The sequence below is a fragment of the Saccoglossus kowalevskii genome, chromosome 10, assembly GCF_978046115.1.
Source record: "Saccoglossus kowalevskii chromosome 10, keSacKowa6.1, whole genome shotgun sequence".
Taxonomy (NCBI): domain Eukaryota; kingdom Metazoa; phylum Hemichordata; class Enteropneusta; family Harrimaniidae; genus Saccoglossus; species Saccoglossus kowalevskii.
In genome coordinates, this window is record NC_140650.1 from 26,957,709 (window position 1) to 27,029,797 (window position 72,089).

Genomic DNA, 72,089 nt, shown 5'->3' on the forward strand with positions numbered 1-72,089 from the left:
AACTTAAAGGGAAAAATAGCTAGCCCCTTCAAACATCACACACATGTTGCCAGTGATATAGTGACTATAAGGTCAATGTCACAGGGTTACTAAACACGATTCCAGACATAGCCATAGCCACGCAGCCATAACCTAAAAACATGGCTCGGCAGGTTGATATGAAAAATTATTGTAAAGAAATCAGGGACAGGTTCTCATCTTCATTAAATGCTTTCTAGTTTCGCCTTGTTTGCTTCATTTGACAGAATATCATCTGTTTTACTGCAAGTTAGTTGAAATATGCTAGAATTTAGAAATTACGTGTTTAGAGTTGTAATACTATTAGGCGATATTCACAACCAATAATTGCTTTCATGCGTCCCTTGCGATACTATAAGTACAAGTTGAGAGAATTGGTAATTTACACACGGAAACCTGATATGAAAAACTACCTTTTGGTGAATTTTACATGTTATGATGAGATTATATGTTTTACGCTCAATTATCTCCCACAAAATGAGCTATTTTTCCCAAGAGGTTTTACTTCAGCTACTAGTAAATTTCCTTGCTTGCCTTTTGCATGTTTATTGCGCCGTAGAACTACAGTTGTTCAAAACGTAATTGCATATGTTGAATGCTCGAAAATAGAATAACATATGTCACCAAATTAAACGCATGCGCATGTGTGTCACTCGATTCGTGTTTTATATATTGATTCATCTTCGCCGATATATGCATGTAGCAAACTACATTTAAATTATTATGACAATTTTCGGAGAGATTGCCCTTTGACACAATAGATGTATTTAATTGTTGGTTAAGATATGGGACCGGTGATCATGTACAGCAATTTCAGGAATGATTTTTCATGTATAAATTTTTTTGGATATATTGTTATGTCATGTTACCTGATCTTCTTAGTACCAACGCTTTATTGATACATCGTACTGTTCCTAAGCTACGGTGTCACAGTTCACAAACCTCACCGGGATTGATTCAGCTCCACGTTCTCGAATGTTAATGGGTAGACGGATTTTGTGCAATCTGATTAAAATAAGATCGTATTTTGGGCTTTATTTTTTATTCATTTATATTTATCATATACTTTCTTTTACTTTATTTTATTTAAATTATTATTTATTTGCTGTCACTTTCGGTAATCGTGAAAGGATGTGGCCCGATGTCCATAGAAATCTTTTTAAATCTTGTTTAAGCTACAACCGATCACATCTGGCATTCTATGTTTGCCAACCGCGTTCTAACTGGAGGAAATAATTATACGATTACAATGTACAAGACAAAAAAATCGTGTGCGTGGCGTGGATTTCATTTTGAATACAATCACATCAATTAAAAGTTGGCTAGGGGAAATACCAGAAAAATGTGGTTAGGTATTCATTTGTCAATTTCCGTTGATGGCTAAAATTCATGTTCTATCGGCAATGTTTGAGCTATAGACTATCTCGAGAATTACAGTATGAGCTGCAGCTACTGTTCCGTTATTTACAACTTCAACCGCCAGTTTATTTTTTATTCGTCTGACATGTTCTTGATCATATTTAGTTGCACAAAATACAATGAGACATGGCCTTTACTCTGGCAATCTTACAGCGAGTGCAATGTATAACCTAACTCCCGTACCTGATAGGTATTTACCGAGGGACTTTGTAACATCCCCAGACTATTTCCTGAACACTTCATTGACCATTGTAGACGAAAAACAGTTACATACCCGCCCACATGACAGTTAATCAAAACAACAATCATTGTTGTGTAACACTTGGAAGAAATATATAAACAGGAAATGATAAATGTAATTTCCTTTATTTGTTGAGATGATATCAATATGTTTATATTATTAATTTGGCGCGTTCTACAGTTCTTGCATAATGGCATGCCGCATTGTCAGTTTGCAAGAACACTCATCGCCCAGTCAATCTTTCCCTGGAATCTTCTACTTGGTTTCATCCCCATCCAGTCACCATATACCAGTTTCAAATATCCTTCAGATTTGAGACGAAATTCCATAAACTCAACAATTGTTTGTGTAACATTCAGTCGACGATGGCCATTACTCCTATCGGAACGTGTCCGACCGAAAGAAATGCCCCTTAAAACATTGCTCTCGCTTGTCCAGATTTCTCGGCGTTCGCAAGAGAAATCTCCAGACCACGTGAATGTCTTCGTCTACACGCTTTGACATAATAGCAATAATTGTATCGTCAACGATGAGTTCAACATCAGAAGCTGCATTCAAAAAGGTATTTTCATTATATGTTATGGGTGTTTTTGTATCAATGAGGTTTATTATTTTCGCGAAATGTTCAAAATAGAATTTATTAAATGAACGAGCATATGTATGCATGTAATAATAAAGTGTCCGATATCAACAATGAATACAATCTGATTAAAATCTGATGTAGTGTACGGGCTTTAATTATATTGGCTATAAACTTATTTTAATTTTATTTTTTATTATATTTGTTATTAATGCCTTTTTATTTTATCATTTTAATTTGATTTTGATTTTGTGATTTTGTTTTAATTCCACCCTACCTACATCTGATCCGACGCCTATGTAAGTCCCGTTCAAATCTCGCCTAAGTAACAACCAACCACAGCCCCCCTTTTATACAGGCTGTCGGTTGATTACTTTTCAGTGTGTACGGGCAATCTTTCTGTACATTATATTTTGCCCACTTGAATAAACTATTAATCGAAAATTGCTAGTATATTTTTATTTACAAAAGAAATTCCACAGCATTTTACAATTTATGTCATTACATTGAATATTTGTTTCACTTCCAACAAATGTGTCCACTTCCAGATACATCTTCGCCAGCCAAAGTTCGTTCATTCAGTCATCACTTCAATTTTACATCAAACACTGAGCATAATTATCTAGAATGGAAGCAAAAGTAAGTGTGTTTGCCACCTAACTCTGCCCGGTGACGTCATCATGTGCGCTATAGAAAGAGGTCTGTGATTCGTTGACTAAAATCGTCGAAAGTGGGTCTCGTTGAAATATCGTTACATAGGCATCGGGTCAGATGTATGTAGGGCGGAATTAAAAAAAACACGAAATCAAAATCAAAGTAAAATAATAATAAAATAAAAAGGCAATAATAACAAAAGAAATAAAAAATAAAATTAAAATAAGTTTATAGCCAAAAAAATTAAAGCCCGTACACTACATCAGATTTTAATCAGATTGCAATGAATAAAACATGATTATTTGATGAATGTTTGACTGGACATTTACAAGTTTTAATAGTTGAACCCATATGAAATATTGGACCATTGTTTTGATTAACTGTCACGTAGTGTAAGTAACTTTATTGCGTCTACAACGGTCACTGGAGTAATTAGGAAAATGTCCGGGTTGCTGCAAAGTCCGTCGGCAATTGCGGGAGTTAGGTGCATGTAAATATCTTGCACCCGCTGTAGTATGCCGTTGATTGCCAAAACCTTGTCCAGCACAACGAAAAATGAAAAACAAAACAAAAAAACATTGATACGCCTGACCGCCTGACTGATGTTGAGTCTTCACCAAACACTGGGCATAATTAACTAGAAACAAAAAAATAGGTAAATCATACAGTTTAGAAAACTGTAAACAGCTATACTATTATATATTTCCACCAGAAATACAACATCCAAATCCCTAACTGATCACGATCGCCGGCAATATTGCCTAATCAATCGCGTTGTCACAATGTTTTATTCCAATAAAAAATAGCTAAATTACTATAATAAAGAGTTATTGTACATGATGTTGATACATTTTGATGAAAATTGGTATTTACAGTGAAAGCCGTAGACGATTTTGGCCCGATCATCAACAAAACATCACCCAAGGCAAGCGACCGCAAAAACGTTGTTCGATTGATTGATTCGTCATATTTAATGATGATAAACTTACCGTGTTTTTTCTGATCGTTATCGTCGCTATCATCCGCCATTTTACTTGACTGCGTTTAGAACCAGTTTCTAACCGATGACGTTACCAAGCGCGCTATAGTATATATAGGGTATATGATTGGTTGGCTAAACCAGTCAGAGGGGATTTTGTAATTCATCCAGATAATACACGCCCATATTGTTCAACTGTAATAACTTTGTTATTTCACTCACTTCATGTCTACTTTGATTCATTTGATATGCCCATACATTAAGTATGAATTATTTGACCATTCTAGCGTGTTTTTTGATTTTTAAATGAGCACACGTGAATACATTACCAGCATTGTAATGTTTGTTTTTTCAGAACTAATTGAAGAACCTCAACTCAAATACATTCTGAGTCGCTCTTGTCAATTCATACACTATTCAATAACTAACACAACTGAGAAAGAATTCAGAGTATAATGGCGTCGATATTAAACATGTGACAATTCAAGATAATAACACTAATGTAACGTTAATATCCGACCAATACGCTCATGCATTTGGGTAATTGCTTGTTGAGGTAATAACAGCAGCATTACTCACTGCTGACGCATTGTTTGACATTTATAGTTATATATACATTATTAGTTGTTCTCCACCGTCTACCCACTCACTCATATATTGTACATTTATATGTCATAAAAAGATTACATGTCTAATGGTCGAAATTCCTTCATTACTTTATTACCATATGCATTCAAATTAGCATGTGAATACACTGTTTTCAACATGGCACTATTCGCTATTCACTACCGGCTGTATTTCCAATTAATTTTTGCTTGAATTAAGTGAATGTATCCACTCAGTGACACATACTACCTGCATTCAGTGCGCAGATAACACATATAACCGCAATCCAAATGTTAATATTTGGAGACTGTATCTAAGAACGTTGGCTACAACTGAATATATATTATTCAGTATGTTGTATGACAGTTCTACGAGAGATATTTTACGTTTGAAATTCGCTTATGCTCGCTACTTCAACTTATAATAATGTATGAAAAGCGAGTATTTATATAGAGTATAACATGTATGTCCAGAATATCTATGAGAAATACCATTGAACGATGATATGACTGCGATGAGATAAACAATCAATGTGTTATTATCATTGATATCAACCTCTGAACGATTATATTGCAAAGATCTTAGGCGTAGTATTCAGCAAGGATAACTCTTGGAACCACAGAACGACGTCAATAAATTTGGATTAGTGCCATTATTCATGGTGGGCAAAAATGTTAATCTTCTATGCAGGAAAATGACATTTAGATGTATTGCAAAGTGTACAATACGAAATAAAAGAGTAAATCACTGATTCTGTGTTGTTATTATCCTGATGTATTCTATAGTCTGTGTATCACTGTGGTGTGATCAAATACTTTTACTATGTATACATACTCTTCACTGGAAAGGTTCCATCTGAATTTATTAGATTTTTCAAGGACAACAGTGATCCAACCAAAACATCAATTCCGGTTCCCGACAAATTCGTCGGTTGTATATTACCAAACATACACTGACATTATTTAACGTCATTCAGTGATATGGTTATTCTCATTGTACAGGTAGCACATCCTATTGTTCCTTCACTAATTAGCTAACAACACACGTGATTACTATTTATTGTCACTGTTGCATTATAATACTGGGTTAATGACGCAATGCCTTTTGATAAAAGACGCGATTTGATATAATACAAGTAGTAAAGGCTGTTATTAATTTCCTTTGCTGTAATAAGATAATTTCAGAACAACGCAAGGATCCGAAGACAATATTTTAAATGCCCGTCGCTGCAGTTGTAACAAAATAATCTCTCTCACTAATAAAAGAAATACATTTGACCACGTTTTGATGTAGGATAGAATAACCGGTTACCTACGGGTTTCTATTATTTTTAACTGTGGTAATATTTTGCGGCAGTCGTTCCACACCAATTAAGAGGTATCTTTTTATCCCGTATCGTACTGCTTTTGCCTGGGGGTGAAAATATAACAACGGCATACGGAGCACAACTCCGAATCCAGGGACAACGTCTAAATATCTAAATTTCTTTAGAACTGTTCATGCCAACACTATCCGTCGATGATATTTATGGAGATTCTGGTAATTAACGTTTTTAAAATCCCAAATTCACAAATGATTCAGTCGACTCGGCTATTCAATGTCTGCTTTAGGGATTGCAGTTTTAACATAAAACGCAATGTTATATTTCGAATATTTATTTATTTATTGAGTTTACTATAAGTGTGTAATTGAATCAAATGCTCACACTATCACAATTCAGTTGAAATAATTGAACATTCTTCTAAAGTGGGTGATCTCAGCTTCACAAATATTAAATAACTTTCATGACATGCTCTTTGGCATTGGTGATTAACATTTGACGTGTAACGAAGTCTGAATATTTAAAGCCCAATTTGTTTTTTGTAACAACAAACTGGCAAATTCACTATATATCTTCAGAAAAATGTTTTGGATGCAATCAGTTGTCACCGTTGACCCAGAACAAATTTATTGTGTATGCCAGGAGCTTGTTTCGCTCCTTGTTAAATATATTTATTAGGGATGTGAGCATAACGTGTTTATATGTTGTACTTAGCTGATAATAGAGTGTGAACTAATAAATACAATTACATATTGGGTAATGACAATATTGAATACAGTCCAACATGTACAATAATTGCTTGTTCCCCTTTGGCAGTTTTGAACGATATTTATGTGTGTTTTGGGGGGTGATAAGTGATGTTAATATACAAGTATTTCCAGGGTTAATCCCACCTCGTTTGTGAACTGCAGTGACCTGCTGCGTAATGATTGTATTTCTGAAAGGCAAGCAAGCGCAGATTGCAAGGATGTTGCTCTAATTATCATCAAGCTTGCAACAAAAGTAGCTCGAATAAACATGAAGAACAGTGGAGTCAGATTTCATTAAATATTGAATTTCTCATATTCCGCAGCTGCTACGTAGAGGTATGATAAGACAACGTCTTACCTCAACATTCAAGCGTTTCCATGGCATATATCATGAACAGGTGACAAAATACAACTAATCACCTAGTCATTATTATGTTGCTTAATTTTTATAGTAACATTCATGATGTCACTTTTCAATTTTCAATATTGTACCATAATTAAAAAAACACACACTAAAATGCTAATCCACAGGCGCTGTCCGATGACAGAATAAAGTATTTCAGACATTGACAGTAGGTCAAATTCTTAACTTATCAGCTGATAACATATGTATATCATGATTACAATGTTTACTTATATCAATTACCCAGTCCTAACATTTATTTGTATCTCATTACCCGGAGACTGGAATCTCCACGTACATCTGTAAAATGTGAACACCAACAAATTCTCAGAGGCAATTGTATATAAAATGCAATAGTCATTATTTGCGCCATAGTACAACCATTCGTTTATGGCAGGTTTGTACACAAAATAACAAAGGAAGCGTGTTCAGGTTAAATGATTTTCACATTATGCGGGATTAACCCCGCGAGATGAAATATCTACCGAGTGAGGCATAATTTCCATCAAATCGGTTCAAACATGGTGCTTGAAACCGGCTTCAAAATACAATAAAAAAATAAAATGCTCGTCGTGAGTGAAAGCGACATTGCTTGGTTTGCCGATCTGTCTGCTGGTTAGTCAAAGTGAGCCAGTATTACGTTTGCTCTGGAGTTAACACCAGAAATTTCCCTTCCTAACATACAGACCGACACATACAAAATTAGTCGAGAAACGATATTGGATAGTTAATTTGATACATGCCGAACTCGTATTGACGCAAGTCGTCTTTCAATTCCAACACATGTCGTACGGTACTATACGATATAATGCAGCAAACTGAACCTTTTTTCTTCAAATACAATTTTTCATTTGAAAGTGCAATTGAGGTCTGTTGCTATGTCCTCTTCACTTTTCATTATTTCCCAATGTTTCAATGATTCGAATATGGTGAATGATATTGCATTTTTTTATTTCACCTCTGCCCCAACCAATCTCCAAAGAACATGGTGTAAAATGATGAAATAATTCGTATTAATTTTTTTTAGAAATTATAAAAATGTTCGCTTGTATTGTATATTAATATTCATATGTATCAGCATATATTGCAAATGCTGACTAGTTGCTCTAACTCTATATTGGAGGACGAATTGATTAGAGAAATAGATAATAACAAATAATAAAAGTAAAATTGTAATTTCCATCAAGTGCGCTGTGTGTCATTGATGTATGTGTTCATTACAGCACTGCAGTCTATTGAGACATGGTCTGATCGTAAACAATGGTCGCCAAACCGATTGGCAGGTGCAAGCACAATTAGCTTATATTGTTTGAGTGTTTATTTTGGTGTACGCTTCGGTGTCCTTATGCTAACTGATCAACGTCAAATGCAACCCATATGCTAAGAACGTTCGTTTGAATTATTCTGTTTCTGTATTATGATATCCTGCTGAGAAATAATTATTAGTGACGCCTCGATACATACAACTATGAGTACAGCACATCAACCGACCTGCTATTGCTTATTTGTTTATGTATGTCTTTTAAAGATGTAAAAGAATAGTTCCAATCTCCAACGCATCAATGTTTGCCGTAAGTGAAATTTCTTAGGACATTGTGCGAACAAACGTACTTTATCATGGCGTTGTTATTCCGGGTAAAATAAAAGGGAAACGCCAATATTAGTTATTTTGAATGTTATTCATTTCAACAGAAAAAAAAATGTTACAATATCTAGGGAAATAAACGACAAGCAACCGAATATTTAAGTTGTGATACAAAATAAGATCATTCTCACGTGTCGAAATAATTCACACGGTATCATACACAATTAACCCTTAAGTACATATTATATGATGTAAGCCACCCGCAATGTACATTAGATTACACTCCTCTGGCTATTGTTGGCACGTTTTAGATTAAATTCTATTAATAGTATTATTCGAGCGCGCATTCTTTTATCAACGTCTCAATTGAATAGATGATTGTGTGCAGTCGGCGAGTGAAAGAGAATGAAAGTAAGCGGCAAGTGCACAGCGCAACATCTTGTCTCACTCAATTTAAAAGTCTTTGGCGGTACACTCCATAAAGTCATTCTATGCACAAGACTTCACTTACATGTTTCTATTCTACTGTAAAATGTGCAATTGTCCGCGGATATATGTTACCTTTAACGCCTTTTTTCCGTGTTGCCACCAACAACAAACATTAATTATGTACGGCATCGATCCTAATCTGGGTTATTTGCAAATTTAACGGAATATGTAACTATGTATACAGCGAACACTGTGTGGGGAAAATGTTCAATAAATGTTTTTTTTTGTATAGAAAATTAGACGCTTGAAATCCATACGTCTGAACCGGTAAATCTACCATTTTACATCTTAATTTGCATATAGTAAGTATTCCGTTTAAACTTGTATTAATCTTGCGCTGAACAAATGGACGGAGTCTGTAGTTGAATCTGCGATATCCAGTTTTTCCATATTTGTAATATCATCTAGACAACAAACCCAACAATACATCTTTTATGTTAGCATTGGTAAGTATTTCGTTCAAACTTGTATTAAATGGAATCCTTCTATCTTTCGCCGAACAATCAGACGAAGTTTGTAGTTGAATCTGCGAAATCCACTTTTTCCATATTTTTAATATCATCTATACAACAACTCCAACAACACATTTTTTATGTTAGCAAATCATGGTAATTCTCACTTGGAAAATCACTGAGCATATTTTCCCATGTCGATTGCTACTGCACATTCTACGCATACATAAAATACAACGTGCTATTCGATATCTCGGCATTTTTTAGTATTATGATTGAAATAAAAGTCTCCACACTACCTAGTTGGGTGACAACAACAGGGCTCGCATGTGGATGTTCGAGTGCACTTCGCCCATATTTTCCTTGCCATGTTATCACGCGATAATAAGTTCTAAACTGTAAAATTGGACTGTCCAATGAATTACAAAATAATGGGTACACGTTCAAGGCATTCTGATTAAAACAGGTGTGAATTTAAAATGTAATTTATTATTATGTACTTCTCATTATTGTATTACTTCATCTATCGTCACATACATCTGAACCGATGCATATTTAAGGAGATTTCAACGATCCCTCATTTAATAACCCAATCATTTTTAGTTTGTTTAATTACAGTGTTCCGGTCATAATAAGACTGGGAACTTGGCAGCTGCCTTTATAGTACATCACCCTTTCGAAATGAATATTATATTTGTATTATAAGCGTTACTTGAAACCCATGTAGCTTTTATCAACCAATCAGAGTGCTCCAGGACAGGAATTTCTATACCCCAAATGTTTAATCTGATACGTTTTCAATAGTCAAATCTATTTGTCCTCACAATTTGTCCTTGACTTTTATAGAGATCACGTTACATCAGAGATTAAACACTGGTCATAGTCATACTGTGTTAATAATGGCTGAAACATTTCTACAGAAACAATAACTGTTTTTGACTGCCTTTCTGCGACGACGCGTTCGTTACTTAGTAAATTATTGGTAATATGCTGAGTCGCTACGTTATTCCGCAATAGATCCGATAGAACGTTTTACAATTGTGAATCCGAGCCGTACACACAAATCTGTATATTACCAGATTGCTACAACAATCAAGCTCTGATGCAATAAGAATATTTTGTCCGACAAATATTCAATAATGGTATTTATAACTATTCAAATTAATGTGAACAAATTGAAAAACAATATGTACACTATTGGAGGAAATAGTTGATGATGTCAGACGTGCTACAAATAATTCTAAATACAGAATCTTACGGCAGGAAGTCGCTGGTCCAAGGAAAGTCATGTTGGGCTTGAACAGCGATAATTCCGAAATTGATAACCCTTCTAAATTATTTGATTTTCCGCGGTATTGAAGATAGACAGAAATGAAAGTCTGGAACCAATTCCAGGAAAAGGTGAATGTTGAGAGAATCAAATCAAATCGCCCTATAGTAGCGCAGAATAAAAGAGTTTAGGACTGAAATAAACAAATATATCAATTGATGAACACCCAAGCAGACATGATTTGTCGGAAAACGGCAAGAACTGAATTAAAAGGATATTACATTAAGTATAATATCCATGGTTCGTCAGTGAAAAGATACAATTTTCAATACACACCTGGTCTGAAAGGTATGAAAAATTTTTCCCGATTGAAATTTGGTAGAATAACTAATTATGCCAATCATGTTATATGGGTAAGCGATTCGGGGATTCAGGCAGTATATGCAATAGCATAGAACACAATTGATCCCCTGTCCCATTACGAAATTCCAGCAGATTCCTAAATGCTATCAAAAGCAAGGACCTCCATATATATATATATATATATATATATATAGTTTGAGCGGTGGGATTAAAGTTAAATAAAACCGTCTAGATATAAATTCCTTTCCACACTAAAATGTCTCAAACTATTATTTTGGATCAAGATAGACTTGACATTTGACCAAGCCATACATTTTATTGTAATGTTGAAATAGCGGATTGACACATCCCCATATGTCTTATTTTGTACAATTTAGAAGTTGTGATAATTGAATTAGAAAATCGACAAATTAAGCCATCCATTTTCATTTCAGTGTTGTATACAAGACTCAATCATTGCCTGCTGTGTAAAATCATCATGTTATCGTCCGCGCATAGAAAACGGATTGTATTTTAAGTGATACTTACCATGTATTCGATTTTTCGATTCGTAATTACTTGTATAGCCGGCAGTAGTGTGCAAGTTTCACGTAATCCTATCAATAATCGCCTCTATTGCACTATAGTATGAACACTGCAAAAACATAGTGAGTTAATTTTTAATAAATATTGATTAGCTAGAGCTTTCATCCTTAATATATTCATTCGTATTATCTGAGCTCGGATTATGTGTCTGTTGATACCTGGTAAGTGTTTTAAGTAGTCTGACCCACTACATCTAGGGCTTTGGTTAATGTGTTTCCATACATCGGGACTACGTTGGGGCAAATCTATTAAAGGTAGAGAGAAGGGTTTGATGACGTTTTATAATAAAGCATTTTCTGTCTGTTGTCTAATTCAGAACCGTAATTTAGCCTATATGATTCAAAAGTCTAAGTATAGAAGGACAAGTTCGCATAAACTGGGTAGACATTGTTTACATAATTACCACGTGACAACAAAAATGGCGACCCTTGTAAAATCCGCGATTGCGAGAGCACACTGCGGAATTTCTGCTTGAAATTTGCGCCATACATTGAATTGTGTCCACAATAGTCAAAGACTTATTTTTCCGATTTCAAAACATGTTTGTTTTTTTTGTCCCCTACTTATTTCATACTAGGCACTTTTAACAGACTATTATTCTGTGACAAAGCATTTTCTTAAAAAAGCCAGACAAATTTCGCACCTTGTGAACGATAAGTGCAAGTTGGTTTTGTCCTAGCCCGAATGCACTCAATTTGACGGCGGTTCTAATGAGCCGTACTAAATCAAAACTTAAACACGAGCAAAACACTTCTAGATAATAAAACACTGCAGATTTGCTGCATTATCATAATCACACACTAACACGTAGCAAACCTAATAACCACTGATATCATAGAACCCTTTAAGCGTGTCTGATAACGAATAATTTCAAGCGCGAGTGTGAAGAAAACAACTGGCATTTTGAGACATAGCTTCTATTGTTATGCAAACGCCCAACGAGGGATAATCCTCTGCCGAACATTACTATCCCACTGAGCACAACTGTTTACAATCAAGCTAAATCTTCATGTGTCTCTGATAAAAAAATTATAAAACTGTTATTACGGTGAAATGGTCGATGTTCGAAGAAACAATTTGCTGTAACAATAAGACCATACATAGACGCCGTAGAAATCACAGGAAAACAGTCCCTTCCTTAGTCACTGATTGTGAATTATTGGTGGAAAAAATACAAGATGCCGGGTAAGTATCACCCGGTTACGGCACAACGATTATCAAGTTCCTTACGCAAAATGTGTATGAAGATTACAGTTTTTCAAAATGTTTACTGTTTTTGATTATTCTATATCGATGTTACGTTCTTTCTTCGTCATTATCAAGTATAATTTGTTACGATTACGTTCATTACTTTGAACTCCAAACAAAGCGTGTAACGGGTCAAACGCATGTGTCTAGGCAATCAACTTCATTGTATTATTACTATTTTGTAAGAGAAAAAACCTAAAGTTGTGTGAATTAATTAAAACTACTGCTAAGGATAGAAAACTAACACGGTAGTGTCAACATATAATTAGATGGGCGAACGTCCCTGTGTATACGGAAACTGTGGCTTTGTTTTGTTTGGCGGATATCATAAGCAACATTATTTCCTGTACTAGCTTTCTCGTCAGATGTATCGGTGTCGTCATCTCTTAATCAGTTGAAAATGTTTTGCGTGGATGCGGATAGTTCAAGCTCCCTGTCGAACTACTCGCGAGGTTGGTCATGACCGTTCGTCACTGAGTCGCAGATTTTTCTTTGGTTCGTTTATCATTAACGTCCTTGCTTTTTTTTCTTCGTTTATCTTTTTTTTCTTCGTTTTTTCTTCGTTTATCATTAGCTTCTTTGCTTTTTTTTCTTCGTTAGTAAAATGTTGTTAGTATAATAGGATATTGACTTAAAAAGATTAAAGCGGGAGTGTCGTCACCTATGTAAGCGTGGCCATAGCGTTTTATTGTTTACAAACAAGCGTTTTCCCATGAGTATTTGCGTTCTTAGCGTGTATTGCTATCGTCGATTGGGACTATAGTTCAAATTATAGATTATAGTTCAAATAACTATCCACATTCTTGGAGCACTGGCCTGTTGGTACCAATCCACAACTCTGGGTCGAAAAATAACCCGGCCAACTACAGGGGAATTGCCATCTCTAGCTGTCTTGGCAAGTTATTCAATAGTATTCTAAATATTAGGGTGACATCATTTTTACACTCTAATAACATTCTTTCCGGTCAACAGTTCGGATTCAGGCATGATTGTCAAACTACAGACAATTTTTTCATACTAAATAAATAAATAAATATCTCTACAGTGGTAAGTCAGAGAGTCAGAAAATTATATGCCTGTTTTATTGACCTTAGAAAGGCCTTTGACAGTTTCTGGCATGATGGTCTATTCAAAAAAATAATGTGTAACAAAGGTCTAATTGAGGATGAAATAAATGCATTTTCTGCTGGAATGCAACAAATATAATGAGTTGCGTACCAAACTGTTCAATAAAGCTAAAGATATGATCCCAGCATTTGAAAATAAACCTGCAGAAAAAAATTCATGGAATTGTTACAGAATGAAAACGTTATTATACCAGTAGCACAGTTCATAAGTAAAAGCTTCAAAGTCAGGAAGCAGGGTCTTACTTTACTTGACATCTCAATGCCTGCTGTCAATTTAGTATTTTTATATTAGTTAGTAATTTCGAGATTTTGTATTATTTAGTAATTTAGTGATTGTATTTGTTATTTAGTATATTGTTTTTTTTTTTTTTTTTTTATATATATATTTCTCCTTGTACTTTGTAACCATTTTCTTTCCCTCCGGGGATTGTGTAAGAGTCAATAAGTAAATAGATTGGGACGACCCTCCCGCTTTAATAGAAAGTTTCCAAAAAGTCTTGACTGACAATAATGCTGACAATGTACGTTAGATAAACACGCATTGTTTGCAACAGGAAGCTTGTAATTAGTTATACCAGAATCGTCAACAACGGAGTATACAGATAAGATGTTCATTTATCAGAGATCATTTAAACTGTGCCAAAGATAAACAGTATGGAAATATCCACGAAACGGCAGTTATTTGTGTTAGCTTATAAAACACTAATTTGAGCAGCGTCTTATCGAAATTTTGATCTTTTGAAAAGCTCGATGATATATCAAAAGTAACTGTTTTATTATTTTTTTCAAAAAAAAAAATAAAATAAAAAATAACACTTCTCGCTACCTTAAATCACCTGAATGCTAATGTATATATATTTAGGCACATTATTTGTATAGCTCAACTCTTGCCTGTACAATAATGCTAACGTATCATTTCGTTTGGCATTATCCTATCATAATTACAGGGGCAATAGTAGTTTTTTTAATTGTATTTGTACGTGTTGCATACGTCATCGAGTTATAGAAAAAAGAAATAAATTCCTACTGCTGTAAATTAAATCGTCCCTGTGAATATTGATGTTCACTGCAAGTGTTTCATAACAGGATCGATACATAAATCATGCCAACATGCTATGTGTGCGATCGTTGAAAATTGACAAAACCACTACTATTCAATTTTTCTAATGGGGTTGTGGTTTCCTCTATGTACGCGGTATTCTTAAAGAGGAATACCTTGGTTTGATTTGTGTAACTTTCAGCAGCGTTGAAATTACAATGTTATATAATTATATGTTATTATGTTATATAATTTTGTTAACATAGAATCAACGCATAGGTTTATTTTCTAAATATAACTGTATATGCCCTATATTGTAATTAAATATCTAATTAAATTAGACCAAATATTGTCGCAACAATCAGAATAAGGCGGGACCAAAGCGTTATTCTATTAAGAGTTCCCAGTTTAAAACTGATGACAGGCGTAATATAACACGACTATGCTGTGAAATCTTACTAATGAGTTTCATAGTACGTTGTTTCCATCGATTCACATTCACATTCTTTAGATATTCGAAAACAACATCGATTTTCTGTTATCTGTATCTAAGCCTTGACGACTTTCCCGCTTTGTTATCACATAGCCGCCGGTATAAATCCCCAATTTTAGGTACATGTCTAAGGTACAATTTCAGGATGAATATATCGAATATATGAACAATTTTATAATGTTCTACGACACCATTTAAAATTTTCGTATTGCGACAGAAAGTGTCACAAATTTGCCACACTCATCCGTTCCAAAGTTTAATTAATAAATCAGTAGTGGTAGCTGAGCATGGATTGTGGTCTGTATTGTCAGCGGTTGTGGTGATGAACTGACCCTTTTAGTGAGAACAGACTGTGCCAATCTGTTGATAATACTCGAAGACATTATTTCTTAATAATGTGATTATATCCATGATTCGATCATATGAGGCTGACACACCAAAGGCCACAATGCAATCGTCCAACTGCGGTTAATGCACGATCCTCGAAGATGAGTTGTGGCATCTCCCGATCTTTATCTTGATTGACATTGTTGTACTTTCACAGAGTCTTAGCGCCTCGTGATACAGTTGAACATTAACAGCTGAACGATGGTGAGCACTGCTTCACTGAGGTTCTTGTTGCATGTCTGATCCTTAATATTTGACAATTGTATGCAGTCTGGCAAGTGACAGAAGTGAAACATTTTACGTTTTGTGTAAAATTATCCTTTCAGACCCAGTCTGAAATTTGAGTCATCATGACACTATCTTGATCAGTATGGTAGTCATGATTAGGAGGATGACTACATCATCCTCATAAACCATCAACATAATTCTCCCTTGCATGAGAATTCAGTCTTTAACGTGCGTACTGTTTATTCGTTTGGTAACACCAGCACCATGCTTATCTAGTCTCAAAGAGTAAAAATTAGGTTTGATCACCTTTAAGTTTTCATTTTGTCTCATCTTCTCTATGTGGCATATTAGCTCTGCTAATGCAATAACTTTGCATATTTGGTCACTTGAGATAAAATGTGCGGGCCCTTTCTACGAGCTCTGTTGTATAAATTGGTAGGGCATCTTTCCTGGTATTTTGGCGATAACCTCTTAAACACTTAATTTTGTCAGAAGAGCCTATTTTTTGGATTTCATATGTACAATTCTGTACTCGTTAATCTAATTGAAATGTGCAGACTTCAAGAACAGAAAGAAACACACAGACGTTTTACTTCCACATAGGTGTTGATACCTAATCCTCCATTATTGTTGCATGTGAAAATCCGTTTTGAGGTTGTTCTACTTTAGATTTGTCTTCGCTCTTTGACACATTCCAAAATATATTTGACAAACTTCAAATAACCGGAGCTATGCCATTTCCCATTCTTATGGGACTTGTCAATTCCTCTTTCTTCGTTATGCATTCTTTGTCTAAAATGACAGTGGTAAGTTGTTTGTATAATTTGTATCTCCCACCACCAATTAACTACACTTCTTTTGCTTAAATATTAATACAATGCATGGATTATTATTCAATATAATTTAGCAGGAGCATGCATTACCTACTTATTTTTACTGTTGTCTAAAAAATTGCTAACAGGTTAGAAAAGCACAGATGTAAATGCATTTCCTAGCAAAGGTTACAAAGCCATGTGTAATTTGCTTTTGTTCAGGATGAAGATATTATGAATAGAACATATATATATTGAAATACATTAAAATGTTTAATAAACTCGGTCTTCAAATATCAAATAAACTTAGTTGCTATTGTGAAAATAAGTTGGTTGATATCGAAAGTATGTCACTTGGCAACCGTTGCTATGCTATTTACAATTTGCATTGGCTCTGTTTCGTAAAATGTTTACAATGATGTGACGTAAATGTATGCAAATTTTTCTGATTGTATTATCATCTGAGCAATTTTCGCATACATCGCTTGTTAGGCTGGATCGAAATAGCGTGTAGTGAAAGGACTTTTACAATGAATATCAACATACGAGATAGAAAATCATGGTGGTTTCTTTGATTTCAAGTTCAAAGAATCATATCTATTGATGAATGGATTGTTGATGAATATAGAAAATGGCGAGATTGAATGATTACGCCTCCCTGTATTTTATATTTTTTCTGAAGAAATCCTGTCTCATCTAATGAAATAAATCGGCTAAGATAATCGCATGAGTTTTTGTTTTACATGTTTCGGGCGATACAACATACGAGACATTACTATTCCAAATATGTATGGCGATGACGTAGCTCAATAGTATGAGATACAAACCCAGGAATATAACTATACGCAATATCAATATGTATACATTATATAATTTATTATTATTTTCTAAAATACTCTCTACGACATGCAGCCTTTTAGTTTTCAGCACGATTTAACACCATCCAGGTGTCCATGCTTCACCAAAGTTATCTGGATTACCTCTCTCATCAAACCCAGGAGGGAACCAGAATTGGGGCAAACTTGCTCTATACTCATCAAGGCGCTGCTTCATTTCATTGATAATATCTTGCTTGTCAGGGTCGTTAAATAGGTTGGTGGTTTCCAACGGGTCATCTGAAATATAGCGAATGATTAAATCAAATACAAATAGTTGAATTATATTTATAGCAACTAGATCTGTGACAGTATAGCACGAACGACAGTTAAGAACACTGAAAAGAAATTGTGAATCCCCCTTTCCTAAATGTCAATGAAATGACAATGTTTGTACTTTATGTGTGATAAAAGATTCTGGTCAGTATCGTTTATTAGTTGTAGCCCATTGACAAGTCTCAGTCAACTCTCATCACCCACAACTCCTCCCTGGATGAGCATGTCAGGCGCAATATGAAGGTTAAACACTGACCGAGATTAGCTGACTAAAGGTTGCGACTTCGCAAAGAAACACTGCAAAGAATGCCTGGACTACATCCTGTTTTAAAAGGTAAATATTCTGTAAAACAGTTTTCTGCTAATTCTAAACATACACAGAAACCGAAAATGCCTGTACTTTTTTATTATATGATTTATTTCACCAATAATAATAACAATTCTAGTAATCTTATAATAATAATAATTTCTTGGTGTGGACCACAGAGGTAGTTCATCCGAACTAATCTAGTCTGTGGCCCAATCCTAACCAATATACATTTCTATGCAGGCTATATATATATATATACGTGCACACACATACATATATACACATACAAACAAAAAACAAAATCTCCAGAAATAAATAAGTAAAATAATAATAATAAAAAAAATGAGAGAAAAAAAAATGGAGCTGTTAATGTGCTACTCTGCACATCATATTATTAGTGGAACAATCGTGGGCAAGTACAAATAAAGTTTAGCTGCAAATAATATTTGTATCATACATATGATAAAGCTAGTATTTAAATATTAAAGTACGGTGTTCAGTATATGTTGTTTTAGGGAACTTTTGAAAGTTATTCTATTAGTAATTTTTTTGATTGGCTCAGGTAGAGAATTCCAATGTTTTACGGCTGTATATTTTAAAGTATGTTGGGAAAGTGAAAGATTCATCCTGGGGACATAGTAGTTATTACCTGACGCAAGTCGTGTTGGATATAAATGAGGTAGAGGGGAGAGATAGTCATTGATAGTATGGGCATAGCGGTTGCTTTTCAGATCATAAATGAACAGACATATCTTAAATTTACACAACTTGTGAATATCAAGTATGCCCAGTTTTTTAAATAGAGGGACAGTATGTGCATTGTAAACAGCAAATGAGATAAGCCGTACAACTTTCTTTTGCAAAAGAAGGATAGGCTCTAATAGTGTATGATAGGCGTTTCCCCATACTTCTAAACAATAACTAATATGCGGGAGAATCAGGGAATTGTATAACAAAAGTAAAACTGATTTGGGCACATAATGTCTGATCTGGGAAATAATACCAACTTTGGGGGCAATTATTTTTTTTACTTTTTCAATGTGAGGTTTCCAGTTGAGGTGCTGGTCAATGGACACGCCAAGATAATTGATTGAACAAACGCCCTCTATCTCAAACCCATTTATATCCAAGCTGCCCTCAATGCCCAGGTGTTTATGATGCGTTTTAATAGCCATGCATTTGGTTTTTTCTACATTGACTGTAAGTTTGTTGGCACTGCACCATTCACAGACTCTTTGAAAATCGTTGTTAGTATGTGCAAGTTTGATTGTGTTACTTTTAGTATACTGAAAGAGGTTAGTATCGTCTGCAAATAGGCGAAAGTCAAAAGCATTAGTTGAGTTATTGATATCATTTATGTAAATTAGGAATAAAAGTGGGCCAAGAATCGATCCTTGTGGAACACCACACTTTATTGGTTTATATGTAGATGTAATATTGTTAATTTTCACTGATTGATAACGGACAGAAAGGTAGTTTTTAAACCAGAGTAGCGGGAGCCCTCTGATCCCATAATATTGTAATTTGTGGAACAGAATATTGTGATCTATAGTATCAAAGGCTTTTTTCAGGTCGATAACAATTCCAAAAGTAATATAACCTTTGTCCAGTTCGGCTAGGGCAAGTGTTGCGCTGTGTTTTTTACGAAAACCAAATTGTGTTTTGATAAGTATACTTTTTATTTTCTCTATGAAATTAATCAGCTGTTTATTAACAATTGATTCAACAATTTTACTAAATGTAGGCAGGATAGATATGGGTCTGTAATTGTTGGTATCTGTAGTAGGTCCTTTTTTATAAATTGGGGTAATTTTAGCAGTTTTGAGAGAGTCTGGAAAAATGCCTTGGCTCAGTGAACAATTGATAATATGTGCGAGAGGATGAGAGATTAGGTGCGCGGCGTCTCTTGCTAGTTTTGGGTGAATGCTGTCATGTCCAACAGATTTTTTCGGGTCAAGGGAAATAATTTCTTTGAAAACGTCAATGTCGCTTACAGGATGAAAGAAGAAAGAGTTTAGAAAATTGCCAGTGAGGTAATCAATGAAATCACCAGAGCTAGTAATTTGAGCGGCAAGATTTGGACCGATATTAACAAAGTGGTCATTGAACTCATCTGCAATATCTGAACTAGTGGTCAGTATTTTGCCAGAATTGCCTGAAATTAATTTCTGTGGAACGGTTGAACGATTAGACTTATTAAGGACTTCGTTGACCACTTGCCATGTTTTGTTGCTATTGCCACGGGATGCTGAAAATTTGTTTGAATAATACCGTTTCTTGGCCAATTTTAGTAATTTAGTTAACAAGTTTCTGTAGGTTTTATATTTTTTTAACAATTTAATATCAGTTGGTTTGTTTTTCAATTTGCCAAATAATTTATGTTTGGTTTTGACCGATTTAAGGAACCCTTGGGATAGCCAGGTTTTTCGAAGAGATTTAGATTTAACGTGAATGGTTTTAATTGGAAGATGTTTAGATGAAATACCGTAGTAAATATTATAAAATAAAGTGTACGCGACATTAGGATCGGTACAATTATAAACTGACTGCCAAGATGCATCACTTAAGTCAGTCAAAAACCGGTTTTTATTATAGTAGGAAAAGTCGTATTTCTGAACATGATTATCTGTCTGAAACACGTGATTAAGACGTTCAATGACACCAAATATGGGGTAGTGGTCAGTAATATCGGAACTAAGGAACTAAGTTTGAATATTCAGTAGTTAAATGCATGAACACAAAATAGGGCACCAGATGTCTGCCTTTAATAGTAGAATGATTAGTTTCTTGTAATGAGTGGTGCATTTGAATATTAAATTTCAGGCGTTTTTTCTTAGGCTTCCTGTGGGAACCATCTGGCGCCAAAGAGAAGCTATACTGCTAGATATGTCTGCTTTTTATGTAATAGCAAGAATATTTGAGCATCGTGTATATTACTACTACTAAAAATATAAATAACAAGCTAAATGTAATAAACCATTGCCACCTAACCTTTCAGATTGAACAGGAATCTGTTGTTTACATTTTCGGATATCAGAGGTGCATCTGGTATCTCAGCATCCGGACTGTCTGCTGGTCGGTACCATTGGTCTATTATATAGTTGGGTTACACAATAAGTAAAACAATAATAGTTGTATATTGAACAACTTTGCAGAGCTTGCAGAGCTACTTTGGTTTGAAGGCTGCATTAATACCCAATTTATAATACATGCAAAATAGCAATTTGATCTATAAAGCACTCTTGAGATACCAACAGCCCAAACTTGAGCATTTTTTGCGGAAAATCTAAAATGGCGACTAAACCATCAAAAACAATCAATGTGTTCAATGTTTCTGACGAACAAGAATTTGTAAGTGATGATCGCCATTTTTCGCAGAAAGTCACTTAACGACTCACATTCGTTAGTCAGGATATCCTCAGAACGGGTTCACATTGGCTTCCCATTTCAAGATGGATGCCAATCCAGTCGACCAATCAAAATATGTAGGCACATTAGTTCTCATAGTCCCCTATGTGCTTGAAACGTTTCAAAAGAAAAACTAAAAAAGGGGTCCAAACAAACTTTGACCCTAAATATCAACTATGGTATGTCGTGTTTGAAGACAACAAAATTATGATCAACATACAGTTTTATTCATTGATTCCATCATTCAGTCGGTAATTCACTAACTCTCTCGACCACCCACCGACCCACTCACTCATCTACCAATACTTGCCACCTATCCACTCACCCCTACACACAATCACCCATTCATTTATTCATTCGTTATTTGTCAGTTAATTAAATATTTTTTCCGCAAATGGTGTACTCTTTACATTTTAACTTTTCCACAATTCTACAGAAAAATGCACCAAAGTAATCTTACCAAAATGGAGTTCATCATTTTGATTCAGTTTTTGAACTACGAGATTTGTGATTCCTTCAATATATTTGTAGTCACCTGACCTGCAGGGAAACAACGTACCGTGCGTTAGTCTCGTACAAGTCCCTGTGTAAATTACTACACTGTTGAAATATTCTACTCAACTATAAACACTCTTGTTATGCTACAATATGATAGATAATCAGTGTTATACCTCAACGCAGCACCATTGGTCACTGGGTGGGTATCAAGGTGCAACAACATTTCTGAGCGTTCTGAATGCTCCCCTCTACATAGGCTATCCCATTGATTCTTCCCGTCAATATCATCATCTAAAATAACACACCGTGCATTAACGATACAAAACAAGAATTCAAAGCAAAACTGTAAACATGCTACAGATATGCCAATTTTAAAATGAGATGAAATCAACACTCGTTGTTTATTGTTATCAATTTCATTGTTTTAATTAAGTTTAGTTAAGTTAGTATTTGCATATTTATGCTTGTAAAACGTCTGTATTATGAGTATGTTGGAATGTTGTATGTCACTTAATATAGGGTAAAACAGAAATTACTTTTATAAGATTGCTAATTTGGACATACAATGTTAAATACTGTTTTGCAATTCATTCAGTCATGCCATTTATATTATGAAAAATAGGTTTGATAAATGAGATCGAACATGCGTAACGTTCCTAATATATTGCTGCGCAGTTATGGCATTTGGCAAACTTTATATATATTAATAATACGTTATTGTGTGGACTGTCGTATCTGAAATGCACACTTAATATAAAGAATATAACTAAATGTACCTGGTTCTCCTCCAGCAACCTTCAACAATGTTGCAAATACGTCAGTGAAGTGGTATAATCTATAATATAATACAGATTCATCACCAAACATTATTGTTTTTGAATTTTGATTGGCATTGTTGAGGGCTTATTACGTGACATTGGATGTGATATGTGATATATGTCAATCAGTGTCTGAAATACATTCGATGCCCGATGGAATTTGATAAAAGTATATCATTATTATTCCTATAGCACATTTTGAGCGCCTTTTTTGATCACCGTCACAATCAGCCAACATTTTGGTTATTTGTTCCACCCGAGTATTTTAAACAATATTATGTAAAGAATGTGTACAAAGTAAACAAATGGATGGGCCATGGGTCGCGATTTAAGTTTTAAAAAATGAGAGCGCAAGCCATTGCCGCAGATGGAAATTATTTACCTCACTATGACCATGATGGGCAAAAGCTCATGCTGTGCATCTGATTGAGAAAGTAGCTGTTTAGACCAAAATACTATATTGACACAAAATCTGACAGAGTTCCACCAAAGATACTAAACACCAAAACTACTGGTTTTCCAGAAGTAGATGACAATGCAATTGTTGACGGTCGGACGAACGACAGTTATCAGTATAATATGATCAGCTGTATAAATTTATATTTTCAGTTAGTCAATCCTAATCAAACAATACAACAATGTACTGTCGCGTGAACGGGTATGTAAGTTTATTGCGTCTACAACGGTTACTGGATCGTTGCAAAGTCCCTTGGTAATTACCTACCCGGAGCGGGAGTTAGGTGTATGTAAGTATCTTGCACCAGCTGCAAACAAACGGAGAGGTTACCAAGCTTTAATTAGGTATTTATTTGGTGTTTGGAAGGTATCGAAGGAGTTGCTCAGGGCAAAACTCGTACTCTCGATTTCATCAGACAAGCGGATTGTAGAAAGATCAAAGTTTATCAACAAAAATGTCGCACATGCGCGGCGCGGCGACTATCGCCCTTTAATTCTTGGCTTGATCAGTGCGTGCGCTTCGCATATACCAAGAAGTTTTCTGACAGCAGAAAAAGTGTCGCACTGAACGCATGCAAAAACACGTGTAGGTGCAATGCGTGTACATAGCATGTGCTGAGAAGAATCATAATGAACAACAATATTTAACATGAGCAGTTGAACGGGTTGAACAGAGAAGTATTTGATGTGTGATATTGTTTGATTCTTGATTTTTAAACACAAACTATCAACAATTAAATATATTTAAAAAAAACTGTTAAATGTAATCAGAAATTTGTTTGATCTGTAAAATGTAAAAACCTCATAAAATCCACTGCTATTGATAATGCTAATAATAGTATTATGACAAATACATTTTCATATATTTCTAATTTATTTTTGAAAAGAACAAACCAAATTGAGTTTAGATTAGTGTAACTCACTGAAAAAGTCAGAAATTTAGCAATGGTAAAATAATAGCTAACAGTGTAAATAAATAGCAGCTTAGTTTACGTTTAGAATATTAGTCGTTGACCTGTTTAGTTATCTGGCAATACAAACCTTCTCAAACAAAATGTAATTCGTTGTCATTTGACAAACATTCATACATATTGTATGACACTCCATAATAATTTGTTGAGTGTTTGTATTCTGTGGCCGGATGTAATTTCATTCGAGCTTACAGTTAGCAGAAAAAACGAGTCGGATGTATGTAGCTAACTAGGAATGGAGTTTACGAAAATGAGGGGCATTGCGAACCTTTTTTAAATACGTTTCCATAACATTAAAATCTATTGTTAATGTTCCTAAATTGTTAGCTGATACAATTCTGAGTACTGCTACAGATTAAAAAAAATGGAAAATCCCAATAATATTTATATAACGCTAAAACTCTATTTACAGTCTACATATTACTTACTCTTTGTTCACATAGCCTGATTGTTTTAACATACTGCCATGAATAAACGCAGGTACTTTTACACCACCTTCCCAGAGTGTTGCTTTGTTTCCTCTGAACGGGTAGTTGGAGCCAGCAAACGCGGCATCGCCTCCATTCTAGCAAAACAGATTAAATACAGGTTAACATGGGATTGTTCGTGAAAGTGCTGTTTGAATTACCATATATATACACTAAAAGCAAACAATACTTACATCACTTAGAAATACGAACAGAGTGTCCTCCCACATATTATTGTCTTTTAAAGCTCGTGTGATGTTACCTACACCGTCATCCAAAGCTGCCATCATACCTTAGGATAATATCACAAAATGAGATAATTAATATTATCAAACTGTTTAATGCCCTGTTGTCAATCGTTCAATGTAAAAGTAAAGCACACACCTTTATAATCTACCCACGAATCATAACCGAATTTATATAACAATCATATGTATGAAGCCTCAACCTCTATTATGTTACATATAATGGTATATCCCGTTTAACATACCAGCAAATTTACGTCTATCATCATCCGCCAACTCTACAGAATCTTCAAATCCTTTTGGAACCTGGAATCAAAATGATTGGAATTGGAATGTAATACGGAGAAGATATTCGCTACAGAAGTTTGTAAGGTCTATGTTCAGTGAACGTCGTGATGCATTAGGCTGCACTCAACATTATTCACTACGCTCGATGGTGACCAATGTATCTGATACAGACAATAATCAAGGCATGGGTAAATTTTTAGATGTTAGTTGTGATGTAATAGTTCTTGATAAAGAGGGCGTAAGAGATACAGAAGTGGTGGCAGCAATTCAATATATTGAGTGGGTTGGACAAGAACAGTACTTCCAATTTGTTGGTGAAAAATTGTAACACGAACTAAATTTTTTGATGTTTTTTTGAAAAGATTTGTTTTCCAAAATTCAATTGCCCTGAACCAAAACCAAGTTAACTAAAGAAAAACTTAAATTGCCTCATCGAAGAACAACTGCTCTCTTTGCTCAATTTTATGTGTCTTGTCAGTGTAGAGATTTAAATAAGTTTTCAATAAGTTCTTTCGTCAAACAACTAGTGTTGTTCGAAATATACTATCCAGTTTGGATTACTAACGAGTGGAAGTAAGTCAGACCTAAAAAAGTGGTCGACCATTGAATATGAATAATTTGATCTTAGGTTGTTTCGGCCTCGGCTTTTTTCAAAGAGGACATTTTGTTTTTATAGAAATATATGGAACGTTTTGATACGAAGGTTCCGTATGTTACAGGCCCGATGAATTAATATTAATTTATTTATATTCCGTACGACTTACTAGTAAATCAATATATAAATGTACCGTGGTTGCTATGTACGAGTTATTAAGCTAATAATATGAATCTGTTTTGGAACATCACAAATTAAAATAATATATTCATTTACTTAGTGTCCATCCATTCACCAGAATAGATGTCATGCGCGTAGATGGCGCTGTTATAATAACTATTCTGAAGCCTGGTCTTTCAGTAACGGTTCGCAAATCTGGATTGAAAGCAAGTACCTTCAATATGTTCAGTTCAATGGAATCGCGTATTTTTCAAGGTGTTCTACAGGACTTGGTTTACGACCCTTTATATTTTTAATTTATATTAATGATATTTAAATTCTTCCGATTTTTTCAACTTTTGATTGTTTGCAGACGAATCAAATTTGTTTCACACATATTCACATCTACATATAATACTGATCTGTCATATGTCACAGTGCATTTAAACCAGGATCCTTCTGTTAACAAATTGACGATAAATAATTGGTAAATGAATTTATAGTTTTTAGTGGTAAAAATAATAGTAATCTGACAATATTTACATGAATGATAATGCCAAATTTGTTAGAATTACTTTTGACAACTATCCCCTAGACTAAGCATATTGAACAATTTAGTAAAACTCGTGCGGTAAGTAAGTGTGAAATTCCATGTAAGATCAGAAATATTCCACTTATATACAACGTATTTATTCTACCTTATTTAACATAGAGGTGTGGGGCAACACTTACGCGATGCATATTAATTGTATCCTTCTCATTGAAAAAGCCCCCTTATTTGTACGTTTGAAAATGTTTGATATCTACAAATCGCAAACACATACCATCTGTCACTAGCTACTATATAACAATACAGCTTATTGTCTATCTTAAAGGGCGGTAGTCGTCGCGCTGTGCTTGTGCGACATTTATGTTCAAAAATATTGATTTTCCCACGAGCCAACGCGCTCTTCTAATGGAAATCACAAGTATGACGTTTGACCTAGGCGCGACTTGCACTAATTACCACCGGTGACTCTTTCGATACCTTCCAATCACCTACAACATACCTAATTAAAGCTTGCTAACGTCTCAGTTTGTACTTGTTGATCTGCGCAAAATCCAAAATCGCCATCTTTGTTTGCATGAGTTACGCAACGACTGCCGCCTTATAACATCTACAATATCTTGATCACCATGATTATACTGCAACACAGCGCAATCATTTCAAGCTTTATGTAAACTATACCAATACCACTATTGGTCAGTTTACTAAATCTTACTCAGATGCCAAATTATGGAACGATGTTCTTTTCAAAGACGGTGTTTAATCATTGTTTTTACATTTAAATTAAATAATATTATTTTACATTCAAGACAGAAGTGTATAGACAGTGTCCTCTTATGTTGTTTGTCTTATTCTTACATAGTCTTAAATATGTATTATTAATTGGATTAGGTGTACATGGTTATCATTAACACATATGCACAAACTGAGAGTCCAGCATGTGAAATGGTGATTTTGAAAAAGACTATCATTTGTTTCCATGGCAAATGTTCTCATCACATATCAAAGTTTCATTTGTTATTATTAACATATGGTGAATAAATTATATGTAGTTATGGTTGTTAAGACATGATTTTGGACCTCCAATTATAATAAATTTGAAATAACCATTTAACCATAGAGATATATTTACAAAAGTTGTAATTGGAAATTTAGTCTCGAGAGCGAGAAACAAATGACTAACAACAATCGGCAAAACAATCCAACAGAACAAAAGATCTGATGAATACACTATACAGCTTATTCAAATTAGTGTGAGAAAGATATAAATACTCCGTGCTATACATGGAGTGATGTGAGCTGATTACAAAAATACAAGTAATACCAACAACGCTACGAATAAAGACTTTTTAGCTGAATATTTTAGCGGGGAGTGCATATTTGTATATATGAATTATTTTGAATATTTCGCCGATATTAGTTTTAATGATCGCAAAACAAATCAGCATGCAAAGTTCAAGTATTTGGTATTTCAAGTATTTCAAGTATGAGGTATTTGTAAATGATGTATATTGTGGATACTTACGTCGAGGGGAAAGTGAGGAGCCATATACGCAACATAGAGAAACAGTGGTGATTTCGGGTTGTGATTACGAACAATTTTCTCAGCTCTCTCTGAAAATAAAAACTTTAAAACAAAACACATTTACATTGTTACATTGTTCATCAACCATAAGATATTATTTTTATGTTTTTTTGATGACGACTATGTTGTTTGTGTTCATACCACATTGTGAGTTCCATTCTGATGTGTAACCACTCCTGTATTGTCTCGTAAATCGATCCCCGAAACAATTGGTGTTCCAAAAACTGTAGATAGAACACAATGCGAGACATTCGTTTATTCAGTCTTGTGCGTACACCCCGTACTTTATATTGTGTTTTCGTTCAACAAGTTTACATATTCGTTAAGTTTGGAGTGACCATCGTAATCACAATGCCTCTGCCGCCCATACGTTTATGCTTTTGTTCTGATTATTTGGGTTTATTTACACTATTCATTATTCTTATTATGTCACGCTTTATTTAAAACATTTTATAAAGGTTGCTTTCTAATATGGCATTCTGGTAAAAGTCCATAAGCTTTGTGGTACATAATTAAAATATGAGGCACACGTGTCACGTGACATTGCAGCCAGTCACTAATAACAGTGGCGACGAGGTGGGTTGGTGTGTGGTAGTCATGTTACCACATAATTATGCATAAATAAAATACACATTTTATTCATTTTGAAGTTTAAATTAATAACTTACTCGGAATGTTGAGCACATGCGTTTCATGAGATGAGGTCGCACCCTCAGAACATCCATAATGTGAATCAAAACCACGCCATAAAGGTGTATAAGTCCAATTACAGGAACCGATATGCCATCTAGAAATAGGGCAAAAAGAAAATTATAATTATATCACACAAAATTATTGTCTTCGAATGAATAAGTAATTGTATTAAATGAAGTCAACCGGATATTAAAAGCATCATTTAGATCTCATTTTATTCACAACGCATGCACACTTTTTAGTGTTCTAATGCTAGAAAAGTTAATTGAATAATTAAAGAGCAACACCTGCAAATTACTCATCATACGAAATACAATGAAAACCTGAGATACGAACACCGATAAGAGATCTGTGTCGGAAATATATTATTCCTAAATATCTTTCGTCTACTGTTGAAATGCATTTTTTTCATAAACACTCGTTGCAAAGTTTTCACTAAAACATGAATTATGTGATTCAAAGTGATGTAAGTGACTCCAGTTACACCGTTGTTCTCATCTGTGGTCTTCGATGAACCGAATTACTGTTTTGGGGTGTTTTGATCTAGTCTATGTAATGACAAACTAAACAGCCAATACTTCATTCTGACGTCACAAAAACGCTTCGTCAATAAAAAAGGCTGGCTATTCACAGCATCAAAAAAAGTCTACTTCATACATTCAATCTTCTGAAACACGACACGAGTCCCGTTCTAACTATCCTCATAAAGGTTGCTTAAAGACGTACTTGCCAACTATGTGGTTCATGTAACCAACCTCTTTCAGCTTGTCTGCCAGGGTTGCATATTGTCTAGGCAGATAGTATGGTTGCATCGGTCGGACTGAGCCATGCTGCATTTAGAAATTAATATAATGTGGTATATTAGTTCTTACGTTATGTGGCCATGTACTATGATTGTATGTGTTAGTTGTTCTGCTTCCCCTTAAACAAATTTTAAATCTAGTCCCTCGGAAACACTATTTTCTGCATTTTGAGGGGCAAATGTTGCTGGCACAAAAAGGGTTTCAGCTTGTTTTTAGGGGCAACACCCGCAACATGTTTGCCGCCGCGCCTGGTAAATTTGTTTTATTGACTATGATTTTGGATATTTTCGGGAATTTTATTTGACTTTTAGTATAATAAAAAGAGGCAAACACGGATTATATTTGAAAATAAAAGTGAATGTAATTAACATTTCCCATGTTGAGGTCATTGGCTTACGCAGAAGGCTGAGACTTGTGACGGCCACCTTGGCGTGATAATTCTTGACATTGACCGAAGCCTAGTGCAATAAATGTCAATATCCCAAACGTTAGACAGACTTCAAGTAACGAAAACTGTGAGTCCACAAACAAACTGTCAGATTTAAAATCGAAAGTAACATCATGTAGAAAAAAGTATTTGAGAGTTGCATCGCTACTGTTCTCGTCGAAGACAGTATCATGTTACAAAATTCTTGGCCAAGACCATAACATGACGTCAGAGACAAGAACTACGCTGAGAGAGACGAATATTCATCATTCAATCATGTAATCACTTATTACCAATAACATTGACTGTCTCATACTCGAGGAACAATAATTAAATACATATTTGAAGTAACGGCAAATAACGTGCACGTGTTGCTTTAGTTATATGATTACGATGACGATTTATTATTTTGTGTATCCCATATTAGTAATAAAAATGAGATTTAATTATTCAGGTAAATGTTAAATCAACCCAATGCGCTAGCAGTAAAAATGATTACCCACAATTCTCTGTATTGGGCTAATTATTTCGTGTCATACCTGCATACCAACTTTTGATGGATATCGTCCTGTCAACAGAGCGACTCTCGACCTGTAACAACAATCGTAAGTCATACGAAGTAAAGTTACCATCAAATAAAACTCATCTTTGGAAGTGATTAAAATAACATAAATAATTGAAGTACAGGCAAATTAAGAACATGCATGATCACGGTAAAGCACTATAACAATGACACCCTATAGTTTTCTTTGGCATGCTTTGGGTTATGGCCGACTATTTTGTTCATATAGCCTGGCTTATCAAATAAGATATTATGTAACGTCAACAAAAAAAATAGTTCGCGTGTTTAATCTACACACCGAGCAACGCATAAAGCAAACAGTGAAATACGTTGCCTGTTACATCTTGGTGGTGCAACGTGGGTATATCGTACACATAAATAAGACATTATAAATGAAAAATGGCTTTTATGGAAGACAATGTATTGTCGTAATCATTACACTCTATACATGAAATACTCACGGTGTGCACATAGGCTGTGAGTACATATTGTCAAGAATAACACCATCATGAGCAAGTTCATTCAAGTTTGGAGTAGGAATGAAATCATTATTCCAGCCAACATCATTCCATCCTGTGAAGTGAACAAAATGACAGTGTGATTACTAAAGATCGTTATAATGACATAATAAATGAGTATTTACATAATTTGTAATTATATTTGTGTATATGTTCTCAAAAACCAAATCCTTCGACAGGTTTTCCACAAAACAGTATCGAAAATAGAAGTGTTTGTTTTTGTATTAAGCAGTTTATTACGCATGTAGAATGAAACAGCTGTCCAGTGATTAAGGCAAATGCTTGCAGAGTTGCAACTTGCAACTAGTTGTAGAAGTAGTGAAACAAGTAACAGAGCAGCCACCAAGGACGTTAAATAACCCTAGTCACCACATATATTGGCACTGAAGTGATCATTTAGAAGTGGGGAAAGATTAATATATTTTTATCACTGCCCGATTCTGAAAGCACTTCATATATGTTCTTGCATCTTATTTCTGAGTGAGAAGATAATAATTGTTTTTGGAATTCAAAAACATGACTTCACTTTATTTTAACTAAAAGAGGCAGTTGGCAACTGAATGCATCTGAAATCCGTGCTACATTAATAAATAATATTACACAGCACAAGAAAATACCGCTCCTGTCTCATAAAAAAGTAAATAACCGAATAACTTAAATCATAACATCCTAACGACTAACATGAAGAGCAACAAATCCATGTACACAGTATGATATATTATAGTAGATAATATTTGGTTATCGTTGTCCTAAGTAACTATTAAAAATAGCCTGACGTTACGAGAAATGACTCTTTATCGATAGCATAGAAGTAAATTTATTATGTATACAGTAGTCAGGATTGGTGATCCAACATACCCTTCCTATGCCAGAGTTAAAACAATGAGATGCAGAAACGGCTTTAGGCCTACAAGCATCAGGAATAAGAACAATATTATAGGGATTTATATGGGTGGTGGACAATATGCCATTCACACGCATTAGCCTAAGAAAACTGACGTGAGTTAGGCTCACCAGTTCATGACAGTTAACCATAGACAATATATAACACAAAGTTTTACACATGAAGTGACCCACACATTAATGTTCTTTAAAAGAAAAAAAAAGCTCCAACGCAAGTGCGCTGCATTCATTATATATGTATTCTTTGTTACAAACTGGGGAGCTTCCCAAAAACATAGTATGTCATTTCATCCAAATAGCCAATGTTTTGCGTGTCAAAAACGTCACGGCACCACATTTGGCAGAATCAATTAGTAGTACAAAATATAGATATTCTGGTGGCTACATTAATCTATACTATCTTCTATTCTATATAATGTTTAGTACTTAATATTGTGTAACACAAGATAATGGTCATGGTACGTTTTCTTGCTATTGCTAGTTACATACTAGCTGAAATTAGCATACTGGGATGCGCCTTTTGATATTTATTGTCTGGTCATTTAAGTATTATATATACAGAACGTCATGTGCAAGTTATACTGTTATTTCCCGACAAAACCCGAAGTGTGTGTGCCTTTTATATCAAATGTATGCAAAAAGTATGTATACACCATTATGTTCCGTAAATGATCTCAATTAGTTTATCTGTAAACATTTTGACAATATAATATTAATACAACGTGTCAATACATACCTGCGTCATCAATTAAGACCACTACAATGTGAGGAGGGTTTCCACTCATGTCACAGGAATCATCTAGAGTGACAATGAATACTAGGTTAATACATAACAAAGATTCTTAATAACGAGTGCAACACACAGGAAAAAAAACATAATACATATTTTTGAGGTTTGACAATGCATCAAAGTAATGTATATTACTTCAATTACTTATACAGACTAATCGCGATGTGCTCATTGAAAGTAAATGCTCTTGTATATTTTGCTTTAATGATTTGATTATGTCGTATAATGTACTTGGCAGTTATTGTTTTTGTGTTTGTGACTGTTCTCAGTCATTTATTTATTTTGTAGTTTGGAGTCTTCCCTATGTTTTTAAAGATATATGGTTGGGAGTGTTATTTCCGCTATTCAAGAGTATGCTAATGCAATTTCACCACCAAAACACTCACCATTGTTATCATCATCCGATGATGATAATGACGATTTATCACCGCAAATTGTGTTTATATCTTCATCAACGGAGGACTCATCATTTTCATCTGAAATATATGAACATAGTTTTTCTGATGAAAAAAACGCCCTCTCACTGTAACAATGTGAATCGTGCATTTATTCAGTATTTTAAACTGAATACAACCGTATCACAATGCAGTATCGTCAAATGTCATTTAATAATGTTCATGTTTTCATGCAAAATTATATAATGTGTAATATAAGTGTGGTTTAACATTTTTGAAAATTTAACAAGCACACTTGGAAGACAAATATGAAAGGGTGTATGTTACCATTTGTCTTTCAATCATCAGTTATACTGATTTGTGTGTTTCACAATTTTGTTAGGATGTATTCGGAATTACATTTATAATAAAGCCTTAAAAAGGATATTATATACAAATGCATCATATTTAAATAAAGAAAGAAATAACTGATATTACCTGATTTAGAATATTTCTTTCCATTGACTGAAAATTGAATAAATCATGATACATTTTTACTTATTACGTGTTTATAAATGGAATTAAACTAAACACAAATGACAATGAACATTTATTATAGACATATTGGATGGCGTTTAACAATGTGGACTATTCTAAGATAGGGATCAACTCATCAATTTATATAATCACTAGTCTATCTACTTCCGCTAAACCAAATTAAACAATAAACTAGTACATGTTATTGCTTACCTGAAACAAAAACAGTCATCAGCAGTAAACAAACACCCACAGCTAATACGCGTTTACTGGTTGGCCTGCTACAATTCTGAGACAATAACAAACGGCATTAGTGCTTCCGTTGCTATATGAACATAGAACGACATTGATGTAACATAACTGATATCTTATAATAGAAAGTTAGAAATATCCCACCTCCATTTTCCCTGTCATCTTGATGCCTAGTTCAGCAGAATGAGTTTCACTGTCACCGATAAATACTAATTTAATAAAAAAGTTAATTATGGATCAGTGAATGAAATTGAAATGTTATATACTGTGAAATGCATTCATGACGAGTAGCGATATTCGGCAACGCAATAAACACAATCAGTTTCATCCTTCAAATTATGGATATCATTTAATCACGCAGGAAACAGTTTTGTCTCACTGTCTGTCTGTCTTTGTAATACCTAAACAATTTACTATTGGATTGTTTAGCCTGCAAAATCCTTATCCCAACTTAAATAGACATTTAATTGCGTATATTGATTCATTTTCGCCGACAAAGGCTATAATGTTTGCAACAGGTATCCTATTATCAAACAAAAAAAGTATATGAAACCAAGAAATCAGGGCACACTAAAATATGAATGTACTTGGTTGAGATACTTGTAGAAACATGTTCCACCTTATTTATCGAAATGCGCATTTTAAACATTGCCAGTAAATCATGGGTTGTGTTGTCATGCAAATCCATTTCAACCTTCATGACAATGTGACGTCCACATCAATCCGCCGCTTCCCGAATCAAATGAAGTATGAATTGTTCCTACACGTGACAATTATATCGGCAGAAGTTCACATTGATGAATCATAAATATATTTACATTTCGTGATTCTGGGTGGGTTGGATATAGGAACTTGTGAACGATATATACAATACAAGTAATCGTATTCGGAGTTATAGTCTTGTATACGATGTTTCAAACACGCCAATAATATAACTAGATGTCGAGTGTACACCCCCTTACACAGTCTCATTCTCAGTCAAACCGTATCACGGCATGTATCTCCAAAGCCACGTTCGATTTAAAGCACCGATTTCATAGAACATTAAAGTCCGCATTCATCAAACACCATAACACAACAAAACACAACACAACACAACGAGGTAATTTATAAGAACAGTGGACACCACTTACATATTGTACTTAGAAAACATAGACTGCCAGTTACGCCTAGAAGACTGAACTTCTAGATAAGAAGCTTTGACAATACATGCAATATGCAAAATATCAAGTTGATTGCTTAAAGAATTTATAACAAAACAAACTGTTTTTGTTATGCCACACATGAACTCAAAATAATGAGAATGAACGTAATTGAACATGCGACTGAACCTAAAGTACCAATGATGAAGTTACATATCTAATGTGTCAATCGTTAATTAATTTATTTACAACACATGCACATTCATCACCGAGATACTTATCCAATGACCGAGAAGTCAGTATGCCATTAGTGGCATGTCGCATACTGTTATAATAAATAAATACACAAACAGATCGCTTGTGTACACAAAATAACTAATTTCTTATAATTACAATTCAGACAGATGACCTATCTTAAAAACGCTGTATTATTTTTACCATAGAAGATATGTGTATGCATACCAGCACCAAATAAAACGCGGGTTTCCTCATACTACCAGGGTAAACTTTTTGTCTTTACTGCTCAACTTGCAAGCTCAATACAATAAAGTAACAAGGTACAAAGTCACTTTCTTAATTTTGCTAATTTTTATTTGTAAAGCCTGAATCAAATATTTCGAGCAGCGGGACTGGCCGACTGGTCTTTTGTTTTTGGACGCTCCTGATCTCGGCCAACTGGCTCGTCTTTTGCTGCCTTTGTGAGTACAGTGCTTGTTCTTCAACGCTTCCACGTTTTGTCTATAGTATCACTGGTTGTGTGTGAGTATTTCTTGTTCAGTTTTGTTGGTTATTTTCTCGTTTTTGGAGACATTTTCCTTGTTTGATTGTGGGTCGAAGTGAACGGCAACCAAGATGGCGGCCGTTCAAACAAAAGCTTCGTCCACACCTGCTGTTAATCTTACAAGAAGACATGCAGTTCGCTGTGAAAGTGTGGATGGTATTCCAGTTCAAACGTACTTGGAAACAGCGGCCGATTTAATCGGTGGTAACAACATAATTGCTGCTTCGAGAATGAACAAATCTGTTGTGATTAATATGTCATCAGTTTCCTGTGTTGATATGGTTTGTGCCAATGGAATGGACATTGGCGATTTGTCTATTTCGGTCGAGCCACTTGTCCGCCCATCCACCAAAATGGTTTTATCAAATGTGCCACCTTTTTTACAGAATGAATGTATTATTCGTGCTCTAACACCATATGGACGGGTAATGAAGGGTTGCAAAAAACCTACGTTAAAACATGTTCAATCATTTCGTAGACAGGTCTATGTGAATCTCAAAAGCACAAATATTAATGGATTATTGCCAATTGTGTATGACAACCAAACCTTCAACATCTATGTTACAACCGATGATTTTGCATGTTTTTTATGTCATCAAAAAGGCCACACACGTAACAACTGCCCAAACAAACACTCTATTGTCATGCAAAATAAAAACCCAGAAAACAATGGCGATGTAATTAACACTTTGACAGATGGACCAGAACCGAATTCCACAGAAAGTGCCAATAACAAAAATGACAACCTGAACAATGGTAATCCTCAATTTCCTGCTATGGATGAGGGATCGGACAGTCAACAATTGCTTCAGTAGAAGAGAGGGTACGAACCCCTCCTTCTCCCCCTATTTTCTCTTCCTCTCTATCCCTGCAACTTGTGATGCACCTCGTTACGTTTATGCAGAGGTTACTATTTCTAAAAAAACAACCTTTGCCGAGGTTACTACAGGCAAACAATCATCTACAGCCTCTGTACCTACTACTGTTGCATCACATGACCTGCTTCTGTCTCCATCATCACCAACTTGTACGTTTGAATCAACAAACCTTTCACCGCTAGAGTCATTTTCATTGAAGTCCATTGAGACTGCTGCTAAACTGCCACTATATGTATATTATTTTACCGCCCTCTAAAAACAGATTTACAATGAACCAAAACATTTACATACTGTAAGAAACATATATGGTATGCCATTGGTTAGTGCATTTAATTTGTTTGATGCAATCATTGTGCCAGCTATTTCTTATGGTAGCGATATGGGGGTACAAAAATTCGGAAATCGAGAGGGTACAGACAACATTTTGAAGATATCTACTTAGCGTGAATAGTTGTACTAACAATGTAGCGATGTTGAATGAATGTGGAAGGCTACCATTATGCTGTAGTTATTTTAAGCGTTGTATCTCATATTGGTTAAAATTAGTTGAAGTAAAAAATAGCTGGAACCCCAAAACATGTTATATCATGCTTAAACGATTAGACAAAACCGGCAGACTTACTTGGGATATCCACATAAAAATCGCCTGTTGAAATATGGTTTCGGCATTGTCTGGTTTGAAAAACAAGTTGGAGATACTGCACATTTCTTAGAGATATTTACTCAAAGAATAAAAACAATTTGTCGGCAAGAATGGCATGCCTCAATTTCACAACCATCAGGCTGTGCACTTTCGGAAAAATCAAAGTAGTATTAAAACCTGGGAGATTTATTGGCAAGCAATTATAGACTAAAATATATACTGACGAGTTTTCGCTGTTTTGGCCATAAACAATGTTGAATTAGGTAGACACACACAAATATAGTTAGATCAATAAATGTTTAGTTTTTGCAGTGATATGCTTGAATTTAGCATGGTAGAAAATTAAATTCACTTTGTTTTTATATGTCCATTTTAAATGATCTAAGGGTTGATCTTTTGTCAAATAATGCAATATGCAATTTTGCAAATACTGACAGTCTGGGCTTACTTCGTCGCTACACAAACTGCCACACCATTTATCAACTAGCTCTGTGTATTTTAAAAGTTTTCGAGCGACGAGATGAATATTAATCCAGCTTAACTTAGTACCATATGTTTATATGGATGTTGTATTGTTTTTAAAACGTGCTATGCAATTTTCTATTCATTACATTTTCTACGATGGGCTGAGGCCCTGTACAGAAATAAAATTACATAATACAAAATTGACTAATACTAAAATGAACAGATTTCGACATGAAATCGTGTCACTTTTATGTGCGCTAACATCTGCGAAGATGTAGCATTCAACCTTAAAATGCTTAGACAATTATGCTAAGATACGTATAGTCTTGTCTTTTTTGTGTACAACATTTTGCCGTAGTGGATCTAGGGTGTGGGTGCGTTTGTCTGTGGGTGGTGAATGGCTCAGGACCCCTTCTCTAAAATCATATGGTAAAATAGTTCAATGATGTTATGTGAAATAACTTACCAACGTAACACAAGGTAAACCAATTGAATTTAAAACCGAGAATATAAAAATGCCTGTAACAGAGCTCAAAGACACTTTTTTAATATTATAAAATTCACACGTTTCACGTCAAATATATTATTTTTGTTTTCGAACCCCCTATTCAAAAGTGCTGGCTACGGGCCTATAATCTCACCAGAAACGTCGTCTGTTGACACACAAGAAACTTCCGTAGCCCCCAGTGACCCAGAATACACCACTGGGGACATAGACGACGATGAAAGCAGTGACAATGAGGGATCAGTTGTATCTCTCGTATCTAGTCTTGGGGATACAGACACTCAAATCTCCAACATGGCGATTAAAAATGTTCTGGTGGTAACACTACATTCCAGAAAATTTATTGAAATGTGGATTGATTTCTGCCCAAATCTCAAAGTACTTGTTAAACTATCGTCACTCACAGAGATTGAATTCATCACAAAAAATTCGTCTCTGTAAACTGATCAACAAAATTAAAAAAGTATATTAAAACAACAGGCGAGTTTATCGCTGAGGTGTAATATAATAGACATCACATTGATTAATATTTTATATTTTCTGTTGACCATGGCATCCTCTATTACAGAAATCACCTTAAATGTCAATGGCTGCCGGGATTCTATGAAAAGGTACAGAATTTTTGAATTCTTGAAACGTGATCATCCGTGTGATTTCTACTTTTTGCAGGAAACCCACTCACTACCTTCGGATGTTAATACCTGGCAAGTTGTGTGGCGAGGTATTGGTTTGTTTTCTCATGGGACTACAAATCACGCTGGTGTGTCCATTTTCTTTGCACCCAACCGATGTTGTTGTTTTATCACATACAAATATTATTCATGGCCATCTTCTGCACGCACACGTGAAAATAAACAACAGTCCTTTTCACCTTTTTAATGTATATGCCCCAATTGACAGTAATGAGCGCATTGAATGCTTTCAAAAACTAAAAAATCATACCACCAGTCTTAACAATGACCCCGTTATAATAGGGGGTGATTTCAACTGCGCCATTTCACCTGAACTCGATCGTAACGGCGGCAATGAGCCAGACATACGCACGTCGCGCTAACTCAAAAGCGTGTTAGAGCGCTTTAAACTTGTTGACGCCTGGCGTCACTATCATGGCGACATCACTAATTATACATGGGGACATGCGTGTACACCCGTACGCCTCGATAGGTTTTACATCAGTAAGCACATGCGCAGTAGAATAAATACAATACAAATAACTAACGACTCTTGTGCTCTTTCTGATCACTCTGTACTGTTTATAAAACTTTCCTTTGGTAACACCAGAAATAAAAATCCAGTCTGGTGTATGAATACTGAAATACTTGGGGATGTTGAGTACGTTAATACCTTTACTGAGTTCTGGGCTTATGGGCAGACTCAGCGCAACATGTTCAACAAATTACAATGCTGGTGGGATGTCGGCAAAAATAAGATAAAATGGTTAACTCAAGACTACTGTTATTTTAAAAAACATAACATTAAACAAGACAAAACGCGCCTTGAAAATGAAATCCATCAAATAGAGCACTCCATGAGAAATGGTATTGAATTTCCTGAGATTTATCATGAGAAAAGACAACTTTTGACACGCATAGTTTTACAACAAACTCAAGGATCTGCTACGCGTGCGCGACACAGGTTTTTGAATGAAAGCGATGTTCCGAGTTCATATTTTTTTCAAGTCGAAAAACAGCACGGCACGAAAAAGACCATCACCCACCTTAAGTGTGACGATGGCAATCTCACTAACAATTTTCAAGATATCCTTCACATCACTAGAAACTTTTATAACAATTTGTACACACCTGATAGCACTGATACAATTTCACAAGACATTATCCTAGAAGGTTTACCACAGCTGAGTGCAAGTGATCGTGATGACCTGGATGACGTCATCACATATGATGAATTCAAACAAACTGTTAAACTTCTTGCCGCTGGGCGTACCCTGGCATTGATGGCATACCGTACGAATTCTATCAGAAATTCTGGGATGTCTTTGGTCACGATCTGTATGATGTTATGTTGTGCTCAGTTCAGGATAATAAATTGCCCACAACATGCACTAAGGCGGTTGTCACCTTGCTCCCAAAGGAGGGGGACAATACTCTTTTGAAAAATTGGCGCCCTGTGAGTCTGCTTTGTAATGACTACAAAATACTCACCAAAACATTGTCACTACGTCTCCGCTCCGTTATTAGTTCAATCATACACTCCCGTCAAAGTTGTAGCATTCCGAACCGTCGTATTCATGACAATATTAACTTACTCCGAGACTGCATTGATTATGCAAATATTAATAACTCTCCATTGGGTATTGTCGCCCTCGATCAGGAAAAAGCCTTCGACAGGATTCACCATGATTACCTGTTTAAAACGTTGAAAGCTTTTGGCTTTGGTCCTACTTTCATTAGTTATATCAGTCTCATATATTTCCATGCACAATCACTAATCCGTATAAACAGCGCCCTCACTGCACCTGTATCGCTTTCATGGGGCATACGTCAGGGCTGTTCACTGCCATCACTTTTGTACGTTATTGCAATCGAGCCATTACTTAAAATAAAATTAGAAAAGAAAAAGACATCAAAGGCATCACTATTCCTCATAGCAACGGTTGTCAATGCAAACTTACAGCATATGCAGATGATGTCGAGTTCTTCGTTACTCGTCATCAAGACTTTGATAAACTTGGAAAATGGCTACAAACGTACGAACGTGCATCGAATTCAAAGGTTAACTTTGTAAAATCGGAAGGTTTATGGGTTGGTTCCTGGCGAAATAATACCATCGCGCCTTTGGGCATTAAATGGAACAACTCGGGGTTGAAGATGCTTGGGGTATATCTTGGTAATATCAAGCTGTTTACGATAAAAAACTGGACAGAATTACTGCAATAAGTTGAAAATAAAATTGAGTTCTGGTCTCATTTTGCACCAAGTATGTCCTATAGAGGGCGTGCGCTCGTTGTCAACAATTTGTTATCGTCCCAATTGTTATACAGACTCCACAGCCTATCACCACCACCTGATATCATTTTATCACTACAAAATCATTTGTTAATTTTCTGTGGCATGGGCGCCATTGGATTACAGCCGAAACCTTACTTGCCTTTGGAAAAAGGTGGTCAAAATGTTACTCATCTGCCTACAAGTATTCGCACCATGCGGCTTGAATATATTCAGAGATACCTCTATTCGGATTATGACCACCCAAGCTTTAAATTTACAGACTACCTTTTCAACGCTGCTAATGAAGATCTGAGGTATTCTCGTCATTTACTTTGCACTAATCTTAATATGTCATTCCTTCATCTCCCACCGTTTTACTCAGACTTATTACAGTGTTGGAAATTATTGGCAAAAATGCGTATTATTGATTTGAATACAACTAGCCTACTTGCTGAGCCACTTTTTCATAATCCGCTCATCTGTCACCCACTTAGGAACGAACCATTTCTTTTAAAGCACTTTACCGACGCGGGAGTTGTGAGGATTGGGGATTTGTTTGATACTTCAAACAAATCGTGGTTTTCCAGCTCATATTTTGTGAATAAAGTTAATATCCGCTCTGAACGTATTCTCAAACTCAGTCTCAAAATCATCCACGATTCCATTCCAACTAAATGAAAAAATGTCATTAACACAAAACTAAAAAACAACGATGTTAATGAGCCACCTCCGACACATCTAAGTTTTCAGTTACACGAGTCGGACGAGTTAAACTTGCCTCTGTATAAAATTGAAAAAGGTGCAATATATAAATATTTGTTATTGGTTCTTAATATAAACCAACATCCATATAAATTGGACACTGTCTGGCGAAACATTCTCAGTTCACCTACTGACTTCAAACATAATTTTAAAGACAGCTATGCATTACCAATAATAAAGTATGAGGGTGATTTACAGTGGCGTATCATACATGGGGCGTACGCCACCACCGGCTTATTAAAGCACTCCAATTTTACTGCATCTGACAAATGTCCACTCTGTGGAGATTCCGACTCTCTGTCACATATTTTCCTGGAATGTCATGAAATTGGCGCTCTTTGCAGGCTCGTCAACTGTATAGGATCCAGACTCCTGAAGCCAGATGTGTCAGCTCCATCATGGTGGTTTGTTGCGCTACCACCTCACAAAAGTTTTTATCCAGGCAATGTGAAAATATATTTCTGTATACAATTTGTACTGCAAAAATCTCCATTCATATCAGTCGTCGTAATAAACGGGATGGCAACGGTTCCATTTACCCACTTGAAAATTTCAAAAACCGTGTAGCTAGCAGAATCAAATCAGAATATGCATATTATAAACTTAATGACCAACTACAACAGTTTGAACTGACATGGACGTGTGGTGGTGCTCTTTGTTCATTAAGCCCCTTTCACAATTGGTGCCAAACAGACTACAACGGCTTGCGACTCGAAATTTTTCCCGTTGTACAACTTGTTGTAGCTGTTGTACCACTCATTGTACGATCCAGATGCGACAAAATGGTCGCATCTCGGTCGAGAAAAAAACCGTGCTGCTGCGATATTTTCAGCGACTGACGTGATGAAAAATAATTGCACGACAGGCAGTATAAGTGTTGTGCGACTTTGCACGCACTCGTAAGACCCCCGAACGAGTGTTGCACGAGTATTTTCATGTCGTACGATGATGCGTCCTGTCGTACGAGTCCGTTGTTCCACCCTAAGACTATTGGAAGACCTGTCTTGCCCCCTTTGCAACGTTGTACGATTTTTTTTCACCCCCAATATAAGCTCGAGAACTCCTGAGCTTTCATCCCAAATGTCTGGACCATCCATACTGTAAACATGGCTGCTGCTCGACCAATAGCTCCTGGGAGGCTCTTGCATTTGCTAAGTCTGAGAAGGCAAATCCAAAACGTTCAAGACAGACATGTCATATTGATGGCCTTACTCATCCGTAGACGTCAAAGGCATGCAAGGCAAAGAAGAAGATGGTGGGTCAAACCCTGGATTGAGAGACGTGTGCTGTTTGGACAGTATGATAATCTGATGACGGAGTTGCAAAGAGAATGTCAGGATGACTTCCTGAACTACATGAGGATGCCACCAGAAACGTTCCTTGAACTGTTGCAGCGCATCACTCAGAGGATAGAGAAGTCCTATTGCTACCGGCAGCCACTGGATCCTGGGCTCAAACTGGCCATCACCTTGAGATATCTTGCGACCGGCAACAGCTACAAAACCCTTCAGTATGCCTTCCGTGTTGCCCATAATACCATCTCTCTGTTTATACCAGAGGTGTGCCAGACCATCATCAGTGAATACCAAGATGAAGTATTTTCCTGTCCAATTACCCCAGATGAATGGAGAGAAGTGGCCCGGACTTACGCTGACAGATGGAACTTTCATCATGTCTGCGGAGCCTTGGACGGAAAACACGTGGCCATCAGAAATCCACCAGGCTCTGGTACGATCTACTACAACTACAAGGGTTTCTACAGCCTCATCCTCTTGGCTCTAGTTGATGGCAATTACAAGTTCCTCTGGGCTGACGTTGGTAATCCCGGTTCATCATTGGATGTCCAGGTCTTCAACCACAGCCCGCTGAGACGTGGACTGGAGAATGGTACTCTTGGCCTGCCAGATCCAGAGCCCCTGCCAGATGATGACCGAGACATCCCTTACTTCTTAATTGGGGACGACGCCTTCCCTTTCAGGACATGGATGCAGAAGCCGTACTCCAATCGTGAGCAGACCGACGAGGAGAGAATCTTCAACTACCGTCTCTCGAGGGCTTGCCGTGTGGTGGAGAACAGCTTTGGCATCCTTGCCCATCGCTGGAGATGCTTGTTAAGTACCCTATAGCTTGATCCAGAAAAGGCCAGGACAGTCATTATGGCCTGCATGTGCCTCCACAACTTAATGAGAGATCGTTTTCCTGGGATTCAGAACATTGACATTGACCATGAAGATGAGTTGGACAACCACATCCCTGGGGCATGGAGAAACGCAGCAGTTCTGCAGGATGTTGAACGAGTTGGCGGAGGCTACCAGGCAAACAAAGAGGGCAAGAAGCTGAGAACTTACCTGATGCACAACTACAACAGTCCAGTTGGAAGCCTGCCCTGGCAACAACACATGATATAGACTGCCACTTGGCGCACTACTTGGGATACAGCACAGACTCTGCCATACAAATGGCATGTAAACTTCGATCATGATTTTGTGGAATGAATCATTTCAAAGAAGAAATGAATGATCATGTCAACATTTATTTTAAACAAAAATTTCTTTGAAATGTTTGAAATAATAAAAGTTGATTCTCCTTTAATAGCATGTATTTGAAATAAAAAAAGAACATTTTTGAAAAAACGTGATTTATGAGAATAAAAAAGATGTACAGATATAACAAATTTTATATTGTCATTAATCATGTTGTTTTAAAAATTATATATTTTTTCCAAGAGATTTTGTTAACAACAATGAATTCTATTCACCGAGTAAATGTTTAAAAAAGTTTGAAATAAATGTTCCAAAATAGTCAAATTATAATTTGAGTTGAGAGAGTTCGTCAAGTAACAATAAAAACAATCAAAAGTTCACTGTTCATCTTCTTCATCTGACAAGTTCAACTGGATGATGATTGATGTGTTGGTGCTGTTGCTGCCTCCTTGCTGCTGCTGCTGGAAGGGTGCCTGCTGCTGCTGGAAGGGTGCCTGCTGCTGCTGGAAGGGGGCCTGCTGCTGGAAGGGGCCTGTAAATTGGGCTACTGAAATCCTCCCTGAGGATTTTGAGGGGTCCAGGTGCTGCTTGGCTCGAGCATCCCAAGGAAGGAAGCAGGTGGAGCGTCCTGGGTGAAGTCGATCGGCGCTGACTGAGGCCTGAGTGGCTGGATCATCTGGGGAGTGCTGGGGCGAGATACTGGGGTGGTGGAAAGGTGGTCCGCCCGATCTTGGTAGCGGCTCACCAAGTTGAAAGTGTCCCTGGTGAACTCTCGCCAGAGGGGTCTTGGGAGTGGGCCGACGGCCTGCAGCATCCATTCTAGCCAGGCCTGCCTCTCGTCAGCACCTTGGGTGAGTGCCGCATCCACCTGGCTCCGGATGGCCGTCTGCTCGATGGATGTGATGAATTCCAGGAGGGCCTTGTCCACATCGGCGGGCGACCCCCTCTTCTGCCTCTTCTTGGGAGGTGCAGCCCCCTGGCTGGAGACTTGGTTGGAAATGGGTGCTTGGCTGGCATCTGGACCCTCCTCATCTAAACCCTCTTCGTCGGAGGCGGCTACAGTAATTCAGCCACTGAGGTGGCCCAGTTGGCAGCCCTGTGACCGATGAACTATGTGCTTCGTCAGAAAACTAAGGTTGTTATTGACCCATATCTGCCTGGGGGTAAGGACGATGGCCTTCTGACCACTCTTCTTTCCAGCGGTCTTCATCTTCCCCAGGATGGTCCTCTGGCTTTTATACCATAGTCTGATGTCGGCCACTGAAAATATACAAAATGTAGAAGCAAGAAATTAGTCAACATCCAAAAAATTGGCATGTTTAACTAATAAACATCATCAATAAATCGGAATGTGCATATTTTTCAGCTACTACTTACCGGTGACTCCCAGCTTTTCCGCCATCTCCATGTACTTGCGCTCCTTCTTCTTAGAGTTTTTGAAGTCCACCTTGCTCTTGTCGTAGATGAACTCATTGTCAGCGAAAAACTGTCACGTTGTTCTCATCACTGGCGGCGGCTGGTGGATCTTGGCCCCCTTCCTGCAGCATTTCAGCATCCTCGGTCTGGGCTTCACCAAATTCATCACCCTCATCACCAGCCATGACAGAAGCAGTAGCTTTCTCCTTGGCCACGGGTATAGGCTGGGGCTCTTCCTCCTCATCAGGCTGATTTTTCCTCTTTTTCCTTGACTTCTTTGGGGCCATGCCGATGCTTGTATTTTGGTTGTGTCTTGTTCACTGTAGCAGCGTCTCGTCAGGCATCATCGGTTGTAATGAAGAAAGTCGCATCGCGTGTCGTATTTATAGGCCAACACCTTGCGCTACAGGTGGTGCGGTGTGTCGCACAATGGGTCGTAGCCTTGTACGATCGGTTGTAGTAGTCGTACAACGGGTCGCTAGGTCGCGCAACATATGGCGCTACAAAACGCATATGTCGTCCGACTTGGTCGCATCATCGTTCAACCACTGAAGCCGTTGTACGACTGTTGCACCCGGAAACATGAAAATAATCGCACGATTACGTCTCACGACTGTTGTATCCTGGTGCAGTGGTTGTTCACCTCTCGTACGATTTTATATATTGCTTGCGACTCAAATACAACACTTCTACAGCAGGACGGAAACATATTTTCGAAAAAAAAAAATCGCACGAGTGAGGCGCCAATTGTGAAAGGGGCTTTAGACAACGGATTGCTACAACTCAATTGGTAAATGCTGTTATGTTTCATGTTAAGGAAATACGTCCTGGGTACGACGTTAAAACTGCATCCGGTTGTGGAGTTTTTGTATATGGGAGAATGAGGTTACCCTTTACCACAACTACCTCCAGGTCACCCTTGGGCAAGGTGTAGCACCTGTCAGCCTTGGGTGCCAACTTCCCACATAACAAGTTCGGTTGACGTCAGTAAGGGCATGCGGTCGTAAAAGCCTTGCACCAACTCAACCTAAAATGTGAGGTATTACCTGATAAAGGCAACGTGTATGGTTTAATTATGTATATATTTATCCTGGGCAAGATTTTAAACTACATCCGGTTGTGGAGTCTATGGACTTGGGAGAATGGGGTTACCCTTTGTCACAACTACCCCCAGGTCACCTTTGGGCAAGGTGTAGTACCTGTCAGCCTTGGGTGCCAACTTCCCACATAAAATGTTTGGTTGACGTCAGTAAGGGCATACGGTCATAAAAACCTTGCACCAACAGATCCGCATAGGTGGACAATATTTTATGTAAATATGTATATATACGTTTCAGTTTTCCTTAGCATTTGGCAGGGGGATCGTAACCTCTTGTAGTGAGAACCAGTGTGACTGGCCTGCCAACGGGATGCTAAGGTTTTTATAGTAAAAGTTATCAGTCACTTTCGTTAATGTAATTTCGTTTTATTTATCCGTATATCAAAAATCACTATACTATACTATACTATACTATACTATACTATACTATACTATACTATACTATACTATACTATACTATACTATAGAGCGCCTTAATCACAATACAGGACGATATTTATAAGAAAATGGTATCTTATATATATAATTTCTTCTTGACTATTGAGCAATCGTTATTATTGCTTCATTCAATGTGTAAGTACGGTAATTCAAATAATTGTATCAGGCAATAATTCGGAAGAATGCCTAATAGGACTAATTCCGACTCACATCGTCGGGGCAAAGCGGGGATAAGATCACCTGTTCACCAACTTTCACCAACTGTTCATTATAATACAAAATATTAGTGACCCACATATCAGCTACCTGTTTATCATTTTTTACTGAGTTGACAAGTTCGGCTATTCAAATAATGTTGCCTTATAAACTAAGTGTAGCAGAAAGTTATACTTGCTGAAGAGAAGGGTGACTGCAATGGAATTTCAGGACCTGGTAGTTTTTCTAATGTTTCACATGTCATGAATCTTGGTGGATCTGTGTTTCAATTTTGTTGTTGAGTTAGCTTACACAAGACTACCATGACATGCTTACATGCACGCTGGACATGTAACTATAATTTACAGTGAGGTCACTTTATATAATGTTGCGAGGCAGTATTAATCCAGTATGCTAATTTGGTGATGTTAAGTTCTCTAGACAATGCTTGAAAAATATCTTACACACATTACGTATATTTGTTTACGCGAGTCAGCTGTAAAAAACTACATTTGTAATATGGCATTATTGTTTTATACAATGTATCGATGCAAAGTGCAATTTTATTTATTTTAGCATACTTTTGTGTATTTGCAACATTCTATCTAATGCATTTTCATTATTACAATTATATGCACGAGTAATGTGCACACTGACAATATGAACTAATTCGCTTCAGTATTTGTTATAGATAACATTATTTTCTCACTACCGTGATTATGATGTCATACTTTATCCATAAACCTTTTCTTGGGAATCAAGATGTAGATGGGCAACATAATATAATAAAAATAATCGAGTATCTATAATTAGTGTAGCTTTTTCATCAATATGTTTGCCTGCTTTCTCGTATATACATTGTTGTTGAGTAATTGCTGGTCGCATTGTAGTGTTAATTATAATATAAAACAGTGTAAATTTACAGGGGGTAAATAACAACATGAAATAACATGAAAAGGCACGTAGGCGTTTGGCAAAATCAATATTAAAAAAAGAATAATAACAGATATGGGAGGTGATGTCACTGCTAAAGTTACTGATAACAGTTTCTATGTTTCGACAAATTAACCAAGGCGCTCGAATGACTGTTGACACAGGAGAAAGAAGTTTGCAATGTCCATCTTTCTCAGCAGCCAAGACAAACATGACCAGGACGTCTGTCAATAACTGAAAAGTAGTTGTATATGTCAAATAACATTTATAATTTAAGGAACCAAAAAAAAAAACAAGACATTAAATGAATTTTCCCCTGTATGTCACTAATTCATATTCAAATCGTTTGATATGTCCTTTAGATATGTTGTAGGTCATTTGGTGATTTATATTTATTAATTTATATTCATTCCAGTCACCTGTCACATCCTCTCTTGATTTACCTCCACGGGGGCGTTTTTATCAGCACATATTTTAATGCCACTGATGTTTAAAAACGTACTTTCTTGTCTTCATATTACTTGCATATTTTAGTCTATCCGACTGGCACTACTATCGGCACAGTATCGTGACTGTTCAGGTATGCCATTTGACGGGGTGACATTAGCACCTTGTTAGGCAGCCTATGCAGGGTCACCGACATGGATGAAAATGATAGAAGCTGACACAGATCGATCTTACATATAATATATTAAAACTATCGAACAAGCACTTTTTTTAAAAGTATTGGCTAAAAAGAGAAAATACAAAATTAACAAAACTAGCCAAGTTTAGTCTAGTCAAGGCGCCAACATGACAAGTATCAAAGCAATTGAGCTGATACTTTTCAAGATTTTTTTTATCAAAAATGACAACAATATTCAACAATAATAAGAAACAAAATTATGATATCGTCATGAAATAAACAAGTTCGATAGTTTTAAAGGAGATGTAATTGTTGATGTACGATGATGGCCAATCAAGTATACGAACAACTGTCATCTTGGTGATAGTGGACCTAAAATAGACAATCATCAATGCTGAAATAATGATGCATACAAATAATGTAATAAAATATATTCGTACCTGTGTTGTACTTCACGTTTGAACAGTGGTAGTTGCTTGATACTGCGGTAGTTCTACAGTGCTTTATATATACATTGAATACCTTGTTCACCAATATGCTCGTGTTTGTGCGAGCACCACTTTAAATTGAATTTTGTATATGCATATGTCAAAATATAATTAATTGCCTTTCACAATATATTGTGTTATTATATATTAAATTAAGTAATTCCTATGATCCACATGCACAACATTGTGAACACAGTGGTGGTTTTATGGTATTGCAGTAATTGTACAGTAGTTTTCATATACATTGAATATCTTGTTTACCAATATGCTCGTGTTTTTGCGAGCACCACTCTCTAATTGAATTTTGTATGTACAAATGTCAAAGTATGATTAATAGCCTTTCACAATATACTATTATATATTTAATTAAGTAATTCCTATGATCCACATGCACAACATTGTGAACACGCCCACGCTTTCTAAAATAATTATAAAATCGTTGTTTTTTCTGTTACCCCCTCACCCGCAATGATAAATCTCCTAGGAATGATATCGAGCTAATAAACAAAAATAACCTACATCCCCCGACGTCGAGGTATGTATAAATTGGTTCATCACCAACCCATCAACGGAACGGCCACCATCACATAAAAAAATGCTTCTACTGCACATGATTCTTAGGGTGAGGGGTAGAGAGTTCCAGTGTTTAATAGTGGCGTATTGACAATTATGCTGTGTAATGGATAAACGCATGTAAGGGACAGTGAAGTTACCAGTAGCACTAGATGTGGTTGGATAGGGATGAATGTGCTAGGGGAAATAATCGCTGACGCCGTGGACAAATCGATTTGCTTTAAGGTCAAAAAAGACGAGACAAGAGAAATTTAGCGAGTTTGTAAATATCAAGAATACCAGTCTACGGTCTGATGTCGGTCTTGAAGGTAGCTGCGAAACCATTGAAGTGGAGTGCCTCTTATTCCGTACTATGATAGTTTGTGAAGAAGAAGGTCATGGTCGATGGTGTCAAAAGCTTTTTTAAGTTCAATAAAGATACCAAATGTTAGGAAACCTGTGTCCTTGTTATCATCGATGTCAGCAATAAGATTAGCCAGGGCAAGGTTTGTGTTATATTACCTTCTAAATCCTTATTGAGTGTCAACAAGAATATTACATTTATCAAGATATACAGTTATTTGTTTTTTGACAATACTTTCTATAACTTTACTAAAGATGGATAGAACGGAAATTGGTCTGTAATTATTCACATCAAGGGGTGAGCCTTTTTTATGAATAGGGGTGACTTGCCTTGGGATAGGAAACAGTTACATATATATTCAAGTGGATGAGAACTAATGTTGGCTGCATCAATTACCAGCCTGGGATGCATTTTATCATAGCCCATGGATTTGCTGAGGTCTAAAAGATTGATTTGTATATATATGTCATGGTGAGTGATGGGACGAAAAATTTGTCATGGAAATACATATTGTGACATAAATTGTAAGTTAAAAGTACAGAGCCCTGGCTGTGTGAATGAAAAGCGCACATGTTTGGATACTTTGCAACAACCCATTGCACATGTTTATTTTTAAGACTGCTGATACAGTCACTGGATTGTGTTGTCAGCAGAATTTGAGATACATACATCCTGTCTCTCCCTGTGGCATAATGGTATGGCTCAGACAGTGACATGGTAATTGTGAAATACCTTGGAATGTGCTGAACCCAGTGTTGTTGGCAATGAAAATAGATATGACATCATTGACCCGAGTCTCCTACTTTAAATTGGTAGAGCTTGGATTAAGAGTGGTTTATTCCACTACCAAAATTGGCATCCTCTGTACACTGATTTGTCGGCTATTTCGAGATAACCAATCATTTCGTTATATACATTTTATTATTTGCATGGCCATAAATTAGCTAGGGTATTTAAGTTGAGACATAAGGGAAAATCTTTAGTCAGGAAGGTGACCTGACTTGATCCTGTAACATCTTGTGATGCTGATTCCTGACTCCATTGAGCTGTACCCTATACAGGGGTACATATGCAGACGTGCTGTGCAGTAATCCCTGCTGATCAACAGGAACCACTGAAGCTCACTGCCTGAACTACTCCCGTTGTACCAGTGCTACCAGTAGCAGCAGATAGCAGTGCAGTTGCCGATACTCCCTGGACACAGAGCATGAGTTTAAATTGTAGTGCAGCTGCTTCGACAGTGTGCCAGATACGAAGGAACGCAACATTGCACATTGTTGTCCAATGGAGAGTGGAGTGTTCCCTGCAGCATCGATCAAGTCTCTAATTTATTTTATTTTACAGTGTATCCCCCTCCCCTTGCTGGTTCCAGTGACCAGCATCCCTGTTATTTGTACAGGAAACCGTATATATTGTGTTGTGTTGATTTGTTATAATCGTTACTGGTATATTTCTTTCTCTGCACAGTCTCAGTTGTGGTGATATACATTCACCAAACGATCCCCACCCTGTGACAGCGGACGAGCTGAGAGGGAGGAGACTTATAAGATAAGCACGCTACCAAAGGCAAAGACTATTAGACCGGTATTAAAGACAAGCTCCCCGATCCTGAATACGGTTTAGCCCCATAAAGCCCCCCCCCCCGCATTTAACGTCACAATATCGTTAGATGTGTTAATTTTGGAAGCTTACTTAGGGCCAACATTAACAAAGAAATTGTTAAATTTTTCAGTAATATCATGACTATCTGCCAAAAAAGGAATCGTCATTGAGTTTGTCGGGGGATGATTCAATGGACCTATTACTTAACACTTCATTTACCACTTTCCATGTGCAGATAAGAACTTGTTATACTGATAACCCCTTTAGTAGCCTTAAGTAACTTAGTGTAAATATTCCGATATTTGTTATAGGTGTGTCTAATATCAATATTGTTTGGCGACTTTTTCATGCTATAATATAATTTCTGTTTAGTTTTGGCTGATATTAAAAGACCTTTTTACAGCCACGTGTTATGACTTTGATTATAGGCGGATGCTCAGTAGCAACATTGAGAAATAAATCGATAAATGTATTATACGCGTCATCAGTATCAGTTGTAAATTGTTGTAATTGTTGTAAATTGTTGTAAACTTGGTCCCAGAAATTTTACTTAAATCGGAAACATTATTATAGAATGAAAAGTCGCATTTGCAGTAGGATGTCTTATGCTTTCGATCATGCTGAAGGTTAACAATAGCAGAAGTTGGATAATGGTCGCTGATATCCGTGTAGATACAGTCGCACTCTAGGAAATAATCTGTGATATTAGTGATCACGTAATCGATGGTCGTGGAAGTGGTATCAGTTACTCTTGTATGGGTATTAATGGTTTGGATAAAATTGTAACTATTTAGTAGGTACAAATATATAGCCACTGAGTCATTTTTTTATTTTTTGAAGCAAAATAATTAAGACTCTCATCCATACCAACCAGAAATTCCTGGATGGGCGTGTTCGTTTTCCTGTAAACACCAATACTGAGTTTCGTTTTGTTAATGATAGTATCTATAAAAATGGACTCGCAGTGGGAAATTTGAATGTGAGTGATATGTGAGAAAGACAATGATTCATGAATGCAAAATTGTGTAAAATGATTTTAAGAAAACTGACCAGGTCATCCCAGTTTTTACTAATAGATCGGATATTAAAATGAATACTTGAAAACGGGTGCTTTTTTGAATCAAATGTAAAAAAAGATTGTATATCTGTGGTGAACTGTTCCACACTATAAACCTGACTGTTATAATTTATTTTTGAGTGTTCGGTATCTAGTGAATTCATTGTTATTGTTTACATTGCGGCAAATGGATATCTGTGGGCTTTATATAATGAGTTGAACATCTTGGTGTGCAAGTACTTTTATCATGGGAGCTTATTGGTCTTTTCTCGGAAATATTTGGCCGTTTTGGGTCCATATAAATTTCCATTTTGCTGCTTTTCTCGTCATTTGCATCGTGAAATAATCTCTTTTTCTGTTCAGTGAATTGTTCGTTAATGTAAATGCGATGGTGTGTTCCTCGTAGTTCAGGTATCTTGACATCTGACGTGGTCTTGTAACGTAATTTTTTCATTGGCTTATATAAATTACTTCGGACACTACGTCTTGTAAATCTTAGAATTAGTGCGGGGAAATTTTGTCCTCCTTTCAATGAGAGCCTGTGAATAATATCGATATCTGTATTTGAAACGGGAATACCTGCCGTTTCTGCATGTTTTACGACAATATTGTCGGTGTCTTCATCTTCTAACACTGGTACACAATGTATTTCCAAGTTGTTACGACGGGAGGACTGATTTATAGTCTTTTTCGTTTTTGTCTAAACGGCTCTCCGCTGTCACTAATCTCTCGCGTAATTCTGTATTTCCGACTCCAGTTCTTCAATGCGTTTCTTCTAATTTTCAAAGAATGCATTTAACAACTTAATAGATCTCTTCAGCTCTATCATAGTTGATGGCAATGAAAATAACTTATGATAAGAATGCCAAGCCTTTCATCAATACCTTTGACAGTCATCTTAACTTTGATCTCCAGTCGGTCACTTATTATTCTCCGGAACCGTTTTGCTTCGCATTTTGCAGATAATTTCGAGTCACCCTGGCATACACGTACATTCCTTTTACTATCGCAGTAATGCACTTCACATCAGTGACAATTGTAGTTAAACATGATGTAGATTAGCAAAAGTTACGAGTTTCGTGAGGAGCCGACGTGAGTACTTATCTTTTAAAGCTAATCTGCATTGTTGAAGATATGATTATGCAAAGAAAAAAAATGAATATAGAAGGCATTGCCCATTTCAGATGACTGAACCAGAGGCCATATATGACAATAAATACATAATACACTAAATGTTAAAAACATGTTAGATGACCATGTGTGGTAGGTCATGTTACCTCGTATATGCAATAGTGCAATAGCACTTCTGCAGATAGGAGCATGCAACCAATGTTATGCTTAAGGCATTGGGGTGGATGTATTATTTGCATATACAACCATGTGGCCTGATTATTATGTATCACTGTAATATCACATGCATTGTTTTGGACAGGGATTTTCACCCAACGATATAATCAGAGCATTGGACAAGAATTATTACCAACATAAAACATGAACATATATGGAAAATATCACAATATCTCAATGAATGTTGCAGAAAGGTACATACAACCTTTTCAACTATTTTAACTATTAGCATAATAAAGATATCAGACGAGAGATAACTAAGAAACCATATGACCACACATGGCCCTGTACCCTTATTGATATATCAAAGCACTGTTGCAAATAGGAACATGGAATCAATGGAATATTGGATGTATTGCATGACTGACAAGGCAGATGACATAATTTGGTCATGCGAACTTACAAATGTAAAGTATTGGTGCAGACAGGAATATGTAACCAGTACTAAACTGATTCTAGGCCCATTGCCCTCGGCCTGTTGCCCCCCCCCCCCGTGTGTTGCCCCCGGTTCATTTGTCCCCCCGTATTTTGCCCCCCACTGTTAAGATTTATAAAATTAAATAAATATTTTGAAATACTAAAATATTATTGGTTTCAATAACGTACGTAGTAACTCTGAGTCTCGATCAGAAAATTCTGAGCTTTACTCTGAGTGTGACCTTAGTAATTTGTATGAAACAGATATGAGTACATTCTAGTGTTTGTACAAGTTCCAGAGGTTTATATTTATTAATAAAAATAAAATATCTCAAATCACCATGAATTGGAAATATTTCTATGCGCTCTAAAAACCAGATAAAATAGATCATTTTGAAATGTTCTACAGCCAGTCATCGTATTATATTTTCAACTCGTAAAATCCTACCTACAAGATACTGTGCCTACCGCACAAAAAAGTATTTATGAATTCATGTGTCAAGGAATTCAAACGAACAGCCAGCTCGTTTTTGTAAAAAAATTTAAATACAATATGTCCCATATAAAGTATGTATTCAATAGTCATACTGTTAGCAGTACTGAAATTAACAGTCTCCATAATTATTGGATATACCAAAATTATGAAACTGTTTGAGGTGATACCTAAATATTTAAGTGAACCTTAATGAGCATAACCTGCAATCACTAATTTATCTTGACCCGTTATTCCACAGTTTGACGTAGGACCAGCACTGCCTTCTGTATCATCACTTCGCAACGGCATCATAAAGTTGCATAAATCCACACAGAAAAAAAGTTGTTAGTGTTTTGATTACAAAGTTCAAAATCCAAGTAATTTCAAGATGACTTCAGATCAAGTCTACAACAGAAAAGAAAGTTGATGAGGGTCAAAAGACCACCTTTGTTTCCATTTGAACGGACCCGCCCAATTAAATTAAAGCCATTAGTATGGAAATCAAATTACACAGAAATAAATCGACTTGTTTTGTTATAATCAGCGGTAAGTATCAAACTAAGCTCTCAATTTTGTTAAGCTAAATAGTTAATAATAATAAACCCAAGCCTCAGACATTTCTGGAGATCTAAAGTAGTCGCAAAATTGCGATTATCCGTAACACTACAACTAGAATAATATCTAAAAATAGCCGTCTCATCCTGGCCGGATACCTACAATTTACATTATTTCTGCTTGTGTCCCGTTTACGCACAACTCCAGAATAGAAGACCTATACGCGACCTGTTAGGTCTGCCTTGCCGCAATTGTAACATCTCAAGTCGCTACTGTTGTGCTGTTGCATATTTAAATTGCACTCGTGGAATATATTCCAACATGCTGTGGCACATGACGTTGCAAATTATCCCCATGGCTACTCCTACCATGAGGACTATTACGTCGGTGTGAAACTGGTTTGGTCGTGTGATAGGACACATGGTGTTATAGTCTTCAACCAACCTGTCTGTACCCCTAACATTCAAATGAACCTTGTCACTGTACAAATTAGTTTTTATGACACAAACATTGTTACGTAACAATATGTCATTGTCAATGAAATATGCACCATTGCTTTCAGCCACGAGTCAAAGTGATCAGTTTAATGAATTTACAGCTACAGCTACAGCTATGTACGTAGATAGTCGCCTCTTGGACAAACACTTGAAATGGGAATATTGACTGCTTGAATAATAACTCTAACTGTGTTTACAGATGTGCAATATCATAGATAGTTAAAACAATAGATACAAATTTGAACATCGTTAGTTCCATCGTTAGTGAATGATAACCGAGTCGCTGTTTGTAATCAATTCTGATATATTGTCAATACACCTGGAATCATCTAAAAAAAGCATCCCTCAAATGGCAATAACTTCGGTTTTGCATAATCTACTTGAATCAATATCACGGAGAAGTAAATCTTCAATAATAATTGAATTAAGCCTATCAGATGCATATTCATTTGGCGGAGAATGAATGATTTTACAGTGTTCTTCAGAAACAGCAGGTGGTACATTTTCCATCATTACAACTAATCTTGGATTCATGGCTATATCAGGGGGAAATCTCTCTTCTCTGGGGTTCTCCTCACTTGTCAGGGGGGGAACTCGTCTCGTCTCTATATCTCGTCCCCTTGAGGTACGGGATCGGGAAAGTCACTTTAACTTTACAGTCAAATAAGACACACACAACGAAATCCGTTTCAGCTCTCGTCTTAGTCGGTCAATCGAGCACTCTATAAGACACAGCGCCCTGGGGAAAAAGTCCCCAAGACTCTCTTAAGGCTGACCCAAGACTCGCCCAAGACTGGACTGCCTCAAGACTCGCCCCTGGACTCTCTCGGACTCCGTCGCTCTCTCTCTACTGCGTCTCGTGCTGTGTTCGTCAAGACCAACTCAAAACTCTCTTTATTCATTTTCAAAACTCTAACCAATTACAAAACAGTAAAAGACTCTAGGGCGTAACCTTCAATCATAAAGCCAATCACACTAAGTACTGAATACGTCATATCTTGTGATTAATCGTTCACTACATTAATAACTACGGATGTCAGAATAGCGACGGTATCTTGTAATTAGTTCCAAACCACTGAGCCAAGTTCCGTCCAAAACTTCAAATAGACCTAAACGATGACAGACATAACACAGCAATTCAGCTAATAATCAGCTAATTAAGTCAGTTAACAAATACGCGAAAACAAATTCATGACACATCCCTTCACCCAAACTGAGATATGCATCTTGGCATAACACGTTCATAAATCAAAGATACCGTCCTCTACTCATCGTCATACAGGTTAAATACAATACTAAGAAAAGGTATAAATCAAAAAGAGTAAAACACACTAATTAAGTACAATGATTATAAAGTCTAAATACAATGGTTATAAAGTCACAAATATCAACGGTTATAAATCAAAAACAAGGGAAAGGCTACCAATCGACTCACTTTTCTCAAAACGGTCCGCTGAGGGTAACCCTTCGCTGCACTGTCTCTATTACTAAGGTTACAAACTCTATATCAAAAGGTCAAAAAAAACTAAGGCGTGGCGGTGTAACCATGCGATCAGCCAATCGCTGCAGTCGACAACATGATCACGTGATTACCAGGGATGCGTCTCTCGGTTAAAGCATTGCAAAGCAGTAACTAATAAAGAATGAATGAAAAGCTAACATATACGCTTATAAACTTCAACTGAACTCACAATTCGTTAATCTAAACAAAAGTCATACGGCGGGGAAACAGAATGCAAAGACAAATTCGCTTTCATAACACATTACTCCTCTGGCAAAAAGACGGAAAAGCAAAACGATAGAAACTACTAAGTTACATATAATCCTGTCAATCATGAACAAAAGCTTGCGTTATCAAACAATACGTATATAAGCGCACCAAACTCTCACCTCAAAAAGACATTAAAAAACGTTACAAAGGTGCTATCAACTCAAAAAAGCGTCAGAAGTATTCCGGAAACAACACATAAACAAAAACAACTCTTAAAACGTCGATATCTCTGTACTCGACAAATCTCAAAACTCTTAAAAAACCACGTGGGGGCATCATTCCTCCCATCATAATCCATACTCATAAACTCATAAAAACTCCATAAAACTTCACAAAACTCATAACACTGTGTTGCAAATACTTGTCCACTGAAACGCGCTTAAATCGTTATAAAGGACCTCGAACGTCACTAAATATCATTTCAAAACAAAGATCTGGGCGCTTACATAACATACAATTCAACATCACAAAAAAACGGTAAAACAATAGGAAAAGCAAGCAATACATTACATTACTGAGCAATAGGGTTAGGAATGTGGAAAAGAGTTCAACGTCCTGAGTTACACAGTGTCAGTTACAGTGTCCAACGAGCGGTTCTCTAAGCAATACACAGATAGCTAAAGTCAAAGTCTATAAGCGTCTCCTCTCTTGTCGCGTTAGTCCGGGTCGTTCTTTCATCTTCTTCTTGTCTTTAATGTCGCTCAATTCTTAATTATACAGTCCTATCCGGTACTCGTCCTTCATAAGGGCTTCAGAAGTCTTCATCTCTTCGGCGTCGTTCATCGGTGCCATACTGGTAAAGTCGTTAGTCGTCAAGCGCGGTTTCGTCTCTGCCATCGAGCCAGTTAGTTCGGTTCGCAAGAAAGACACATCTTCGCCAATTCACTTTTCTTCACAGGATGTCAATGTGTGTTAAACACCTGCCCGGGATCTCCACTCACGTATCAGGGGGAAATTCTTTCTCTCTCTCGGGTTCTCCACACTGTCAGGGGGGGAACTCGTCTCGTCTCTATATCTCGTCCCCTTGAGGTACGGGATCGGGAAAGTCACTTTAACTTTACAGTCAAATAAGACACACACAACGAAATACGTTTCAGCTCTCGTCTTAGTCGGTCAATCGAGCACTCTATAAGACACAGCGCCCTGGGGAAAAAGTCCCCAAGACTCTCTTAAGGCTGACCCAAGACTCGCCCAAGACTGGACTGCCTCAAGGCTCGCCCCTGGACTCTCTCGGACTCCGTCTCTCTCTCTCTACTGCGTCTCGTGCTGTGTTCGTCAAGACCAACTCAAAACTCTCTTTATTCATTTTCAAAACTCTAACCAATTACAAAACAGTAAAAGACTCTAGGGCGTAACCTTCAATCATAAAGCCAATCACACTAAGTACTGAATACGTCATATCTTTTGATTAATCGTTCACTACATTAATAACTACGGATGTCAGAATAGCGACGGTATCTTGTAATTAGTTCCAAACCACTGAGCCAAGTTCCGTCCAAAACTTCAAATAGACCTAAACGATGACAGACATAACACAGCAATTCAGCTAATAATCAGCTAATTAAGTCAGTTAACAAATACGCGAAAACAAATTCATGACAGCTACGTATTCTGCTTTCCAAAACTAGTATATGTTTGTTTTGCTGCACAAAGATGTTTCTAAAAGCTTTTAAATCCTTTAGTAGACATCGATTATGACTTGAAGTACTGGTGGTGTACCATCTGCGTGGCCATCAGCAGTGATAGTTCCAATACTATTGGTAACACTGGCAGCCGCCATGGGTGCGGTATTGGCAGAAGGGATACCAAGTCTACGCTGATAATACCTAGCGGATAATCAGCTTTGTTCAAGTTAATTAATTATTTCCACTGTCATTACACTTTATTATTTAATGATGAAGAAAAAACAAAGGATTGCGCAGCACACAAAACACGCGTCTGCACCAAATGCTGCTATGAATGTAAAGCAAAATTGAAGCATGCTGGACTTACCAGTTCAAAGAAACATGGTACTTCACCACATACAACATTTAGAACAAAATATGACACTTAATAAACAACATGACCCTTACGTGTTCTGCAGAAATTGGAGGCATGGAGTTTGCACGCCATGCTTCTATTAGAGCAAATGCAGTGTTATCAAAACTAATCTGGTCTGCTCATTGTTCCAGAGAATATATACATAAAGTTTTATCAAAAACAAAAATATGGTTCTCTAGATATCAGTGGAACAGACATATTGATTCATACAGACACACCTACTACAAAGACAACCATTGTGTTCTTGCACACAGGAGTCAAAAATGGGGCTCCAAAATAAGATAAATGAGGCAAATTATTTATATGTTTACTTCCAGAAAATGCGGAAGCTTCTCAGAGACATAGTATGTTCAAAGGCCATAATGCTTTATCTTTTAAACAGATAATCCCTTTTTTCTGTTTGACACAGTGAGCAATGTTAAGTACAAAATATAGCTCCATTTAGAGAAACATTCTTCTATTCTGTCTAAATGTATATAATTATTTTGTGACAGTGTTGACATCATAGTCATTATTCATAGTAGTGGACCATGTATTCTATTAGTGAATACTAGCTGGTAAAACTTGGCTCCACTGAAATGGCCACACATTGTCTTTTGATGTTGTTAAGGTCTGTTAATATATTTCTATCTGATCAATTTATAATTATATATGCAAATCAACAGTGCATGTTATTCCCTATTATATGTAAAATCGTATGTATATATCAGGGGGAAATTCTCTTCCTCCACGGGGTCCTCCACACGTGTCAAGGGGGAAACTCGTCTCATCTCTCTATCTCGTCCCCTTGAGGTACGGGATCGGGAAAGTCACTTATGCTTTACAGTCAAATAAGGCACACACAACGAAATACGTTTCAGCTCTCGTCTTAGTCGATCTTTTGGAGCACTCTATAAGACACAGCGCCCTGGGGAAAAGTCCCCAAAACTCTCACAAGGCTGAACCAAGACTCGCCCAAGACTGGACTGCCTCAAGGCTCGCCCCTGGACTGGACTCTCGACTGCGTCTATCGTGCTGTGCTCCCCAAGACCAACTCAAACTCTCTTTATTCATTTTCAAAACTCTAACCAATTACAAAACAGTAAAAGACTCTAGGGCGTAACCTTCAATCATAAAGCCAATCACACTAAGTACTGAATACGTCATATCTTTTGATTAATCGTTCACTACATTAATAACTATGGATACCAACTGTCAGAATCGTGACGGTTATCTGGTAATTAGTTCCAAATCACTGAGCCAAGTTCCGTTCAAAACTTCAAATAGGCCTAAACGATGACAGACATAACACAGCAATTCGGCTAATAATCAGCTAATAAAGTCGGTTAACAGATATGCAAAAACAAATTCATGACACATCCCTTCACCCAAACGGAGATTGTGCCTCCGGGCATAACACGTTCATAAATCAAAGATACTGTCCTCTACTCATCGTCATACAGGTTAAATACAATACTAATAAAAGGAATAAATCAAAAAGAGTAAAACACACTAATTAAGTACAATGATTATAAAGTCTAAATACAATGGTTATAAAGTCACAAATATCAACGGTTATGAATCAAAAAACAAGGGAAAGGCTACCAATCGACTCACTTTTCTCAAACAGTTCGCTGAGGTAACCCTTCGCTGCACTGTCAAAAAAACTAAGGCGTGGCGGTGTAACCAAGCGATCAGCCAATCGCTGCAGTCGACAGCATGATCACGTGATTACCAGGGATGCGTCTCTCGGTTAAGGCATTGCAAAGCGGTAACTAATATTTATGGGGTAATAGTCTTGCACTAACATTCCACAAAGATACCGCCTTAGTTAGAATCGCAAACAAAATTGGTTTAGGATTACAGCTACTGTATTGTATCTTAAAAACTGCAGAGTCATAAGATGTTTTTGGTTGATTTCGACCAGCTCGCCATCTGGTCTTGTCATTAACCTTTATCAGTATATGTCATGGCAACCACTGTCAAACTGACTGAAATATAAATCATGACATATACATCAATATGTTGATCTGTAAACATATTTGACAACATAGTATATTGCAACATGTTAATTACATACCTGCGTCATCAATTAAGACCACTACAATATGAGGTTGTTCTCCACTCATGTCACACTAATCATCTATAATAATAATTAATAGGAGATACTATTACAAAGTGTTATAATAACACACAAACAAGGCAACTCGATCAATAGTGATGAGCTCATTGTGCGTAAATACATTTGGCACACAGATATCCTTTTACTGATTTGTTGAATAATATATTTGTCAGTTATCTGTTTTGTTTTTTTGTGGAATGGTCGATGATTTTCAGTCATTTGTTTTGTTTTTACACGACTTGTGTTAACTAATCTAGAGTTGGGTATGTTAATTCTACTATACAATATTTTTTTTTATCCAAGTTTGCCGCCAACCTAAGCAATCAATTTTGACATCCCCCCAAATTTGTGTACACACCAATTTTGCAAAACAACAAAAATGTCCCAGTTATTTTTCTTATTAAACGCCAATATGAACAAAGAATATTTAAAAATTATTTGGAACAATTTTTCGTAAACATACGTCTTATAAAGCCCAACATTTACGATAAAAATATAAAATATCGGTGACAGAAATAATACAGTGTACGAACTTCAACTCCAGAATCACTCACCAGTGTCATCATCATCTGAATCATCACCTGAATCATTACCTGAATCGTAAAGGTACACATCACTTTCATCTGAAAATACAGTTTTGATGGAGTTACTGGTAAACCAATCTCACTATACTCATTAACTAGACATCAACGCCATTTGTTTAAGTAATGGTATAACATAATATGTAATAATAAGAGTGCGCAGTTAGACATTTTTTTAAATCACACATGCATAAGGTCAAAGATTTGACAAATAAGGAAAGTCATAATACTTGATTATACCTCTCATCCAATCAGCTAAAAATTCTAAACATTTATACAGAATTGTGTGCTCGCAATTCTCGTTAATATTAGAAAATGTATGTATGTGTATGGCATTCATAATGAATAATAGAAAATCAAAAGCTGACAAAAGACATCAGGTCCACAAGACGCACATTTTACCAACTGTGTATGTATGGACCATCTTGAACCACTCTACGTCTTTGTATGAGTGGTGGTACCGGGTGTCCGGAATGGGTAAGCATACCCTGCTACCATGCTACACCCGATGATACCAATAACTCCAGAAGCATGTAGCCATCTGGGCAAGTTGTAACATATTTTATAGTGAGTCATATTCAGGAATACTGTCTCTCATCATTTGCGAGACAGACATGTCAAATTTGAAAATTAAATGCTTGTATCTTCTAATATTTTTTTTTTAACAAGCACTGATTTTGAGCATCCTTGCTTCACCAGCTTTGACCCCAGTCAGTTGTGTCTTACCCGAAAATCGTCGTACAATACGCAAGCTCTAGAATATCTAAGAAGCTGTGAGGTATAGATACCATAAGTTGGAGATGATGAAATATTGCTAGGCAAATAAGTGTAATTAACAGTTTCAAAATCAAAATCATCCATTTTGTCATACAGCTTAGTATATAGACCATTCGGTCTAATTTGAAAAAAAAAATCAAGGTAGGAAGCAGAATCCATGTTCCCGGTGGTCTCTTTAATTTCTAACTCATGGGGAAAATTAATTGATATTACCTGATCTAGCCATGACACCTGATATTTTCTTCAAGTTAGAATGTTGCTTTCCATTGACTGAAAATTGAATGTTACATAATAAATGCGTACTTGGTTTATGAATGAAACATAAATGACAGTGAACATTTATCGTATTCAGATTTGGTATTCAAAACAAGATTTTTTTTACTGAATTTTGTAATTCATGGTACCATTGAGCATTGTTATAGGGCAGGATAACTATTTGTATTCAGGAGTTGAAAATGGCGATTATGTTATTCTAAATACGCTCTAAACTATTGCCAATCAACTCCTAATCATGAATAGCAAATATGAAACACAACAGTTAAGATGACCAACGCACTCGATCGCACGCTCTGATCTTGAAATATGTTTTACAACTTTAACATAAAGAACAACACCTTATCTAAAACAACAAACCAACATTTAAAGCTGTGGACATGGTGAAAGTAAAACCTAATACATACCTGAAATGATAACAGTCATCAGCATTAAGCAGATACTCACAGCTAATACATATTTACTGCCTGTCTTGTTATAATTCTGCAGTCAGAAAATTCCAATGACATATTGATGTTTGTTTACATAAGCATAACTTTTGTTTTTGTAAGACAATAATTGACATTGTTATTGTTGAGTGTTATCTCCCGTTTGTGTACTTATAACGACATTGAAGTATCATTTATAGAATACTGATTGTAAGAAGGAGATTGTAAAAATGTTCCACCTCGTACGTTCTTGTCATCTTGTTACAGCACAATGAGTGTCATCGATAATACTAAACATCAATAAAGGAAATTTTGGATCCGTTAATGTAACTAAACTGTTATCTAGAATGCTTTGCAATTGACAATATCCTGGTATAATAATAAACAAAATCATTTGCTTCGTTTCGAATAACTTGCCTTTATTTTGTAAAATGATCTTGGGGTCATCCCACATTGTTATCATTCTTATTACGAATATCATATAATCTCACAGCAGTATTGTCTTTTTGTCTCTGTGATGCATAATTTCAGTATCCACTGTAGGTTTTAATATCTAATAGGTGTATTCACGAAATTGTTGAACTAAATCTTAAATTTTTGCGCCAGTTTGTATTGATTATTTATTGTAACGCAGAAGTAACTAGAGGTTTTGAACAGTTGACGCTTGATTTTTACAATTTCACAAAAATTCACAAAAGCGTGACTAACCTTATTTCGACGTAAATATATAATCAATCACATGTGATAAATAATTATTGACGTGCAATTATTTTTTTCTCACGTAAATGCAGTAAGGATATAGTGTATGGGCATTTTCTATTAAAAACTAACCAGTCTATGACGCCGTGTAACCAGATCACACTCATGAAATACCAGACCCGTGAAAGTATGAAATATTTTTGGTTGCGATACTTGTGAAAATATGTCATAGTTTGTGTCAATTTCCAACAGTGGTAAACAATGTCAACAATTACCAGAACCACGTTCATAAGTAAATCATGCGTTGTGTCGCCAAGCAAAATCGTTTAACGAAAGCTGCGTTGCCAAAAACAAATTCTCCTATTTCGGAATCAGTGAAAAATTAAAACAAATTGTGCTAACTATTGATAATAATAATATTAAATAATTCACAAATGTATCCAGACAAATAGATAACAGATGCATATGAGTTATAAAATTGTGAACTACTCTTAAACCGAAATAGTAAACATTGGAATATACCGTATATATACGCCACCGAATGCCATTCATCAGCATAAAAAGAAACAAGGGAATAATGGTACGAGCACTGGGGGCAGTGTGAATGTTGAATAACGTATTTAAAAAATGATTCGGTGTGTATTCAAATGAAGTATATTGACAGCTCCCTGATATGCAGCATAAAATCCCATGGTTTATTTTTAAAAGCCACTTACTTTGTGGCTCACACTTTTATTATGTTGGCGGGACTGCAACTATGTGGTGTAGGGTACTGTTCTGTGCAATTGTATGCAAACAATTGCGGTTTCATCGTGACTTGGTTTTATTATGCGAATTGATTTCTGATCTTTGATTACTCTTGTTAAATTTAAATTACTTCGATTTCAGTCTCAATGGAGAGATGTTCTGAAATCTGATATGCATTTCGCAATATACAGTGTTGACTAACTAATCGTCATTTTTTTTGTCTACGAGAACGTTATAGCTGGGATGTCCTATAATATTGGTAATTGCTGTATTATGTGTGGGTGAGTAGTTATTAGTGTATGTGAGTGTATGTGTGTGTTTGATTATTTAATTTGATGTAATTTGAAATAATAGGATTTTTCATTGTGACTTCAGACTAAAATTGTGTAAGTTGTTGGAGGTACTAGTCTATGTAATGTTATTTCAAATAAGTTCTTGTTCTGTTTATGTAGTAACAGACAGGCACGTTACATGTGGCCTGGATGTTCAGTCACATGTATGTATTTATTTATTCGTAATTCAATGACATAAAATCATATATAAATTATTAATTTAAATATTTATATACAAACTGATAGCTTGGTCTTGTATTGTGATAACATTATACATAATGAGAAATGTCATGAACCCAATAAATTATGTGACTTCCATGCTACCCTCTGTATTTTCTCAGTGTCTAAGCTTTATCTTTCGCGCTGCCAGTGTCACACCCATGGACAAGTTCGGCTATTCGAATAGTTTTGCCTTATAAACTGAGTGTAGCAGAAGGTATTGGTATACTTGCTGGTTGTTTTTCTTATTTTTCACATTCATGAATCTGGATGGATCTGTGTTTCGATTTGTTTACTCCAGGAGATTTAGCTTACGCAAGATTTCCATGTATGTATGTACATACATACATACATACATACATACATACATACATTTCTAATTTTTATTCGCAGGTATAAAAAAGATATTTACATTTCTGTTATTACATAACTAAAAAAGATAAAAATATAGGTTTACATGAAAACCAAGATATCAAATTCGAATAAATACGACGAGTAAGTATTGTTCAGGTAGGTAGTAAAGATACTATTTAAGTATTAATCGTTATAAATAATACAGCTCTCATTGTTATTAACAAATACGATGATGATAATGTTCATAAGGGTGTTATTTCAAATAATCCGCGTAGACAAGTATATCTTCTGCAATGGATGCCAGCGCATTGTTGTTACACCACCGATACTTGAACTGGTCAACGGTATGGTTGAGATAGTGGTAGTTGTACTCTGTGTTAATTCTCCATTTTAGTCTCGCCTTAAAGGCTTGAGTGACGTCCGTTTTCGGTAGTCCTTTCATTTTCTTTACCCGTGTCACGTGGATAGCTGCTTTCAATGAGACGAGTATGTAGCATAGTAATCTATGGTTCTGTGTTATGCTCTTGCCTCTAGTGGCGCCTAGTAGATACTGTGATAGTGGTATTCTTTCTCCGTCAAATAGATTTTGTATGATGCTGTTGAACAATTTGAAGAGTGGTTCAAGTCTTGTACACTCTACAAAAATATGGACGAGATCGTCTTTATCCTGGCAAAATGGACAGTTATCTGTTTGTTGTAAACCAGACTTAACCAGAAAACCTCCAGTAGGGTATGCCCCATGAAGAAGTCGCCACTGTAAATCTCCATCTTTTTTCGTTAGCGGTGCAATGTAGCAATCTTGAAATATTGGTTTGTCGGGATCAAGAGATAACAGATCACACCAAAGTGTGCCTGGGTGGGTGGGATCTTTTATCAGTTTTCGGGTATAGATTAGAAATTTATAAATTGTGCCCTTTTCTAATTTATACAGTGGACAGTTTATTAATATGTCATTATCGTCATCTCTATAGATTAATTCAAGAGAATATGTGGTAGTCGTGACATTCGTATTTGGCGCATTGTTAGTTTTTTGTAATATTTCTTTAAATTGAGCTGGGATTGCTTTGTGTATTACATTCAATGCGATATTAAGAACACGTTTGGAGTACATATTAATATGAGGATGGAGCAGTTCAGCTGAGCGCCATTCATTACCATCGATGAGATCACCAATTTTTGTGAAGCCGGCCTCGATAAAGTGTGTGAGATTCAATGGCGTTTTCTGTAGATGGTGTAGGATTAGTTTATTGTGAAACAACGGTTCTTGACATAGATTATGCATATTAGATGGCGTATCTTTACGAATATATGTGACTGACCGCCAGGTTTTTAGTAAGTTACGATAGAAATCAGGCATATTATACGAATGTTGTGGGAATTCAGTAATAAACAATTGTTTGTCATATTTCAGGTGTTGGAACTTTCTAAGAAAGAAGTCAGTAAACATGAAACAAGGGTGACCTGGACTGAAGTAAAGATATCGCTGTATAAATTGCAGACGGTATGAAGTAATGCGCGTTGGTAGATGCGTCAGTCCTTGTCCACCCTCATTTATTGGTAAGTAGACAACTTCTGCATTTACCCAGTGTTTACCTTGCCAAAAAAAGTCAAGGAGCTTTCGTTGGACAGACTCAACAATATGTATGGGCGGGCACAGACATATCAACCCATGAAGCAATTTGGATACTACAAGGTTATTAATTACAATAGCACGCCCTCTATAGGACATGACAGGTGCATATTTGCTCCACTGACCTAGCTTTACCTCAACTTTTTCTAAGATACCGGACCAGTTTTTATCCACGAACGTGGGATTATTTCCGATATAGATACCAAGGATTTTCAACCCGTTATTGTTCCAACCTATATTAAGTGGTTTGTCAGTTCTAGTTTTCCACGCACCAACCCATAAGCCCTGCGATTTACCATAGTTGATGCGCGAGTTGCTAGCTTTCTCGTAAATTGAAAGCCACTCCTGCAGTTTGGCAAAATCGGAGTTTTCGGTGATGGAAAAACTGATATCATCAGCATATGCAGTTTGGTTTACTTTTTGTTCAGGCATGTTATCAATTATGATACCGCGAATGCCGCTTTGGGTACGAATTTTGTGCAGGAGCGGCTCGATAGCAATACTGTACAATTGTCCTGACAGTGAACATCCCTGTCGGATACCACGCATAAACTGCACGGGACTGGCCAAAGAGTCATTTATGCGAACAAGACTTTGTGTGTCGGTGTATAAAAGTCGTATATACTTAATCAGCTCTGGGCCAAACCCAAATGCTTTTAAGGTTTCTAAAAGGTATCCGTGGTGCACCCGATCAAAAGCTTTTTCTTGATCGAGGGATACAATACCCAATGTTATATTTAGTTCATTACCATATGTAACGACGTCTCTGACGAGGTGTATATTGTCGTATATCTGTCGACCAGGAATGGAATAACTTTGGTCAGAATGAATAATATCACCTAAGACGGTTTTTAAACGGAGGGATAGTGCCTTTGTTAAGATCTTATAATCAGCGCACATCAAGCTCACTGGTCGCCAATTTTTTAAAAGATTGGTGTTCCCTTTCTTTGGTAGAAGCGTTATGACCGCTCGCCTACAAGAAATAGGGAGCTGATTAACCTCGATCGAAGCTTCAAATACCTGGTGAAGATCAGTGCCCAAAATGGGCCAAAAGTGTTTGTAATATTCAACGGGCAGACCATCTATTCCCGGAGTTTTGTTGCTAGAGATTAATTTCATTGCATTTGTCAGTTCCTCGTGAGTGATAGGTGCGTCACAATTTTCACGCTTGATACTGTTCAGTTGGGGTAGATCCGCCAAGATTACATTTTGGCACTCTGGTGAGACATTGTCTGGAGAGAAAAGATCGCTGTAGAAGTCCCATGCTAGTTTTCGCATTCCACTTTGTAGTTCAGTAACTTCGCCGTTCGGTTGTTTTAGCTGCGACATCATTTTCCTATTTCCTTTGTATTTCTCAAGATCAAAGAAAAACGATGTTGGGGCGTCGTTTTCATTTAACATTTTATAGCGTGATCTAATAGCGGCTCCTTTAGATTCTGTCATCATTAATTTTTCAAGAAGTGACTTTGTTTCGTCCAGCTTGTTGCTAAGTGCAGGATTGTTAGCTATTTCCTGTTCAATAGATTTAATTTCATCATTTAATTTGATTTTATTCTGTTTGTATGTATTTGCAAGTCTAGCAGAGTATTGTTTAGTCAGCTGTTGAATTTTAAGTTTACCAATGTCCCACCATACAGATAGAGACTCAAAGCGAGCTTTTTCTCGACGCCATTTTAACCAGTACTCATTTATTATATTACAGTATTCTTGATCCTGGAGGAGGCTGAGATTGAGATGCCATACAGGATTCCGAGTACTCGTGTGATTAAAAGATACAAGTATTTTAACAGGACAGTGATCAGACATATTACAGTGTGGTTGAATTGATGATGATTTGACTCTTGATACAATAGATTTCGAGATATAAAATGTATCAATCCGCGATTTACTCTCATGCCTTGACCACGTGAATTGTTTAGCGGTAGCATGAAGAGTACGCCATGCGTCTGCGAGCTTGAAACGACGGATAATGTGTTGCAAAGATGTTGAAGAGTGAGCATGTGGTTCAGAGCTGTCAGCTCTGTCTACATTAGCATTGAGAGTACAGTTAAAGTCCCCTCCCATTATAATGGGGTCATTATTCAATCTATTAATGAGACTTTTTACGTGTTGAAAAAATTCTACACGTTCTGGGCCATTGGTGGGTGCATAAACATTTATTAAATGAACCGGGAGACCGTTGATATCAACATGAACATGCAATAGTCGTCCTGTGATCACATTGTCAACATTTAAAATAGTGAAATTTCTGTTTGGGTTTAATAATATTGCCACCCCAGCTGAGTGTGTGTTTTCGTGACTAAAAATAATCGGTCCTCTCCAGACAACTTGCCAAGTAGATTCATCGGATTGGATGGTGTGTGTTTCTTGTAGAAAATAAAATGAACTAGGATGATTAATTTTGAGAAACTCGAAAAGTTGGTATCGTTTAAATGCGTCACGACATCCATGGACGTTCCATGTCAGCGCAGATACATCAGCCATGTACGAAACAGAGAACAAGACCAGGAAAAACCAATTCAATATCTTGTACACTTGTTACACACTCAGGCATAACATAGAATAGTTGAAACCCAACTATGAGAACCAGTTTCAAGTTTGATTTTAAAATATTAAACAATGCCTGATATAGGAAAAACACAGATAACGACGTTGTTGTCATGGTGACAATAGCTTGTACACTTGTTACACATTCAGGTGTAACATGGAATGGTTGAAACCCAACTATGAGAACCAGTTTCAAGTTTGATTTTAAAATATTAAAAGATACGTTATATAGACATAGCCCAGATAACGACGTTGTTGCCATGGTGAACATGGTTTGTACACTTGTTACACATTCAGGTGTAACATGGAATAGTTGAAACCCAACTATGAGAACCAGTTTCAAGTTTGATTTTAAAATATTAAACAGTGCCTGATATAGGAAAAACACAGATAACGACGTTGTTGTCATGGTGACAATAGCTTGTACACTTGTTACACATTCAGGTGTAACATGGAATAGTTGAAACCCAACTATGAGAACCAGTTTCAAGTTTGATTTTAAAATATTAAAAAATACG

General features: G+C 36.4%; 1 protein-coding gene across 1 annotated transcript; it reads right to left on the reverse strand.

The window, feature by feature from the left end:
- Positions 1 to 17,899: 17,899 nt before the first annotated feature.
- LOC102806899 (arylsulfatase B-like) lies at positions 17,900 to 50,209 on the reverse strand. Its single transcript, XM_085504442.1, has 20 exons — positions 50,159 to 50,209; positions 34,550 to 34,614; positions 34,367 to 34,442; positions 34,115 to 34,141; positions 33,629 to 33,718; positions 33,189 to 33,251; positions 31,493 to 31,604; positions 31,009 to 31,060; positions 29,966 to 30,069; positions 29,215 to 29,333; positions 28,688 to 28,770; positions 28,487 to 28,588; positions 25,618 to 25,678; positions 25,322 to 25,419; positions 25,089 to 25,225; positions 23,192 to 23,250; positions 22,589 to 22,706; positions 22,378 to 22,457; positions 21,501 to 21,599; positions 17,900 to 18,163 (listed from the first exon to the last, which is right to left on the reverse strand). The coding sequence occupies exons 2-20, from the start codon at positions 34,565 to 34,567 to the stop codon at positions 17,982 to 17,984; spliced, it is 1,680 nt and encodes a 559-aa protein (XP_085360568.1). The 5' UTR covers positions 34,568 to 34,614; positions 50,159 to 50,209; the 3' UTR covers positions 17,900 to 17,981.
- Positions 50,210 to 72,089: the final 21,880 nt, after the last annotated feature.

Coding starts and splice junctions, on each gene's coding strand:
- LOC102806899 (XM_085504442.1), bottom strand. Junction 33,719..34,114: donor AAAGAAATATTCTAAATCAG/GTAATATCAGTT, acceptor CATATATTTCAG/ATGAAAATGATGAGTCCTCC. Junction 21,600..22,377: donor AAATGATGAACTCCATTTTG/GTAAGATTACTT, acceptor ACTATATAATAG/ACCAATGGTACCGACCAGCA.